Source organism: Salvelinus namaycush, chromosome 34, assembly GCF_016432855.1.
Source record: "Salvelinus namaycush isolate Seneca chromosome 34, SaNama_1.0, whole genome shotgun sequence".
In the NCBI taxonomy this organism is placed as follows: domain Eukaryota; kingdom Metazoa; phylum Chordata; class Actinopteri; order Salmoniformes; family Salmonidae; genus Salvelinus; species Salvelinus namaycush.
The window spans coordinates 18,404,054-18,455,362 of NC_052340.1; the positions used below are offsets into that span (position 1 = coordinate 18,404,054).

At 43.6% G+C, this 51,309-nt stretch overlaps 1 protein-coding gene and 1 pseudogene across 1 annotated transcript; both read right to left on the reverse strand.

The window, feature by feature from the left end:
- Positions 1-273: 273 nt before the first annotated feature.
- Positions 274-6,869, reverse strand: zgc:174895 (uncharacterized protein LOC100126024 homolog). The gene is given in 7 exon segments (XM_038973632.1): positions 274-416; positions 587-682; positions 1,302-1,367; positions 1,370-1,441; positions 1,908-2,001; positions 6,751-6,848; positions 6,851-6,869. Coding segments are annotated over 7 exon segments (588 nt in total).
- Positions 6,870-22,242: 15,373 nt separating this feature from the next.
- On the reverse strand, positions 22,243-51,030 carry LOC120028402 (annotated as a pseudogene).
- Positions 51,031-51,309: the final 279 nt, after the last annotated feature.

Consider the following 51,309-nt stretch of genomic DNA (forward strand, 5'->3'; position numbering starts at 1 on the left):
CATGGGTTGATAAATTTGATTTCCATTGATAATTTTTGTGTGATTTTGTTGTCAGCACATTCAACTATGTAAAGAAAAAAGTATTTAATAAGAATAGTTCATTCATTCAGATCTAGGATGTGTTATTTTAGTGTTCCCTTTATTTTTTTGAGCAGTGTATGATCTTCGTGACTTCTTGGACAAAGCACCATGCAAGAGTAACATAGAATCCTGGTCAGCACAGTTAGAGATTGCCTACTCTACTCTGAATTGCGTGACCTTGAGTTTGAGCATTTAACTGGCGAAGCTCTTGAAGGAGTCAAGATATTGTTTGTCAATTTGACTCTGTAGTTCCTCCGGGATGCAGTGAGAGTGTTTGTATTTCTCCTTGATTCACTTCCCTCCCTCGCTGTTCTCAATGGCCACAGCAGCAACACCTGCAAATATGCATTACTTTTACTTGATAATAATTAAGGTAGAAGAAAACTTTAAAGTATACAGTTGTGATTAAAGTATATATTTTTTGCACTTCTCAGTAATAGAACAAGTTAAATCAAGTCTAGCCCACCTACAATGAGACACATTGTCTGGCACTGTGATTACACACCTACAACAGTCGCTCCCTGCCTCTCCACCAGTTTGATAGCAGCCTTCATGGTTCCTCCGGTCTCTATCCACTGGTCCACTATCAGCACCTGGAGCCCTGAAGCACAGAGACAGACCAACTAGTGGTTGTGGCTGTGTCCCAAATGGCACCCTATTCCCTACATAGTGCATTACTAGCTCTATGGGCACTGGTCAAAATAAGGGAATAGGGTGCCATTCGGGATCTACACCGCATTTCTATTCAAACTCCTAACTCACAGTATGCACACCGGCAGTCCTTCTGAGATACAGTACAAAACACATTCAGAGAATCTTCTTGAAGGGCAAATGTTTCCTTAAATATTTGCTATACAGAGTAGGGCCCTTGGTTCCTGCACCAACACTAGAGGGCATTATGTCACAGGAAATAAGAGTGGCTATGTCTGGAGGGAATGAGGCCATGGTTGCATTCATTGAAACAAATACAAAGTGTCAGAGCCAAAACAGGCCATACTGCCTCTTTGCTTGTGGGTTCATTGAGCTTGTCTCACACTATGTTGTCCATTGCTACATTCATGTTAATGAGTATGTCTCTTTATCCTTCACCTCAAGATTCTACAAACAATGCAGGACTTTTGAAACCTTAGACGAGTGGTGTCCGTTCATTGGCCATAGACTCAAAATTGTGACTTATTCACCAAGGAAAGCTATCCTGTCAGACTGTGATGGTGACTCACTTGGCCTTAACACATCCAGGCGAACCTTCACCATCTTCTCTCTGCCTGAGTAGTCACTGTGCTCTGGGTTTGTGTGCACAGGTGTCCTGCTTTGCGGATAGCCAGAAAGCCCTTTCCAAGGGTGGTGGCCACAGCCGATCCTGAAAACCACCAAGATACAAATGACATCTTCGAAACAGCACAGATAGACTGTTATTGTGTTGATGAGATTGTGAGTTCATTTCACCAATCAATATTTTCTCTCAGAAGAAATTGAAGTGATTGAAGTGACAGCAGCATTCCATGTAGATCAATCCATACAGATCCATTTCACACATACTGTGATTGATTTAGCAAGGCTTTTATTTTGAATTGCATGGTGTGATATTGTACTCTTAAAGTGTGTCCTTGGTGACGCAATTCCCCAAGCAGGACCTATGTGTACTACCCCTAAATTAAGTATCATTGCCAAGGGGGTTAGGTTTCCTGCCCTTTCAGTGGAGCTTGCTGGATTTGAAATAAAATTAGTATCAAGTAAGTAGCATGGAGCCACACTTAAGCAACAACACATGAGCAGATTGGTTGAGATTGTATGTTTTCCTAAAACATTATTGACTGGTTGTTTACCGAGGATGAATCCCATTGCATCTATACCCACTACCAGGTCAATGGCCTCCTTCTGGAATGGATAGAAAAGGTCCTTCACACAATCTGACAGGGCCTGATCAGAATTAACCAGATTGACCACCCGGACTGCTATGGGTTTCCTTACAGTATCTTTACGTATATGCACTGGGCAAAATACACATTTTACACACTGCTGGGGAAATTTGTTATAGTTATAGGTTGTACAGTGGGTATCATAAGTATTCACCCCCGTTGGATTTCTTCGTATTTTGTTTCCGTTACAAAGTGGGATTGAAATAGATTTAATTGTAATTTTTCTCATTGATCAACACGACATACTCCATAATGTCAAATTGAAAAGAAAATTCTACACATTTTTACTAATTAATAATAAAATAAAATAATTAAAATACACTCACCAGTCAGTTTATTAGGTACACCATCCCGTTCACGAAAATCACGAAAATGGATCGCTCCTACAGACAATGAGTCACGTGGCCATGGCTTGTTATATAAAGTAGGCAGACAGGCATCGAGGCATTCAGTTACTGTTAGATTGAACGTTAGAATGGTCAAAACAAGTGACCTAAACGACTTTGAGGGTGGTATGATTGACAGAAATTGCCGCCCTCCTTGGCTTTTCACGTACGACAGTGTCTAGGGTTTACCAAGAATGTGCGACAAACAAAAAACATCCAATCAAAGGCAGTCCTGTGGGTGAAAACAGCTAGTTGATGAGAGAGGTCGAAGGAGAATGGCAAGAATCGTGCAAGCTAACAGGTTGGCCACAAACAGACAAGTACCGGCGCAGTACAACAGTGGCGTGCTGAATGGCATCTCGAAAAGCACAACTTGTCGATCCTTGTCCCGGATGGGCTAATGCAGCAGACGACCACTCCTATCAGCTAAAAACAAGAAGAAGTGGCTCCAGTGGGCACACGATCACCAACACAGAACAATTTGCGGAGTGGAAAAACATTACCTGGTCTGACGAATCACGGTTCCTGTTGCACCATGCTGATGACAGAGTCAGCATTTAGTATAAGCAGCATGAGTCCATGGAACCATCCTGCCTGGTACAAGCTGGTGGCGGTGGTGTAATGGTGTGGGGAATGTTTCCCTGGTACACGTTAGGTCCTTTGATACCAATTGAGCAACAAACGTTTCCGACACCTTGTATCATCCACACCCTGAAGAATTCAGGCTGTTCTGGAGACAAAGGGGGGGGGGGAGGGGGGGGCAGACCCGGTACTATATGGGTGTCCCTAATAAACTGGCCGGTGAGTGTATAGTTGTTGCATAAGTATTCACCCCTTTGTTTAGGCAAGTCTAAATTAGTTCAGGAGTAACATTTGGCTTGACAAATCACATAATAAGTTACAGGGACTCACTCTGTGTGAAATAATATATGTACAGTGGGGAGAACAAGTATTTGATACACTGCCGATTTTGCAGGTTTTCCTACTTACAAAGCATGTAGAGGTCTGTCATTTTTATCATAGGTACACTTCAACTGTGAGAGACGGAATCTAAAACTAAAATCCAGAAAATCACATTGTATGATTTTTAAGTAATTAATTTTCATTTTATTGCATGACATAAGTATTTGATCACCTACCAACCAGTAAGAATTCCGGCTCTCACAGACCTGTTAGTTTTTCTTTAAGAAGCCCTCCTGTTCTCCACTCATTACCTGTATTAACTGCACCTGTTTGAACTCATTACCTGTATAAAAGACACCTGTCCACACACTCAATCAAACAGACTCCAACCTCTCCACAATGGCCAAGACCAGAGAGCTGTGTAAGGACATCAGGGATAAAATTGTAGACCTGCACAAGGCTGGGATGGGCTACAGGACAATAGGCAAGCAGCTTGGTGAGAAGGCAACAACTGTTGGTGCAATTATTAGAAAATGGAAGAAGTTCAAGATGACGGTCAATCACCCTCGGTCTGGGGCTCCATGCAAGATCTCACCTCGTGGGGCATAAATGATCATGAGGAAGGTGAGGGATCAGCCCAGAACTACACGGCAGGACCTGGTCAATGACCTGAAGAGAGCTGGGACCACAGTCTCAAAGAAAACCATTAGTAACACACTACGCCGTCATGGATTAAAATCCTGCAGCGCACGCAAGGTCCCCCTGCTCAAGCCAGCGTATGTCCAGGCCCGTCTGAAGTTTGCCACTGACCATCTGGATGATCCAGAGGAGGAATGGGAGAAGGTCATCTGGTCTGATGAGACAAAAATATAGTTTTTTGTTCTAAACTCCACTCGCCGTGTTTGGAGGAAGAAGAAGGATGAGTACAACCCCAAGAACACCATCCCAACCGTGAAGCATGGAGGTGGAAACATCATTCTTTGGGGATGCTTTTCTGCAAAGGGGGCAGGACGACTGCACCGTATTGAGGGGAGGATGGATGGGGCCATGTATCGCGAGATCTTGGCCAACAACCTCCTTCCCTCAGTAAGAGCATTGAAGATGGGTCGTGGCTGGGTCTTCCAGCATGACAATGACCCGAAACACACAGCCAGGGCAACTAAGGAGTGGCTCCATAAGAAGCATCTCAAGGTCCTGGAGTGGCCTAGCCAGTCTCCAGACCTGAACCCAATGGAAAATCTTTGGAGGGAGCTGAAAGTCCATATTGCCCAGCGACAGCCCCGAAACCTGAAGGATCTGGAGAAGGTCTGTATGGAGGAGTGGGCCAAAATCCCTGCTGCAGTGTGTGCAAACCTGGTCAAGAACTACAGGAAACGTATGATCTCTGTAATTGCAAACAAAGGTTTCTGTACCAAATATTAAGTTCTGCTTTTCTGATGTATCAAATACTTATGTCATGCAATAAAATGCAAATGAATTACTTAAAAATCATACAATGTGATTTTCTGGATTTTTGTTTTAGATTCCGTCTCTCACAGTTGAAGTGTACCTATGATCAAAAATTACAGACCTCTACATGCTTTGTAAGTAGGAAAGCCTGCAAAATCGGCAGTGTATCAAATACTTGTTCTCCCCACTGTATATATATATAAAACAAAACATTTTTTTGTACTTTTAACCCTTTTGTTCCTCAATTTCATGATATCCAATTGGTTGTTACCATCTTGTCCCATCGCTGCAACTCCACTATGGACTCCGGAGAGGCGAAGGTCGAGAGCCATGTGTCTACTAAACATGACCCTACATTACCAAGCCACACTGCTTCTTGACACAGTGCTTGCTAAACCCAGACGCCAGCCGGACCAATGTCTCAGAGGAAACTCCGTCCAGCTGGTGACCGAATTCAGCTTGCATGCTCCCGGCCCGCCACAAGGAGTCGCTAGAGTGGGATGGGACAAGGAAAATCTCAGCCGGCCAAACCCTCCCCTAACCCGGATGACGCTGGGCCAATTATGCGCCGCCTCATGGGTCTTCCGGTCATGGTCGGCTGTGACACAGCCTGGGATCGAACCCAGGTCTGTAGTGATGCCTCGTGCCTTAGACCGCTGTGCTACTCGGGATGTGAAATAATAGGGGTTGACATGATTTATGAATGGCTACCCCTTCCTATGCCCCCCATACATTTAATCTGTAAGGTCCCTCAGTCAAGTATTGCGTTTCAAGCACAGATTCAACTACAAAGACCAGGGAGCTTTTCTAAAGCCTCATAAAGAAGGGCAGTGCTTGGTTGATGGTTAACAATAACAAATCATACATTGAATATATCTTTAAGCGTGGTCAAGTTAATAATTATGCTGTAGATTATGTATTAAACCACCCAGACATAAAAAATACAGTCGTCATTCTGAACTAAGCTGCAGGACAGGAAGGAAAAATGCTCAGGGATGTCACTATGAGGTCATTGGTCATTTTAAAAGTTATAGAGTTCAATGGCTGTGATGGGAGAAAACTGAGGATAGATCAACAACAACATTGTAGTGACTCCACAATAATGACCTAAATGACAGAGTTAAAATAAGAATACAAATCTACAGAATAAAAATATTCAAAAATGTACATCCTGTGCTTATGCAACAAGGCACTAAAGTAATACTGCAAAAAACACGGCAAAGGAATACACTTTTTGGCCTAAATGCAAAGCCTTATGTTTGTGGCAAACGCAACACATCACTGAGTAACTGCCTGAAATCAGCAAGGACTGGCGAGTTGTTCAGGGTAAAAAGAAACGGGATGGAGCTAAGCACAGGCAAAATCCTAGAGGAAAACCTGCTTCAGTCTGCTTTATACCAGACACTGGGAGAGGAATTTACCTTTCAGCAGGACAATAACTTACAACACAAGGCCAAATCTACACTGGAGTTGCTTACCAAGAAGACGTGAAAATTGCTGTCTAGCCATGATCCGCAACACCTTGACAGAGCTAGAATTTTGAAAATAATAATGAGTTGCACAATCCAGGTGTGCAAAGATGACTTGCATCTTTAATCACTACCAACGGTGTTTCTAACATGTATTGACTCAGGGGGGTTAATACTTATCTAATCAAGGTATACAGTATTAGTGTTATATTTTTCATTCATCTTTATAAAATGTTCAGAAGACAGAATGTTTTGGCTAGATCGTTGACAAAAAAAGGACAAATCCATCTTAAATCACACTTTGTAACACAATGAAATGTGAACAAATCCAAGGAGGGTGAATACTTAGGATACCCACTGTATTGTTCAGTTACCACATCATCTTTTAATCCCTCTTGAAAGGCAAAAGTACTCTCCTGGGGAATACATCCCAAGAATTTGATGACCCAGAAATGTGAAATTCAACTGCTAAAAGCCACTCAACACTCACTCTCATCTTCTTTGGACAAATGGACCAGGAAACTAAAGGTATATCACTAGTACCTGGGAATTACAGTAGAGTCTTGATGGGTCCAACCAGGCAAAAGTTGGTCCTTTGGTGTTTGGTGCCATTAGGGAAAGGTACCAGCCCCCCTGTCTGTTGGAACAGCCAAAGCGTCCATTTGTAGTAACAGTCCACACAGTTATAGAGGCAGAGGTGCCTGGGCTGTGAATCTGTCTGTTGACCTGGCCACCCATATCAGGTTCCAGGGAGTGTGCCAATGTGTAGACCATGCCACAGAGTACATACTGACATGGAGGCCTTACAGAGCTCTACTCATTATCATTAGCGCTAGACCCTGATATTGTTATTGCAACATTTCTAATATATATTTTTTTAAAGTAATGCAACCTGAATGAAAATCATAATCCAGTTTAAATCAATGTCAAGACACATTTTAGATTGCAGAATCAAAATTCACATGTAGTCTCCTTAGTTAAATTAAATACACAATTGGAGCAAAAGTTAATAAGATTGGTTAAAATGAAAATATAATCTTTTTTGTAATAATATGGTGTAGTCCGCTCAAATAGCACAGCAGATTACTCTAAAATATGGCTAAGATATTTGAAAGTTTGCTGTTTTAAATGATAAAACAAAATACAAAAATTATGCAATAGTTCTAATGCTATAATGTTGTTAAAAGTTAAAAAATGTATCAAACAGCTTTAATCATTAATATTTAAATAGACTTACAACGCTGTCTTGTGGTGGATATGTGAAGATACTCTGCGTACAAATAACTTTGGTGAATCCACAAACATAGATAATGATAGAAGCCTTTAGTGGCCAAAAGGCAATTTTGGCACGGGAAGCGCCATTGGCTTCCATCATACTTCCACCATTTTAAAGTAATCAAAGTAGTCAACTGGGTGGGGATTCCTATGGGTTGTGGCGCTGCCCATGCTGTCACAGACGCTATAATGGCACAGATATAAAGATGAGTCCTCTATCTATCTCTATGATCCCAAACCAGCCCCTCTCCCTTACCAACTCGCTTGGAGGGTCCTACATTGTCATGTGTTGCTGTCAAAACTCAGAGGGTGACGCCTCGATCAGACCGACAACATCATTGTGTTTTGGTACACCTGAAGTACAATTATTTCCAATGGAATGCTGTGTTTACCTTGCACACAGATTATCCGTTATATTGACCAGATACTCATGTGGCCGCTCTAACAATGGAAATACATTTCTTCAAAAATGGAAGGCATTCGAGAGGAGGCAAAATCAGGTAGGACCATTATAGCCAATGAGATGACTGATATGCATGTGAACGACAGACACAACTCCGATATAGTGTTTTTTCTCAAAGTTGGCAGGATGTCACGCGTCCTAATTATATCAGTACACTCGTAACAACCTAAGCATTACGAAACGTATATTCGATCAAATAAGTCACACCAAGCAAATAAACCATTAAATGTTTATTAACCAAATTCAACATTCTCATTGACCAACAAGGAAAACAACATTGAGTCCCCTGACGCTTATGATGACAATTGTGCAATTGCACCGTCCGCAATCGCAGGGCTCTGCAGCGGGTGATGCGGTCAGCCTAACGCATCACCGGGGGCACACTGCCTGCCCTCCAGGACATCTACAGCACCCGGTGTCACAGGAAGGCCAAGAAGATCATCAAGGACTCAAGGATCTATCCAATGTATGCATCAAATTGTAAGCGTAGAGGTAACAGAAATAGTAGCAAAAGGTGAATGTTGAACTTTTGCTGCACACATATCCAAAAACAATTTTGGATTACATAATGAAAAATGTTTGACTTCAGAATTTATTATGCAGCATTGATGCAAATATGCTGTCGGTCTGATCGAAGCGTGATTTCCAGAGACTGGCAAGGGAGATCAACAAGCCTCTACTATTCTGCTAGCGTCACTTTTCTATGGTAATGAGGAAACCTTCAAAATGAAAGCCAGCATTTCAAAACATCGCAGGGTGGATAACGCATTAAAAAATATATTACATTTTAATCAATGTTGATTTTTATTGTGCTTAATAGCAAATGCAAAAAGGAATTTATGGAGAATTTAAGGAATTTTAAGACCACTTGAGAAATACAATGTTCAGACTGGCATGTTGACAATATTGGGCTTATAGTGAAAAACATGTTTTATTTGTGCCCATATAAAACTGGGGTTGGAAGTACACAGTAGGGTCTCTAGAATCTCTATATTGTGTCATTTCATGGGGCACTGAATAATACGGAGTGTTGGTGGCCTTTTACTAGACCCATTTCATAGGACACAATGCAAATCACTGCATATAAAATATATATTGGCTTATAGTGAAAAAAACATGATTTGTGCCCATGTTAAAGTGGGATTGGATGTACTCAGTAGGGTCTGTATAATCTATATATGGTGTTATTTCATGGGGCACTGAATAATAAGCCAGTAAGAAAGAGAATTTGAGGATAAACAACTTCCAATTCAGAAATACCTGTAACGGTCCTGACCTGTTTTATGTTGTTTTTGTATGTGTTTATGGTCAGGGCGTGTGTTTTGGGTGGGCAGTCTATGTTTTGTATTTCTAGGTTGGTTTTTGTGTTCGGCCTGGTATGATTCTCAATTAGAGACAGGTGTGTATCGTTTGTCTCTAATTGAGAGTCATACTAAGGCAGCCAGGGTTTCACTGGGGTTTGGTGGGTGTTTGTTCCTGTGTCCTCACAGGACGGTTGAAGGTTAGTCACATTTGTTGTTTTGTAGTTTTGTAGTGTCTTGTTTGCTGTTGTCATTAAAAGATGGCTTATTTCCCTCAATCCGCATCTTGGTCCTATCCATGCTCCTTCTCGTCTAAGGGGGAGAACAACAATGACTGCCTTTACAATACCTGTCATTACAGTATCTGGAAATGCATGGGGGTTGTTGTGGTGGATGTGACACTATACTATGAATTTTCTCATCAATGCCCCCATTTTAGGAAACAGTCAGATGGTAGTAATTGTGGTGTTTATGTGTGCTTGTTTTCTAAAGCAGTCAATGTGAATACGCTTTGTCACAATGGCATGCAAGACTATGTTTTACATTAGTTATCAGACAGGAAATGTCTTTATTCATAGAAAAGGTTTTAAGCTTTAAGAATATAGCAGACTCATGTAATGTATTTTAAACTGTACAGAAAATACCTTTGCTGACCTTGATAGATAATCATCACAATATAACATGAAAATAATATTGTCTTATTGTTTTTGAAATATAGTTAATAGGCGTATGCCTGTACTCTACACAATAGCTTTGAACATACCAGTATTGGTGTAAACTTTCTAAAGAAATGCTAGTATAAATGATTGGTTGCAATGCTCTATAAAACAGTTATACTGCACTAGAGTGAGAAAAGAAAATTGATATTCCCAAAGTTTAGCATGTCTTTGGAGGGGGACCTTACAATATATAAATCTCAGTAACAGTTAAACATCTTAGGCTTATGTGTGGCTGCTTGGCCATGGAAACCCATTTAATGCAGCTCCTGACCAACAGTTACTGTGCTGACCTTGCTTCAAGAGGTCGTTAGGAACTCTGTAGTGAGTGTTGCAACCGAGGACAGATGATTTTTACGCACTACGCGCTTCAGCACTCGGGTGGTCCAGTTCTGTGAGCTTGTGTGGCCTACCACTTTGCGGTCGTTGTTGCTCCTAGATGTTTCCACTTCACAATAACAGCACTTACAATTGACTAGGGCAGGTCTAGCAGGGCAGAAGTGTGACACACTAACTTGTTGGAAAGTTGGCATCCTATGACGGTGCCACATTAAAAGTCACTGAGCTCTTCAGTAAGGCCATTCTAATTCCAATGTTTGTCTATGGAGATTGCATGGCTGTGTGCTGGATTTTATACACCTTTCAGCAACAGATATGGCTGAAATAGCCAAATCCACCAAATTGAAGGGGTGTATTTCTGTGTTTTGTATTTAGCTAGGCAAGTCAGTTAAGAACAAATTCTTATTTTCAATGACAGTCTAGGACCAGTGGGTTAAATGCCTTGTTCAGGGGCAGAACAACAGATTTGTATCTTGTCAACTCAGGGATTTGATCTTGCAACCTTTCAGTTATAAGTCCAACACTCTAACCACTAGGCTACCTGCCGTTGGGATAGCATTTTGCTCTGGAGCCTGCAGCCTTGCTGGCTTGGTCAGAGGCTATCGAAGGGCCTAATTAGCCCATACACACGCAATAATTTTCACTCCCTCAGCTTTGGGACATTTGTGCAAATGGTGGGGGCATGTGAACAAGCAAATGGAGGCCCGAAGTGCCTGGGGAAGGAGAAGGGGGTAATTTGGGACTCAGCCTAAATTCTCTTACTTATACTTTGGTTTAAGAATGTTTCATTTTCATTAACTCGAAAGTTATTAAGACTGCATAGCCACTTTTGGTGAGTGAACCAACCAGCACCCTCTTGCGTTTTTTTATAAAACAGTAACCGCTTTAACTTTATCACACACATCATAAATTGATTATGGATGGGGGAAAGAGCAATCATATAAACTGTGGGGCAATAAGGTCAAACATATACTGACAGAAGTAACATTTCAAAGAAATGTATAAAAAAATGCATTAACTGTCAAGCAACACTCATCTCCTCTCCGTTGTGTCAGGCAGGGTTGTATTAGTGAGGTCTCTGAGCTTCGATGAGGAGGCACATCTGACTCCTCCTTGACACATCATGTCTTCATCTGGATGCTCAGAAATAGTCTGGACATTTGGTACCTGCAATACCATGTGTAAATATACTGTAGGTCAAAACCATTGGTAGAAATGTGAAAATATGAATTAATGAAAATTGTAATGCCATAGAGATCCTATTAATCTACTAGAGGGGCTATGTCATACACCCTCAAAGTTCTAGAATGGAGTGAAACTAGCAGCCGTATTGGTCAGGGAGAAATCCAAACCAGTCTAATTGGAATGAATGGCAGTGGAGGCATAATCCAGATTTTACTAATGCAGGGAGGAAACAAGTAAGGCGTGCGATATATCAGAAAGTATGTCATATAATTATTGACACCATAAAATATTGTCATATAACTATAAATACAGTTCATACAGGTTTTATACCAATGTTCTGTATAAATAGCCTTTATAATTGTCACGCCCTGGCCATAGAGAGGCTTTTATTTTCTATTTTGGTTAGGCCAGGGTGTGACTAGGGTGGGCATTCTAGTTTCTTTATTTATATGTTTTCTATTTCTTTGTGTTTGGCCGGGTGTGGTTCTCATTCAGAGGCAGCTGTCTATCGTTGTCTCTGATTGAGAATCATACTTAGGTAGCCTTTTTTCCCACCTGTGTTTGTGGGTAGTTGTTTTCTGTATAGTTGTATTTACCTTACAGAACTGTTCGTTTTTCTCTTTGTTATTTTTGTTTCAGTGTTCAGTTTAATAAAATATCATGAACATGTAACACGCTGCGCTTTGGTCCACTCCTTCTTCATCAGGCGAGCGTGACAATAATATACGTAAACAGGCCATAAATGTTTTTTTTCATTCTTGGAACACTTTGAGTGCTATTATACATTATATTTACAAAAGTAAAATTAGTGGATTAAGCTATTTAAGCCGTTGCTGGCAGGTGTATAAAATCGAGCACACAGCCATGAAATCTCCATAGACAAACATTGGCAGTAGAATGGCCTCACTGAAGAGCTCAGTGACTTTCAACTTGGCACTGTCATAGGATGCCACTTTCCAACAAGTTAGTTCCTAGAATTTCTGCCCTGCTAGAGCTGCCTCAGTCTACTGTAAGTGCTGTTATTGTGAAGTGGAAACGTCTAGGAGCAACACAAGTAGACCACACAAGCTCACAGAACAGGACCGCCGAGTGCTGAAGCGCGTAGTGCATAAAAATCATCTGTCCTCGGTTGCAACACTCACTACGGAGTTCCAAACTGCCTCTGGAAGCAACGTCAGCACAAGAACTGTTCGTCAGGAGCTTCATGAAATGGGTTTCCATGGCCGAGCAGCCTCACACAAGCCTAAGATCACCATGTGCAATGCAAAACATCATCTGGAGTGGTGTAAAGCTCGCTGCCATTGGACCCTGGAGCAGTGGAAACGCGTTCTCTGGAGGAATGAATCACGCTTCACCATCTGGCAGTCTGATGGACGAATCTGGGTTTGGCAGATGCCAGGAGAACGCTATCTGCCCCAATGCATAGTGCCAACTGTAAAGTTTGGTGGAGGAGGAATAATGGTCTGGAGCTGTTTTTCATGGTTTGGGGTAGACCCATTAGTTCCATTGACGGGAAATCTTAACGCAATAGCATACAATGACGTTCTAGACGATTCTGTGCTTCCAACTTTGTGGCTAGAGCTTGGGGAGGGCCCTTTCCTGTTTCAGCATGACAATGCTCCTGTGCACAAAGCGAGGTCCATACAGAAATGGTTTGTTGAGATCGGTGTGGAAGAACTTGACTGGCCTGCACAGAGCCCTGACCTCAACCCCTTCGAACACCTTTGGGATGAATTGGAACGCAGACTGCGAGCCAGACCTAATCTCCCAACATCAGTGACCGACCTCACTAATGCTCTTGTGGCTGAATGGAAGCAATTCCCTGTAACAATGTTCCAACATCTAGTGGAAAGCCTTACCAGAAGAGTGGAAATTGTTATAGCAGCAAAGGTGGGACCAACTCCATATTAATACCCATGACTTTGGAATGAGATGGTGTGTCCATATACTTTTGGTCATGTGGTGTATGATACAATATCAGTGCTTGTTGCATTTACAACTTGTCTAAGTCCTATCATCAACTGATTTCAGCCAGTGTATGGCTGTGGTTTGACTGCATTTTTGTAAATGGAATGTTGGCATATTGGCAGTTAATTTGAAAGATTTATGGAATCTTCCCTCTAAAACTGACTGGCTAGCTAGCTAACAAACGTACAGTGCAGATAAATTCTTTAAATTCATTATTTCACACAATATCACAGCACTGGCAAACCATGGTTGACTAACTCCCTGACCAAAATGGCTGGCATTTATGCCATCATAAAGTTCATGTCCATTCTAGTATTTTAGTAATTCCTAATTCTATGGCTAATGCCATCTTGTCAATAATGTTCCCTCACCTGAGAAAATATCCTTTTGCATCTCCATGGACAGTCCCTTATCAACCTCAACTCCTCCTCTCTGCTCACAGTCAAAGAGTGTCCTGAAGGTACACATCCCATTAGACTATCAGAGTATGAGAAGAAGCTGGAATTCATTAACCCATTCATAAGGGGGTTTCGGTAGGCAGGCTGCACCTGTGCTATGCGCGTCTAGGTGAGACTACACAGCCAAAAGGTGAGTGTCTCTAGGCCTACTCAGTTGTTTGCCTACTCTGTGACGCCATAGTAAGAATAGAGAAATCGACAGAACCTTCCATTTAATACAATTCAATTTAATAGAAAGATAAATAAATGTTCTTTGTAGGCAGATTGTATTACCGTGTCTCATTTGTTTGTGCGTAACAGTGTGAACGTTTTGTAATACAACGTGTCCGTATTAGTGTGAATAATTTCGTTTTATCAATAATTTATTATTGTCACTTTCTATTAAAACTCTTATTCTGATAATACCAACTGTAACTATTTGCCTATTAAAAATGGATTATAAAGGCTTTGTTATATAGTCAATGGAAAGGTCCCAAGGCTATCCAAACGGATTACCAGCATATAGGCAGACTTTTATCAATGTCAAAATGTAATACCAATGGAAACAAGCTATTTGATTTATAATATCTGGAGCACAGAAGAATTATTGTTTTCCACCCACTTAATCTTTACAGTAATGAGCTTTCAATTAACCCAGGGGCTTTTCCAAGGTTTAGTCGAATGTTGCCTCAGATGATTTTGCATCATTTCTCTCCACCTTCTAATAACAATCCGATTCCAGTGCATTTGCGGAGAATACAAAAGGCCTACGCCTCTCCTGGAAGCTTATGGTAAATTCTGCCTTGTGACAAAACAGTGGGCTGATTAGAACTCACCGCCGATTTTTGTCTAGACTAGTGACTGCCTGCACATGCAGACCTAGTTAATTGGGTGAAATATTTAATAGTCCATAAAACCTAATAAAATGTTGCCAAAGAAGTATATGTTGCAATATTTAAAATGCATAGTCCGTTTTTGTAAAATGAGTTCCATTACATAGTTAGCTACTTTAATAGATGAATTACCTGCCCGTACCACCATGCAGTGCCAGTCCAAGTAAATGACACCATTCGACACTAGGGCAACATTTACGCTTGGCTCGGATACAGTAGTGCACCCTCTGACATGACCTCAACCTCAGCTCTCCATCCTCCATCGGTAGTAGGTTTCAACCCCAGAAAGAACATGAATTAAACCCAGCTTGCTCATACATGCTGCTGAGAGAGCGCGGATTGCGTGCACGATTTGCAAACCTTTCCATTCTAGAAAAAGAAAGACGTTTGTTTCGACATTCTAATTTAGGTCACCACCAATACCTTTTGTGGAATCTAAAATATGTCCAATCTCTTGGGTTGCAAGAATCACGCCATCCTTTTTACCATGGAAAGCGCGAGAAGAACCTCCTCCTTGCTAGCAGCGTCACCAAAATTAAATCTCGATTTTTTTTATGAAAAGGGGGACGGGAAGGTAACTTGCGGTCAACGCACCGCAGAGTAGCCTAGGCTGGCAGCAGTAGTTCACGCCATCCTATTAACCCTATCGGTTCTGCTTTCTTTGATTATTCGCCTATAAATAAATTGAATGCGTATAAGAGACAAAGACGCACGCAAAAATGTGCCTTGTTAATATACTTTCCTGTAGTTATTGTCTCATTTGGATGTAACGAAATTCAGGCACAAGTAGACTGATTATTTTCGTGTTGAACTGCTAGTAATTGTAGATTAGCCTTGTTTTTATGTTTATATTACTAAGCATCAGTCTGCGCACATTCTGAAATTAGCCTGACCACACGGTCTCAATGAATTCTGTTGAAATAATGGAAAGGGTTTAATCGTCCACTCAAGGGGTACATTTTATGTGTCAGACCCCTCCCATTGTTGTCAGTCATCGTATTAATAATCGCGCCACTAGAAGTGTCATTATAAAGCCGGTTTTGGCGAGAGCCCGGGAACAGTAGTGGTGCTGTCTCAGTGCGCGTGGTGCTGAAAGTGCCATCTGAAGTAATGTGGTCGGTATTTTTTTTCTTTCTGTCTTATCTGGACAGGAACTTTGTCAAAGGAGAATTCCCCAATTATTCTCTAGATTCAGAGAAACAGAGTAAAGATGTGTTTTTCATGCTCAACAGAACTTTCTGTGCCAAAATGTCAGGCATGGGGGGAAATTGCTTTTACCAGGTGTCAGACGGAATTGAGGAGGTGCGCTCCGTGCGTGACCCGGCAGGTAAACTGGTGGATTGCTCAGTAACCATCAACCAGATGCAGGTGAAGTCATTCATGCATGTGTGTAGATTAGGACTGAAGCACCAGAGAAACAACCCAGGAGATATGGAGTTTAGTTTTACAGACATGGCAGAAGCCAAATACAACTGTCAAGCGTTCCAAAGGACATCAAAGCGCACCACGGTCACCACGGAGAGGATAGCCGCGCCAAAAGCACAGACACCGAAGGAGACGAGAGAGAATTTTGTCCAGGAGGATGGCAAGCAGGTGATACGGAGATCCAAGCGAGGATTCACTTATCCTGGAACCCTGTGGTGTGGAGCTGGCAACATGGCTGATAATTACGACCATTTGGGTAGGTTGCGTGAAGTTTGATATTATTCTGTATTTTAGATGCATGATTAACTATTCTGAACACATTTAGCCATTCAACTGTTTTAATATACACTCTATTTGTAGGAGAGTTCACAGCGACTGACAGTTGTTGCCGCGTTCATGACCACTGCCCCTACGTCATCCATGCGTTTTCCTCAAAGTACAGCTATACCAATTTCAAGTGGCATCCCCTTAGTCACTGTGACTGCGATAATGCGTGAGTTTCCTACATTATAGTTGGAACGCCTTTTTTTGTTTATGAGCTTCATACACTTGAGTGATTATGTTAGACAGTTAAAGGCTGAAACCAATTATATGATGTACTGACTGTCAAACCATCCAAACAGGTTACAGTAAGCTGGAGTGGGACATTTTCTCTTTGTCACACTGTCTGTGCAGGTTGAAGGAGTGTCTGAGGAAAGTCAATGACACCTCCTCCAGGGTGGTTGGTCAGGCTTTCTTCAATGTCATTGAGGTGCCCTGTTTCCAGTTCATATATGAAGAGCAATGTGTGGAGCGCCACTGGTATGGCGTGTAAGTACAGTATTTACTGTAGATTTCAATAACGCGCTTACAAATCAAATACAAGTTTATTGGTCAGATACACAGATTTGCCGGTGTTATGGCAGGTGCAGTGAAATGCTTATGTTACTAGAGCTAACATGCTGACCAGACCGGAAACGTCGCATGCACAAGCGTCGCAAAATACATTTAGAAATCCATGTTATTCAATTATTGCACCCACACTGCTCGCGCGTGCCAACGAGCGTCTGCGTTGCCAAGGGCTAAAATAGAAGTCATTCCTATTTCTGACGCAGATCACGCTGCAAGTCCTGCCTCTCCCATCTCCTCATTGGTTTATAGAAGCAGGTACCCACGTGCCATCTCCTCAATGGTTATACCCACGTGGGCGATTGAAAGATGAAATGTTTTGCCTGTCATCGTGGTAAAAGTGTAAGTTAGATGCCAATCACCATATAAGTTCAAAGATGAAAAAGACTGGAAGGAGGAGCGATGACTAGAAACGATTCAGCTAGCTAATTAACGTTAGCTAGCAAGTGCAAGCTAACTAGCTAAATTGCCATACATGTTGAATGCTTTTCGACCTGTCCCCAAATGAATGTCATTGGTTCAGAGTTTGTTTTGATATTTTAACCTGCGTGTCGTGATTGCGTTTGGTGTGGGGGGGGGCAAAATACATTTATGCACGATAGCGCACGATGGTGCACGCGCGCAGCTGGTTTGGGTTCCGTGTAACAGTGAACTAGAATGTCTTGCAAATACAATTCAAATAATCAACAAAATCAAACAAGAAATAACAATCCAAACATTTTTAAGTGGCTTTGTAGTACACTACAGGGAGCACATCTTAAACCTCTCTCCATCTCTGTTATCCACACAGGTGTAAAAAGTATGACAAGCTCCTGGTTGCAGTGCCTAGAGAGTCCATCCCGTATGATTTCGGAGGCATTGACGTTATTGATGTGCTGACTGTGGCTCCTCTGGTACAGAAAGAGACAAAGAAAACAGGCACAGAGCAGTACAATCCTGAAAGCACAACACAGTCCACTGTGTCCGGCTCCCAGACCACTGGCCCCGAGGAGCCCTCTCTCAGCAACATGGTCACCGCCGCTGAAGACTTCATCAAATTTCTGGCCACCGTCTCCACCTCTCAGGGCTCGGCTACAGACACCACCAAAGGAGAGACACAGACCTCAGAGAAGAAGAAGAGGAAGAACACTGGAGGGAAAAATAAGAAAAATAACAAGAAGAGGAAAGGGAAAGGAAAAGGGAGTAAGAGGAGGCAGAAAATCAACTCAGTCTCAAAAGGAGCAGAGGAAGGGACTATGGTTAGTCCTACCAAAGCAGAGGACGCTGTCGACAAGAGTAACTTTGTGAATGAGCCTGAGAATGATGACCAGTTGAATAGAAATGTCAACAGTTTCTGTGATGGTGAAATAGATCGTGGAGGGAAAGAGGAGCTTTCTAATAATGTCATGAGAGATGAACCACGTGTAGATGAAGAAAGTGCTGCAGAAACATCTGTCACCTCAGTCACTGCTGTCAAGAAGGAGCAGACAATGCTGGAAACCCCGGCTCTGATGGATCCCACAGAAGCAGCGTCTCTCTCTGCAACCACTGGCACACCCATTGTGACCACACAGAAAACCAAAAGGCAGAGGTCAAGAAAGGGGCAAGGGAGAAAAAAACAGAGCAACGTAACGCCAACTGTCACCCCTAAAGGAGTTGCATACCATACTGCCATTAAACAGGTCCTCCCAACTTCCACAACAGAGAGCTCTGGCACCCAGACCGTCCCTACCAGCACTGCCATAATCTCTGCAGATCAGTCTGCGCAACAAAGGTTAGAGAACCACAGTGAAAAGGGCCCTGTTACGGCTACTGCCGGCACCCCCATTGTGACTTTTATCAAAAGCAAACGGCACAGGTCAAAGGAGAGAAAGGAAATAAATAAAAGGAGGAAAATCACTTCCACTCTTCCCATGGTGGCTGTTACTTTCAGAAACCCCACTGAAGAGGATTTTGCAGTGATCACTACTGAGAGCACAAGTGCTCCAGCCGTCACCACCATCACTACTGTTAGCACTGCAGGGCAGCCTGTGTCACACAGACCAGAAAATCACAATGAGAAGAGGTCCAACACCACTACGACTGTAAGCTCGACTTTGAGTGAGACCAAAAGGCACAGGCTGAAAGAGAGAGAGGGAAGAAAGATGAGGGGGAAAATCATACCAACTCTTTTGGCTGCGGGAACATCTCTGCAGAATCCCACTGAAGATGCCCTTCATACAGTCACTACTGACAGCGCTGGTGTAATGAACATCCCCACAACCACCACTGTAGTCGCTGCAGAGCAGGCAGAGACACTAGCACCACAGAGCATAGGGAGTCACAGTGAAACGGGACTTCTCACCACAACAGCCAGCGTCCCCGTTGTGACTGGGAGAAGACAACGATCAAAAGAGAGGGAGGGTAGAAATAAAAGTAAAAATGAGACCATAACCACTGTTGTCAAGGATGAGGTTCCTATCCATAATGAGAATGAAACTAAACTTGAAGAAATAATGACAAGTATAAGTCTGACACCCTCAGCGTCAGCAATCTCATCCAAAGTTGACGAAGTAGGAGAGTTCAATCTACAGGAATCGGAGAACTACAGAGAACAGGCCCTCTTCCCTGTGCAGACCAGCACACCCACTATAAGTTCAATAAAATCCACTGTCCAGAAAACAGAAGAGAGACTAGGTAGAAAGAAAAGGAGAAAACCACCACAATGAGACTCATACTAACAATATTTCTAGTATAGAATGAAAGAATGCAATGATGTCCTAGATAACTAGCCTAGCTCTTGACTATCAGAAAAACCTGCTATGCAGACTCAGACGTAGGTGTATTATGTGTTAGTTGTCATCTTGTGTGTTTTGTCAAATCAACATTTGTGCCACTATTCAACAGGAATTGTAACAAGTGCATGAAGGATCAGGATAATGTTTTGTAATGATGTATGTGCATTTAAACACCAATGATTAATAAAATATTGGAAAGAAGCATATATTGAGTGCAATGAATTCTAAAAGTGTTGATTTCATTAATAACACATTCCCTTTTGTACATGTAGGCATATACTGTACTCCCAAGACAGCAGGGAATATTTAATACGGAAGAAATTAAAGAATTCCAAGTTCAGGGAGTTTGCCATTTCATCTGCTTACCCGTAAACTGCTTACTTGTACTTTTCTGCAAACGATGTTTGCCATATTGTATACACAGACAGGCTCCAAGCCAAGAAAGCTGAGCCTTCTTCCAGGTTTAAATACTATTTCCTTTGTTCTGTGTGGGACTTTGGACCTCTAGTCTCTTCCAATGCGATATAAGGCATATAAGGCATCTTCAAAAAGGATTACGTGCTCACTGTGAACTCTATTCTCCCCACCTAAATGAGGGTTGTAAAGAACCTGTAACCCTGAGGCTCAAATCCCTCAGCTGATTCTCACATGCTACTCTGAGAAGTTTTACAGAATGAGATTGACATATTATACTGTAGCTTACTTTACAGAGTACAGACACAGATGTTTAGAATAACTTCTGTAATTATGTCCAGCAGTTTATGGAAGGTGCACAATTTTTTGGTATTTCCCATTTAAAGAAAATGAACATAAACAGCTCTCGGCTTTCAAACATGCAATTTCTGTTTCTGTCGTTTGTTTCTTGTCTGTTGTTTCTTGATTTAATTTAGCTATTTTACAATAAATTGCCAGAATATGTTACAGACTGAAAACACCAGCTAGGGTAATAGTAAAACAGTTGGACACTTCAGTAAGCAGTGACTGGTATTCAAAGCTTAATAACAAAGGGGACTTTGATGCAACTGATGGTGTTCCAGACTGGGACTAGACCCAAGCATTCAGACCAGCTTGGTTTGGGGGGAACAGAATGTTTAAGCAGTACTGGCAACGTAGTAGGCTAGTTGGATCTGAGACAGTATAATCATTTCTCACCTCCAATCACATAATTTAAATCATCTGCATTGTCCGTTTTTTTCGATGGTCTTTTGAATGGAATCATACTGTATTTTGTATGGTCTGACTACTTGTGAGTAACAATTGTTCTGTTGACAAAGAAACAAGAGGGTCTTCTGTATAAAACATTTTTTATGAAGGAAAGGCATTCAACAATGCTAACATACAGCTTTAATTAGTACTGCAGGCTGGCACTGATAGATCTCTTATTTGTTATGGACTCATTTTGTTAATGGATTACATGAGAACATGATGAATACTGAAAATGACTGACACTGTTCTTACGTGACTTTAATTCAACTACAGGAAGTGAATTTGATAGGTTTAAAATACATTCATATGGATTAAATACATTGATAGAGGATAACATTTAAGTGTACTGTATATTACAGGACAGTAGCTGTAATGTGAATATGCTGATGTAGCACAGACCACAGTCGGCAATGCATTTAAAAATACTAAAAACATTCAAAGTAAAAAAAATAATACAATTAGTAAAAGTTCTTGAGGTCCTATACCTATTTTGTTCAACACTTCCAAGTAATACTATCAATGTTCTTCATTGTGTTACACAGACTAGACATGAAGCTTGTATAGCTACTGTAGGCTAAAACCTATAACCAGTCAGCTCTCATGCAATACACTAAGCAGCAACTTGATATGAATCCAGGAACTAACAAGATAGCTATTAAAATGGCCTAAGACCCATGTGTCAAAGATAAAATAGTATACAGTAGATATAATATACATGGTACTAGAAATTGCCTTTTCGAGCCCCTACTGAGAGATGGTTAATATTCATATAGCATGTTACAGTAACCTCGGGTGTGATTCAGAAATACATAGTTTTCATTGGTTTTTGTTGCATCACATGCATTTGAAGTTAATACGCTTAAAACCTGGTTTAAAGAAGGCATGCAGTTGTCATTGTTTCCAGTACATTCCACAAAAATTGCAAGAGGAACAGTGCTACCAAAGAAGTGATAGTCAACATTTACAACCATCTTCTTTAGGTGAATTTGAAACAAACCACTGTTATCAAATACATTTTCCATCTGCAATTCAGTCATCCATGTTGGTCACCATCTTCTTATCCTTCAATGTGACCCACTGAAGCAGTGAAGTGTATGCAGTATTATATAATGAGTCCAGTTCATATACAGTACAGTAGGGGTGAGTAACAGTGGGATCAGGAGAAAGAAAGTCTCCTCTGGACCTAGCGATCCATCTCATCCAGCAGCGGTGTGGCGTCTCCAGCGAGGGACATAGGCGTGCTCTCAATCATGGGGCTGGGAGAAGGTCGTGGGGTCATTCTGGGCCTCGTCTTCTTGCGCTCTGCCTCTTTCTCCTGGAGCCACTGCTCGGCCATCTTGCCCCAGTCCACTGCTGTGTGGAAAGTTGCCCTGAGGGTTGGGAGCATGGAGAGAAGATAACTCACTATTTACTTACTCACTCGCAATCTAGCAGTTGTATGCTTCCTGAATAATTAGAGCTAAGTTATCTGCGGTTGGAAACTTCTGTAAGAAATCCTCTCTAAGTGCCCAGCTACATACATGGACCATAGTCTCTCCATTTGAATTACCCAAATTGAAATAGTTTCTCTATTTGGATAATTCTGTCTAAGAGTTCATTTTGAGAAGTGACTTACTTTGGTGTTGGTGTCCTGTGGTGGCGGGAAGAGGAGGATGATGTTGGTGTGGAGGAGGAAGGACGGTGTCCACGTCCTTGTAACCCGTTTGAGGACTGGGGAGTGCTGCTGGTGTACTGCGGCATGGTGATAGTCTGCTGCTGGCTGGGGGTGGGGGTGGTGATAGTCTGCTGCTGGCTGGGGGTGGGGGTGGTGATAGTCTGCTGCTGGCTGGGGGTGGGGGTGGTGATAGTCTGCTGCTGGCTGGGGGTGGGGGTGGTGATAGTCTGCTGCTGGCTGGGGGTGGGGGTGGTGATAGTCTGCTGCTGGCTGGGGGTGGGGGTGGTGATAGTCTGCTGCTGGCTGGGGGTGGGGGTGGTGTATGAATAGTTGGGCGTCAGAAGGGGAGTAGCAATGGGCTGCTGAGCTGGTGTGGCAAACACCTGGGACAGAAAAAAGAAGGGCTCATGTTGAACAGAAACATGAAAAACTGATAGAGATGAAACTCAAAAAGTTTTCGTGATGACATTCAGATATACAGTAAGCGTCTGTGTATTCCAAACGTACGTGATAGGTGCTGCTGCTGCCCCCGCCACCGCTGCTGTCCCCAGTGTAGCCGTACTGGCTGGATGCCCACCCGGGCAGGTGTGGTGTTGGGGTTCTGGCCCTGGCCCGTTACAGCGGCAATGGCACTGAACATCTGAGAGGTCATGTTCTGAGGGAGGGTGTTCACTGCACGAGTCAGATCTGAGTGACAGAGACATAGGGAATACACAACACATACAACTTTATACATTAGAAGATTAAACAGAGAAACTGCTTCTTAAAAGTCCTTAAAATGTTGATGATTCCAACCTTAGGATGCATGAAATGATAAAAACCAATTGAGGTAACATACAGTATATTATAGCCATAGAGATCCTGGGGAGTAAGTATACACAGTAACTGACCTAAGGCCTGGACGATACCACTATCACGATACTCGTTAGTATCGTGGCAAGAAACAAAACACAAAGCGGATATAAGTTCTTTAGGAAAACAGCCCTGATGTTGGAAACAAACATCATGTTGTCATCCAGAGTCACATGTATTTATTTACCAAGCTATATCACACAGTATTTTACATACAGCCGGTTTTTAAAGGACCAAAGAGTAAGATCTGCTTTGTGTTTTCATTTTTGCCATGGAAAAAATATGGAGATACTAGTATCATCCCGGCTCTAAACTGACCTGCAATGTTAATATTGGCTGGCGTGGCATTGATAGAGGCTGGGGTTCGTGTTCTACTGCTGCTGCTGGGAGTAATACCTGTAGGAGAAATACCAAAAATCAGATAACAGAAGTGAATCTGTCATTAGAGCATGATTACCCTGGACTGTATGTTTAACTGTGAGGCATTTCTAAGGCAGCATTCTGTATATGCTCTGATCTGCCACTGGATCCTGGAAATGGTCTTTGAACCATTGGAAAAGTCCATTGACTGTGGGAAAAATGTGTCCTCTGTATCTGAACCCCTCAGGCGTGACAGTCACAAACTCAACCCTGCATGCCAGAGAAAAGTCATGACATTCTGATTGACATTCTAACAATAACACTACAGTGTATTCAGAAAGTATTAAGAACCCTTGACCTTTTCCACATTTCTTTCCGTTACAGCCTTATTCTAAAATGGATTAAATAGTTTTTTCCCTCCTCCTCATCAATCTTCACATAATACCCCATAATAACAAATTCTCGCAAATTTAGAAATCCCCCTCCTTTACTCCATACTTTGTTGAAGCATCTTTGGCAGTGATTACAGCCTTGAGACTTCTTGGGTATGACGCTACAAGCTTGGCACACCTGTATTTGGGGAGTTTCTCCCATTCTTCATGCAGATCCTCTCCAGCTCTGTCAGGTTGGATGGGGTGCATTGCTGAACAGCTATTTTCAGGTCTCTCCAGAGATGTTCAATTGGGTTCAAGTCCGGGCTCTGGCTGGGCCACTCAGGGACATTTAGAGACCCGAAGCCACTCCTGCGTTTTCTTGGATGTGTGCTTAGGGTCATTGTCCTGTTAGAAGGTGAACCTTCACCCCAGTCTAAGGTCCTTTTAATCAAGGATCTCTGTACTTTGCTCCGTTTATCTTTCCATCACTCCTGACTATTCTCCCAGTCCCTGCCGCTGAAAAACATCCCCACAGCATGATGCTGCCACCACCATGCTTTACCGTAGGGATGGTGCCAGGTTTCCTCCAGACGTTACAAGTTCAATCTTGTTTTCATCAGGCCAGAGAATCTTCTTTTTCATGGTCTGAGAGCCCTTTAGGTGCCTTTTGGCAAACTTCAAGCGGGCTGTCATGTGCCTTTTACTGAGGAGTGGCTACGTCTGGCCACTATACCATAAAGGCCTGATTGGTGGAGTGCTGTAGAGATGGTTGTCCATCTGGAAGGTTCTCCCATCTCCACAGAGGAACTCTGGAGCTCTGTCAGAGTGACCATCGGGTTCTTGGTCACCTCCCTGACCAAGTCCCTTCTCCCCCTATTGCTCAGTTTGACTGGGCGGCCAGCTCTACACTCTTGGTGTTTCCAAACTTCTTCCATTTAAGAATGATGGAGGCCACTGTTTTCCTGGGGACCTTCAGTGCTGCAGACATTTTTTGGTACCCTTCCCCAGATCTGTGCCTCGACACAATCCTGTCTTGGAGCTCTATGTACAATTCCTTCGACCTCATGGCTTGGTTTTTGCTCTGACATGCACTGTCAACTGTGGGACCTTATATACTCCAATCAAGTTGAAGAAACATCTCAAGGATGATCAATGGAAACAGGATGCACCTGAGCTCAATTTTGAGTCTCATAGCAAAGGGTCTGAATAGTTATGTAAATAAGGTATTTCTGTTTTCGCTTTGTCATTATGGGGTATTGTGTGTAGATTGATGAAGGAAAAAATATATTTTATCCATTTTAGAATAGGGCTGTAACGTAACAAAATGTGGAAAAAGTCAAGGGGCCTGAATACTTTCCTAATGAACTGTACATTATGTGACATTACAACACCACATTACTGTATTTATGAAGGTTCACTGAACAGTGATGATTACTGTGGATAATGTGACAAACCCTCCTGAGCGAGTGAGAGAGGTAAGTAAGAGTTAATGTTTATGTTCATGTTCTGTCATGTCTCTAAGCAAGCACCAATAATTACTCTTGCTTTTGGCAGGCAACAGCGGCAGAGGCAAACAGGCACTTCATGCTTCCCCAACTGTCTTGACACACTGTCTTGGGTTTGGGTGGGGCAGTTCCATTTCAAACACCATAGCTTTTCTATTTAGGGTGTCAATTGCACATGGAAAAAAATGAAGCCAAGCGCATCTCCTGCATTTGTATTTCTATGCAAATTCATGCATCCTATGAATGGGTGTTGATTTAAATGACAAAGGCAGCGGGAGGTGTGGTTGGCAGTCCTGTGGTAACCTTGGCTTTGCGCCGGGCTGGTAACCGAGCAGAAACTTCCCTGGCAGCTCTCTACAGGCAGACACATAGTAGGGGATGAATGTAGGCTTCTCCTTGCTTTTCACCAAGACCTCCTCCATTTTCTGCAATTCAAAAAACAGGGACGGCAGCTGATGATCAATTGAAGAAAATTGAAAAGGTTTCTATCCCATCTGTCTCTGTATCTCTTATTCCCCCTCTCTCTCAAACACACACAAACTGGCAGATAGACTGATGCACACATAAAAACATATCCATACACAATGATACTGTGAATTGAAAGAAAGTATATCCTTGTTCCTACCTTTCGGTCTCCACCATTGCATTCTTGAAAATACTTGTGACCAAGCAGATCGCGAGCAAACGCAGCAATTGGTTGAACGTATCTGGCTGTGATTTCATCCAGATCTTCAAATTCCTGAGAAAAAGGTCACACAACCTACTAAAAAAGTGAAACACATTGGTATCGTGCCAAATGGCGCCCTATTCCCTACATCGTGCACTACTTCTGTGGATTATACAGGGAAAGGGTGCCATTTTGGATGCACATATTTCTATTTATACAGGCATATACTGCTTCATAATGAAGAAGCCTGTGAATGGAGCTGACCTCAGTGTTGATCCACAGGGTATGTCCCAGGCTGAAGGCGTTCTCTTTGCCCTCCTCTCGTACGTCAATGTGCTGGTAGATGCTATCAGCAATCTTCCAAGTAACAGTCAGGTGGTTCTCTCCCTTACTGCTGGGCCTGATGATCACATCTCCCTGGTCCATGGACTCCATCATCTTCTCTGCCTGCTTGAAGTTGATGTTATGGAACGATGGGTGGGCTATCACCCTCTTAATGTAGGCTATAGGGAGTGGAAATCTGTATTTAGGGTTTGGTATTATATTATTAGGGCTGGTTTCCCAGACACACGTAGCATAGCCTTGGACTAAAAAACACTTTAAATGGCGAATCTCCAATGAACATGCTTCTTATTCCAGGACAAGGCTTAATCTGTTACCACAATCAACCAATAATAAAAGATGAATCCAAAATGTCATTTGATCCATTTATCAACTCCAGCTATGTTCTCCATCTAGCGATTTCAGACAGGTACACACTTGTTCTCTGCTGTTTCTTCTTGGCCTCCTCCTCCTGCTTCACATCCTCTGTCTCAGTGTCAAAGTCGTAGTAGGTGTCCTTGGGAAGCTTCCAGTCGTTGTTCTTATCCGACAGGTCTGACGTCCGACAGGTCAGATCCACACTGAGCTTCTCAATGTCAATCTTCATGATCCTGCAGTGCACTGTCATGCCCACCTACAGCAGGTTCAAGTTAAAGTGTTATATGACTATTAGTTATACTGAAATTGAGAGATATTTTGGGGGAAACTACCGTGAAACCTTAACCCTTTCTTCAGGGTGCTTGACCACTTTGTCACTGAGGAACTTGGTGGGGATAAAGCCGGTGACTCCGTTGTCCATGCGACAGCGGACCCCAATAGCTTGGCCAGGGCAGGAAGCCACTGTCAAAATGATTCCACACCTGCCAGAGAGACCAGAGGCTATGTCAGACTTTGTTGATCAAAAAGACAGCTGTGGCCAATATAAATATAGCAACAAATAATAATCTAGGAATTTAAAACCCATAACACACCACTCTTCAGATTGACTGTCAGTATAGATTGCAGCAGAATATGGAGCATATATGATTCTCACCTCGCTGAGCTCAGGGAAGTTGTCCTGCTGACAGAAAGGACACTGCCACAGACCTGTCTCATCATTCCTTATGGCCTAGTCATAACTCTCCCCCTGGGGGCGCCGGTGAGCAATGCCTGTCACCACACTGGTAATAAACTTACCTAAAGAGGCAGGACAGGACAGACAGTGTTGAGATTCCAGTAAAGGATTTATACATGTTTTCTACTATGTCAACTTTGGGTCTGTGACTCCCTGCACCAAAAAAAACCCTGGCAGTGTGCGTATTAACACATCACTTTGAAAGAGATATCAATAATACCCTGGTTGAGAAGGAACAGTACGGACCGATGTAGAAGGTCTCTGGTGTCTCCTTGGTGAGCAGGTTAAAGATCTCCTCTGTGTTAGGTCCTCTGTAGGTGGACCTCAGGTCTTTGTACCTGCAGCTCAGCTCAGCACAGATGTCATACAGGGTGATGCCCTTGTTACCATAACCCTGTGGACACAGAGAGTTTCAAACAGTGAGCACTACAATGTCCTCAGATCAGGAGGAGTATGCAAGAGTATGCAAGCTCTTCATAACCACCCAGAGTAGGACAACGGGTGTTCCAAATGGCATCCTATTCCCTATATAGTGCACTACTTCTGAGACACAGCCTACATCTCCCACACTGACCTGTCTTTCCAGCTCCTCAACGAAGGCATCCAAGTCCAGGTCTTTGAGCCGCTCCGGGTTTTCCAGGATCTCCTCCAGTGCTCCGGCCGGATTGGCGTCCTCCGCTGACTCATCGTACTCCAGAGCGTCAACGGCCATCTTCCTGGTCCACTCATAGGTCTCTGGGTGCACCCGCGACCCGTCCAGAACCTCAATATAGGAGTCAGTACTGCAGGTAGGGAGAGACACTTGATGTCAATGATTCAGTTATTTAGTGAATTGGCTGTGTGATGATGTCAACAAAAGTACTTTTGTCAAGTTATTCACTGTTTCTATTATGAGTTGAATTTCGAATAGAAATACACTGCTCAAAAAAATAAAGGGAACACTTAAACAACACAATGTAACTCCAAGTCAATCACACTTCTGTGAAATCAAACTGACCACTTAGGAAGCAACACTGATTGACAATAAATTTCACATGCTGTTGTGCAAATGGAATAGACAAAAGGTGGAAATTATAGGCAATTAGCAAGACACCCCCAAAAAAGGAGTGATTCTGCAGGTGGTGACCACAGACAACTTCTCAGTTCCTATGCTTCCTGGCTGATGTTTTGGTCACTTTTGAATGCTGGCGGTGCTTTCACTCTAGTGGTAGCATGAGACGGAGTCTACAACCCACACAAGTGGCTCAGGTAGTGCAGTTCATCCAGGATGGCACATCAATGCGAGCTGTGGCAAAAAGGTTTGCTGTGTCTGTCAGCGTAGTGTCCAGAGCATGGAGGCGCTACCAGGAGACAGGCCAGTACATCAGGAGACGTGGAGGAGGCCGTAGGAGGGCAACAACCCAGCAGCAGGACCGCTACCTCCGCCTTTGTGCAAGGAGGTGCACTGCCAGAGCCCTGCAAAATGACCTCCAGCAGGCCTCCTCCACGTCTCCTGATGTACTGGCCTGTCTCCTGGTAGCGCCTCCATGCTCTGGACACTACGCTGACAGACACAGCAAACCTTTTTGCCACAGCTCGCATTGATGTGCCATCCTGGATGAACTGCACTACCTGAGCCACTTGTGTGGGCTGTAGACTCCGTCTCATGCTACCACTAGAGTGAGAGCACCGCCAGCATTCAAAAGTGACCAAACCATCAGCCAGGTAGCATAGGAACTGAGAAGTGGTCTGTGGTCACCACCTGCAGAATCACTCCTTTTTTGGGGGTGTCTTGCTAATTGCCTATAATTTCCACCTTTTGTCTATTCCATTTGCACAACAGCATGTGAAATGTATTGTCAATCAGTGTTGCTTCCTAAGTGGACAGTTTGATTTCATAGAAGTTTGATTGACTTGGAGTTACATTGTGTTGTTTAAGTGTTCCCTTTATTTTTTTGAGCAGTGTATGTTTTTTAGTCTCAGGTATTTTCTGCACTATTGTATGAATGACCATGCCCAATGTTCTGAGACTGACCTATCTCCCAGAGAAGCTGTGTCAATCTTGATGAAACCAGCACAGTTGATGAAGACCTTGGGGCCCATGTGACACATGGCGACCAGCTGAGTGCGATTCTCCAGACGAGTGTGCTGAGTGCGGTTCTCCCGACGAGTGTTATTTTACCTCAGGATCTGGAAACAGAGGGATAAATGTACATGCAAATGTATCTGTTCAGAAGTCAGTACAGTAGAGCAGTGGTTCCCAAACTATAGGGTTGTAATAGTAGAAGCACAAGGTGCAATTTAGAAATTGGGAAGTGCATCATCAGTTTTTCTCTTGTCATGTCTGTCATTGCATACCTTAGAGAGCTATTTATAACTTGTCAGAAATGTCCAGTTGATCAACTAGCACATGTCAGCTATTGTTTTTAGCAACATTTTTTAGCTCATAGACTTTGTTGTAATGTTTGAGTCACTCAGATATCACATGAATACACATTAGGCATGGCAAAATGTATAGATTTGCATGAAAATGACCTTTAAACCTGCAAAATGTTCTCTCCGCCAACAAGAGGGGTGTGAACCGTTTGTGTCATGAACAGTGCTTGCACCCATAGAAATAGACGTGGTTCGCGCGTGTGTCCAGAGGGGGGGCACGGGATGTTCCACAATGCTGGAAGGGGGCCTGAGTGAAAAAGTTTGCAGTAGAGTACTGAATTATTCTAAGATACTGTAATAATAAAAATATATAGGTACATACTGCTACTGTATATTGATCAATTCTATCTGGTAACACTTGGTATATTGTTTCTCTTATATATGTGTAGTTACACTGTAATTACATTGTATTAACATGTTGGCAATCTAGATGCCTCAAGTGATCTATGTCTTACCCTGAGCAGGTGGGATCCCTTCCTGGGCCCCAGGCCACAGACGTACTGCAACAGGCTCTGGGTGTAGGGGTGGGCCATGGCCCGGTTCACATCCACACCCACTTCATTTACCCGGTTGATAAACTCACAGTACAGAGCATTCAGCAGGTCCTCCTTCACTACATGCTCCTGTGTGGGAGGCAGACAGAGAACAGTCAGACTCACTCTTTACAGGCACATTGATTCACAGACTTTGATTCAAACCAGACTATGATTATCAGGTACCGTCAACTACACTTCTGCATTTGGGAGATTCCACGCCAGCATTGCCCGAAAATATGTATGTTATCACAGATTTTTGGGGGAATTCTCACATAAAAACTTAATTGGGTGGAAAGATGTTTAACACACTTTTTACATTTGCATCACAAATATTTTTTTAGAACCATTTTAGTGCATTTTAAGAGCTATACCTGCCTCCTGTAAGACCCTATGGTCAGTGAACCATACATGTTACAGACAACATCTTGGTGTTTGGAACAATATACTCGTCAAACACATAACATTTTAAAAGTGGTCTCTCTGCTACTTTTGAAGAAATTATCCATTTTATACATTGACATTCTAGGTCATTAACCAATCACAGCCCTCCTGTAGGATTGCACATTCAGCAAGTCACCAGCAGAGGAAGTTCTCTTCGAATCCATTTTCCCATTCACTGTGTTGGCGGTGCTCATAAAATGTATCATAACTTTAACGCACTCTGGAAATGTGATGCACTTGTAGAGTATATTGTTTAAAACAATCTGTCTAAAAATGAACAAAATCAAAAAGGGTACTTTTGAGACATAAATATGAATAGTTATGTTTAATAAATTCACATGTAAAATTGTATTTCAGAATGTAGCAATACTCCATATTTTAGAGCACAATGTTAGGAGTATAATGACACCAAGATGTTGTCTGTATCATGTATGGTTCACGGATACAGTAGGTCTAAATAGGGCCTAAAATGGCCACTTTCATGATTTTATAAAAAATGGTTTGTTACAAATCAAATCAAATTGTATTTGTCACATGCGCCGAATACAACAGGTGTAGACCTTACCGTGAAATGCTTACTTACAAGCCCTCAACCAACAATGCAGTTCAAGAAAGGGGTTTCTAAAGGATCTCTGTAAACCACCTGTGTGTTTTCATCAGAGCCGCCGCTAGGTGATGATGATCTCCCAACCATGCCTGGCCAAATGTAGACAGGGGTAGCGTCCTGAATGGCACCCTAGTCACTATATAGTGCGCTACTTTTGATCAGAGCCCTATTAGGAACTCATTCTGGATGATGTCATTAGTACCTGCAAAGGGTGCAACTTGAGGCAGAGGATGTCATCGTCACTGCTGCACACCTGAGCATACTCCATTAGGGGGTCCTGGATCTTCCTGGCCACAGACACAGCCTGTCTCAGGAGAGGGGGGTAGTCCCGGAAATCTGGCTGTGGATTGGAGAAATAGAAAAATATGTAGAGTTAAGAGAAAATCAATTGAAGTGTCACTCACTCCACAATATTACAGTCATTGGCAATACACATTACAGATTTAAAACCGCATTTTGGACCACTCAGAGAGTTTTGGGAGGTACAGTATGTAGAATACATCCAATGTAGAACAAATTGAGATGAGGAAATGTTTGTCTTGTGAGAATAAAAAAAACATGTTTAGGGAAAAGAGGGCAGGACTTGACCTCTGACTTCTTGCTGTTCATGTAGAGCATGGCCAGTTCATTGTCAACCAGCTCCACGCCAATGGTGGGGAAGGAGTACTCCTGCTCCAGCTCACTGGCAGTGCGTTTAATGTCCTCAATCACCATCGGGGCATCCCTGCACAAGGAGTGGAGGAAGGAACGTTACAAACATTCAGGATAAGTCCTAAATGGCACCCAAGTAGTACACTATATAGGGAATAGGATGCAGTTTGGAATACATCCTCAGTCATGTTAGTAACCTTCTTCAAACAGCAGTCTAAGAAGGCCACAGGTGAAAGCAAGCAGGAGAGGGTTGCAAACCTGTTCTCCCCAGCTATAGCGATGATGTGAGGCTTCTTGCTGTTCAGAAACTTCTTCAGGGTTTCAATATCGTGGATCTAAAGGTATGGTAGGACAAATATTAGAACACGGACAAATATTAGTCAACATTGGATGGTATGGTTATCTGAGCTTTGTCAAAACTCTTGCCCTGTGTCCCAAATGGACACTATTCCCTACATAGCGCACAACATTTTACCAGTATGCACTCACTACTGGAAGTTGCTCTGGATAAGAGCATCTGCTAAATGACTAAAATGTCAATATAAATAGCATGCCATTTAGGAAAAATGTCAATATAAATAGGGTGCCATTTAGGACGCACACTTGATTTGGTTTCATAAATACCTTTTTCTCCCTTTCATCCTCCCTCCATGCGTTCCTCCTCTTCAGGAAGTAAGGAAGCCTGAGGAAATCCCCCACCTCTCCGTCACCGTTCACCAGGGCACAGAACACGGGTGTCTCTGCGGACAAAGAGGTTTGCAGTGAATAATAACTAAGTCATAAACACAGAAATCGTATTAAATTACTAGAGGGGCCATGTCTTAAACCCTCAAAGTTCCAGAATGGGGTGCAAATTACAGCCATATTGGCCAGGGAGAAATCCATACCAGTCTAATTGAAATGAATGGCAGTAGAGGCATAATCCTGATTATACTTATGCATTAAAATTAAGGAAAGGCATGTGATATATAAAAAAATGTGTAATAGAATTATTGTCAACCTAAAATATTGTCATAATTATTAATACAGTTTTATACCAATTTTCTGTGTAAATAGCCTCTAAAATATATGTACAGTGTCTTGCAAAAGTATTCATCCCCCTTCGCGTTTTTTCTATTTTGTTGCATTACAACCTGTAATTGAAATGGATTTCTATTTGGATTTCATGCAATGGACATACACAAAATAGTCCAAATTGGTGAAGTGAAATGAAAAAAATAACTTGTTTAATTTTTTTTTTTACAAATTTAAAATGTAAAAGTGGTGCGTGCGTGCATATGTATTCACCCCCTTTGCTATGAAGCACCTAAATAAGATCTGGTGCAACCAATTACCTTCAGTCAATTGTGTGCAATCTAAGTGTCACATGATCTGTCACATGATCTCAGTATATATATACACCTGTTCTGAAAGGCCCCAGAGTCTGCAACACCACTAAGCAAGGGGCACCACCAAGTAAGCAGCACCATGAAGACCAAGGAGGGACAAAGTTGTGGAGAAGTACAGATCAGGGTTGGGTTATAAAAAAATATCCAAAGCTTTGAACATCCCACGGAGCACCATTAAATCCATTATTAAAACATGTAAAGAATATGACACCACAACAAACCTGCCAAGAGAGGGCTGCCCACCAAAACTCAGACCAGGCAAGGAGGGCATTAATCAGAGAGGCAAAAAAGAGACCAAAGTTAACCCTGAAGGAGCTTCAAAGCTCCACAGCGGAGATGGGAGCATCTGTCCACAGGACCACTTTAAGCCGTACACTTCACAGAGCTGGGCTTAAGGGAAGAGTGGCCAGAAAAAAAGCCATTGCTTAAAACTTCTTGCGACTACAGGGGGTGCTGTTCCGAATTAGCATTTTGTCGTCTCCAAATTAAACTGCCTAGTACTCAATTCTTGCTCGTACAATATGCATATTATTAATTCTATTGGATAGAAAACACTTTCTAGTTTCATACAAAGTTGGAATGATGTCTGTGGGTGACCCAGAACTCTTTCTACAGCGAAATCCATGACAGACAGTGAAAGGTCTGAGAGCGAAGCTCTGGTTTCAGATCAGTTTTTAAGGTCTCTGTCTATCCTATGGAACGACACGAACTGCACCCGCCTTCCCCTGGATGTCAGTAACCAATGAGAAGTGGAATGGGCCTTCTCCGTAGCTCTCAGAGGTTATAAAAGACCAAGGAGTGAGAGTAGCCCCCCTTTTCGACGCTCGCCCTTACGCAGGAAGGGACCTCCGGATGCCATTTTCACAGGCTCGGTTATCAACTTGAAATGTATCCGTCTGTAATTTAATTCGATATAGGACTTAGAAACATCATAAGGTAGTTAATTTAAACCGTTTTATAGCAATTTATATCCGTTTAGTGCGATTTTGATGCATTTCTATGTGAAGCACCGGGCACATTTCGGGGTCCCGGTCGAACGTTAGCGGGCATTTAGACGGACAAAGGACATCTTTCGACCAAAAGAAGATTAAACCCAAGAAAGAATACATTGCCCAAGAATCTGATGGAAGAACAGCTCAAAGTAAGCAATATTTAATATGATAAATCGTTGTTCTGTCGAAATATTTTAAACGCATATTTCGCCATTTTGTTTGGTATAGCTTCACTTGGCGAACCCTGTATTGAAAAGTAAGGATAATTTTAAAAATGTAAGTCAGCGGTTGCATTAAGAACTAATTTGTCTTTCGATTCCTGTCAACTCTGTATTTTTTAGTCAAGTATATGATTAGCTTTGGATTAAACTAGATCACTCTGAAAGCTGACGTCCCTCATTTTGATGCTTGAGTTGTGACTATTTCCATTGTATAACCACGGTTTTGTATGGCTAAATATGCACCTTTTCGAACAAACTGTATATGTATGTTGTAAAATGATGTTACAGGAGTGTCATCGGAAGAATTCTGAGAAGGTTAGTGAAAAAATTAATATATTTTGGCGATGATAACGTTATAGCTCCCTTTGCCTTGAATTCATGCTCTACTAACGTTTGCACATGTGGTATGCTAACTTATCGATTTATTGTGTTTTCGCTGAAAAACGCTTAGAAAATCTGAAATATGGTCTGAAATCACAAGAACTGTGTCTTTCCATTGCTATGCTTTGTCTATTTTTATGAAATGTTTTATGATGAGTAAATTGGTCATACACGTTGCTCTATCTAGTAATTCTAGTCGATTTGTGATGGTCGGTGCAATTGTAAACTGTGATTTCTACCTGAAATATGCACTTTTTTCTAACAACACCTATCCTATACCATAAATATGTTATCAGACTGTCATCTGATGAGTTTTTTTCTTGGTTTGTTGCTATCAATATCTTAGTTTAGCCGAATTGGTGATAGCTAGTGGTGGAGAGAGAAAATGGTGGACAAAGAAAGATGGTGTATTTTGCTAACGTGGTTAGCTAATAGATTTACATATTGTGTCTTCCCTGTAAAACATTTTAAAAAACAGAAATGATGGGTTTATTCACAAGATCTGTATCTTTCATCTGGTGTCTTGGACTTGTGATTTAATGATATTTAGATGCTACTATTTACTTGTGAAGCTATGCTAGCGATGCTAATCAGTGTGGGGGGGGTGGGGGGTGATCCCGGATACGGGGTTGATACTCGTGAAAGGTTAAAGAAAAAAGTAAGCAAACACGTTTGGCGTTAGCCAATAGGCATGTGGGAGACTCCCCACACATATGGAAGAAGGTACTCTGGTCAGATGAGACTAAATTTGAGCTTTTTGGCCATCAAGGAAAACGCACCTCTCATCACCCCGAGAACACCATCACCACAGTGAAGCATGGTGGTAGCAGCATCATGCTGTGGGGATGTTTTTCCTCGGCAGGGACTGGGAAACTGGTCCGAATTAAAGGAATGATGGATGGCGCAAAATACAGGGAAATTCTTGAGGGAAACCTGTTTCAGTCTTCCAGAGATTTGATACTGGGACGGATGTTCGCCTTCCAGCAGGACAATGACTCTAAGCATACTTCTAAAGCAACACTCAAGTGGTTTAAGGGGAAACATTTAAATGTATTGGAATAGCCTAGTCAAAGCCCAGACCTCAATCCAATTGAGAATCTGTGGTATGACTTAAAGATTGCTGTACACCAGCGGAACCCATCCAACTTGAAGGAGCTGGAGCAGTTTTGCCTTGAAGAATGGGCAAAAATCCCATTGGCTAGATGTGCCAAGCTTATAGAGACATAACCCAAGATACTTGCTGCTGTAATTGCTGCAAAAATTGGCTCTACAAAGTATTGACTTTGGAAAACTTTGAGTGATATTATATTATACTTGCTGCATTTAAAAGTCCTATCATCAACTGATTTCAGCCAGGGTATGGCTGTGGATTGACTGCATACATGTGGTGAAGAGGACATTGTAACTCTACCAAAATAATGAAAATACCATGGCAACACGTAGGGTGAAAGATGCCGTGGGGGTAACGGGAGTTAGCATAGCAGTCACTCAACTCTCCTAAACCTGAGAAGGAACTACTTCTAAATGTTAATGCACTATATACAAAAGTATGTGGACATCCCTTTAGTAGATTCGGCTATTTCAGCCACACTCGTTGATGACAGGTGTATAAAATCGAGCACACAGCCATGCAACTGTAACGCTCGTCCTCCTCCTCGTCTGAGGATGAGCAAGGATTGGACCAATATGCAGCGTGGTATGTATCCATAGAATATTTATTTGTGAAAGACGAACACGAAGAACACTTGACAAAATACAAAATAACAAAACGACGTGAACAGACCTGTACTTGAGAACATAAAACAAGAACGCACGAACAGGAACGTACACACGAACGAACGAACGAAAACAGTCCCGTGTGGCACAAACACTGACACAGGAACAATCACCCACAAACAAACAGTGAGAACAGCCTACCTTAATATGGTTCTCAATCAGAGGAAACGTAAAACACCTGCCCCTGATTGAGAACCATATCAGGCTAATTGAAAATGAACCCAACACAGAAACACATAACATAGAATGCCCACCCAGCTCACGTCCTGACCAACTAAACAAAGTCAAAACAAAGGAAATAAGGTCAGGAATGTGACAGTACCCCCCCCCCCCCCCCCCCCCCCCCCAAGGTGCGGACTCTGGCCGCAAAACCTGAACCTATAGGGGAGGGTTTGGGTGGGCATCTGTCCACGGCTCTGGCTCTGGCTCTGGACGTGGTCCCCACCCCACCATAGTTAATCCCCGCTTCCGTGGCCTCCTCCTAATGGCTACCCACCATATTAACCCCACTGGATTAAGGGGCAGCACCGGACTGAGGGGCAACACCGGACTGAGGGGCAGCACCGGACTGAGGAGCGGCTCCGGACTGAGGGGCGGCTCCGGACTGAGGGGCGGCTCCGGACTGAGGGGCGTCTCCGGACTGAGGGGCGGCTCCGGACTGAGTGACGGCTCCAGATTGAGTGACGGCTCTGGCAGGTCATGGGTGGCTGACGGCTCTGGCAGGTCATGGCTGGCTGACGGCTCTGGCAGGTCATGGCTGGCTGACGGCTCTGGCAGGTCATGGCTGGCTGACGGCTCTGGCAGGTCATGGCTGGCTGACGGCTCTGGCAGGTCATGGCTGGCTGACGGCTCTGGCAGGTCATGGCTGGCTGACGGCTCTGGCAGGTCATGGCTGGCGGGCGGCTCTGGCTGCTCCTGTCTGGCAGGCGGCTCTGGCTGCTCCTGTCTGGCGGGCGGCTCTGGCTGCTCCTGTCTGGCGGGCGGCTCTGGCTGCTCCTGTCTGGCGGGCGGCTCTGGCTGCTCCTGTCTGGCGGGCGGCTCTGGCTGCTCCTGTCTGGCGGGCGGCTCTGGCTGCTCCTGTCTGGCGGGCAGCTCTGGCGGCTCCTGTCTGACGGGCGGCTCTGGCGGCTCCTGACTGACGGACGGCTCTGGCGGCTCCTGACTGACGGACGGCTCTGGCGGCTCCTGACTGACGGACGGCTCTGAAGGCTCAGGACAGACGGGCGGCTTTGAAGGCTCAGGACAGACGGGTGGCTTTGAAGGCTCAGGACAGACGGGCAGTTCAGACTGCGCTGGGCAGACGGATAGCGCGGACGGCGCTGGGCAGACGGGCAGTGCAGGCGGCTCTGGGCAGACGGGCAGTGCAGGCAGCACTGGGCAGATGGGCAGTGCAGGCGGCACTGGGCAGACGGGCAGTGCAGGCGGCACTGGGCAGACGGCAGACTCTGGCCGGCTGAGGCGCACAGTAGGCCTGGTGCGTGGTGCCGGAACTGGTGGTACCGGGCTAAAGACACGCACCTCAAGGCTAGTGCAGGGAGCAGCAACAGGGCGCACAGGGCTCTGGAGACGCACAGGAGGCTTGGTGCGTGGTGCCGGAACTGGTGGTACCGGGCTGGAGACACGCACCACTGGGAGAGTGCGTGGAGGAGGAACAGGGCTCTGGAGACGCACAGGAAGCCTGGTGCGTGGTGTTGGCACTGGTGGTACTGGGCTGGGGCGGGGAGGTGGCGCCGGATATATCGGACCGTGCAGGCGTACTGGCTCCCTTGAGCACCGCGCCTGCCCAACCTTACCTGGTTGAATGCTCCCCGTAGCCCGACCAGTGCGGGGAGGTGGAATAACCCGCACTGGGCTGTGTTGGCGAACCGGGGACACCATGCGTAAGGCTGGTGCCATGTATGCCGGCCCGAGGAGACGCACTGGAGACCAGACGCGTTGAGCCGGCTTCATGGCACCTGGCTCAATGCTCAATCTAGCCCGGCCAGTGCGGGGAGGTGGAATAACCCGCACCGGGCTAAGCACACGTACAGGAGACACCGTGCGCTTTATCGCATAACACGGTGTCTGCCCGTACTTTCGCTCTCCACGGTAAGCTCGGGGAGTTGGCGCAGGTCTCCTACCTGACTTCGCCACACTCCCTTGTAGCCCCCCCCCCCCCCCCCCCCCCACTAATTTTTTTGGGCTGACTCACAGGCTTCCTACTGCGTCGTCGTGCTGCCTCCATTCGCCGGTATCCCTCCTCACACTGCTCCAGAGAATCCCAGGCGGGCTCCGACATTCTCCTTGGGTCGATCGCCCACCTGTCGATCTCCTCCCACGTAGTGTAATCCAGACTCTGCTCCTGCTGCCGCTGCCTGTTACCCCGCTGCTTGGTCCTTGGTTGGTGGGTGATTCTGTAACGCTCGTCCTCCTCCTCGTCTGAGGATGAGCAAGGATCGGACCAATATGCAGCGTGGTATGTATCCATAGAATATTTATTTGTGAAAGACGAACACGAAGAACACTTGACAAAATACAAAATAACAAAACGACGTGAACAGACCTGTACTTGAGAACATAAAACAAGAACGCACGAACAGGAACGTACACACGAACGAACGAACGAACGAACGAACGAACACAGTCCCGTGTGGCACAAACACTGACACAGGAACAATCACCCACAAACAAACAGTGAGAACAGCCTACCTTAATATGGTTCTCAATCAGAGGAAACGTAAAACACCTGCCCCTGATTGAGAACCATATCAGGCTAATTGAAAATGAACCCAACATAGAAACACATAACATAGAATGCCCACCCAGCTCACGTCCTGACCAACTAAACAAAGACAAAACAAAGGAAATAAGGTCAGGAACGTGACAGCAACCTCCATAGAAAAACTTTGGCAGTAGATTTCCCTATATTGAACAGCTCTGTGACGTTCAATGTGGCACCATCATAGGATGCCACCCTTCCAACAAGTCAGTTTGTAAAACTTCAGCCCTGCTAGAGCTGCCCTGGTCAACTGTAAGTCAAATCAAATCAAATCAATTGTTATTTGTCACATGCTCCAAATATAACAAACCTTACCGTGAAATGCTTACTAACATGCCCTGAACCAACAATGCAGTTTAAGAAAAATACTTTAAAAAATAAGAAATAAAAGTAACAAATAATTAAAGAGCAGCAGTAAAATAGCAATAGCAAGGCTATATACAGGGGGTACCGGTACAGAGTCAATGTGCGAGGGTACCGGTTAGTTGAGGTAATTGAGGTAATATGTACATGTAGGTAGAGTTATTAAAGTGACTATGAATAGATAATAAACAGAGAGTAGTAGCAGAGTTAAAGAGGGTGGGGGGGTGGGGGGGGCAATGCAAATAGTCTGGGTGGCCATTTGATTAGATGTTCAGGAGTCTTATGGCTTGGGAGTAGAAGCTGTTTAGAAGCCTCTTGGACCTAGACTAGGCTTTCTGGTACAGCTTGCCATGCGGTAGCAGAGAGAACAGTCTATGACTAGGGTGACTAGGGTGGCTGGAGTATTTGTAAACTGCCTTTGACAACCGCTGGTGTCTTTGACATAGATAGAGGTCCTGGATGGCAGGAAGCTTGGCCCCAGTGATGTACTGTTCCGTACGCACTACCCTTTGTAGTGCCTTGCGGTCGTAGGCCGAGCAGTTGTCATACCAGGCAGTGATGCAACCAGTCAGGATGCTCTCAATGTGCAGCTGTAGAACCTTTTGAGGATATGAGGACCATGCCAAATCTTTTCAGTCTCCTGAGGGGGAATAGGTTTTGTCGTGCCCTCTTCACGACTGTCTTGGTGTGCTTGGATCATGTTAGTTTGTTGGTGATGTGGACACCAAGGAACTTGACGCTCTCAACCTGCTCCACTACAGCCCTGTCGATGAAAATGGACGCATGCTCAGTCCTCCTTTCCTGTAGTCTACAATCATCTCCTTTGTCTTGATCATGTTGAGGGAGAGGTTGTTGCCCTGGCACCACACGGCCAGGTCTCTGACCTCCTCTCTATAGGCTGTCTCGTCGTTGTTGGTGATCAGGCCTACCACTGTTGTGTCATCGGCAAACTTAATGATGGTGTTGGAGTCGTGCCTGGCCTTGCAGTCAAGAGTGAAGAGGGAGTACAGGAGGGGACTGAGTACGCACACCTCAGGGGCCCCCGTGTTGAGGATTAGCGTGGCGGATATGTTGTTACCTACCCTTACCACCTGGGGGCGGCCCGTCAGGAAGTCCAGGATCCAGTTGCAGAGGGAGGTGTTTAGTCCCAGGATCTTTAGCTTAGTGATGAGCTTTGTTATTGTTATTGTTATTGTTATTGTGAAGTGGCAGAAATAGCAACAATAGCTCAGCCGCAAAGTGGTAGGCCACACAAGCTCACAGAACGGGACTGCCGAGTGCTGAAGTCAGTAAAAATCGTCTGTCCTCGGTTGCAACACTCACTACCGAGTTCCAAACTGCCTCTGGAAGCAACGTCAGCCCAATAACTGTTCGTCGGGAGAGTCATGAAATTAGTTTTCATGGCCAAGCAGCTGCACACAAGCCTACGATCACCATGAGCAATGCCAAGCGTTGGCTGGAGTAGTGTAAAGCTGGCCGCCATTAGACTCTGGAGCAGTGGAAACGCGTTCTCTGGAGTGATGAATCACGCTTCACCATCTGGCAGTCCAACGGACTAATCTGTGTTTGGCGAATGCTAGGAGAACGCTACCTGCCCAAATGCATAGTGCCAACTAAAGTTTGATGGAGGAGGAACAATGGTCTGGGAGTGTTTTTCATGGTTCGGGCTAGGCCCCTTAATTCCAGTGAAGGAAAACTTAACGCTACAGCATACAATGACGTTGTAGACGATTCTGTGCTTCCAACTTCGTGCAATAGTTTGGGGAAGGCCCTTTCCTGTTTCAGCATGACAATGCCCCCGTGCACAAAGCGAGGTCCATACAGAAATTGTTTGTCGAGATTGGTGTGGAAGAACTTGACTGGCCTGCACAGAGCCCTGATATCAACCACATAGAACCACTTTGGGATGAATTGGAACGTCAACTGCGAGCCAGGCCTAATCGGCCAAAATCAGTGCACGACCTCACTAATGTTCTTGTGGCTGAATGGAAGCAAGTTCCCACAGCAATGTTCCAACATCTAGTGGAAAGCCTTCCCAGAAGAGTGGAGGCTGTTATAGCAGCAAAGGGGGACCAACTCCATATTAATGCCCATGATTTTGGAATGAGATGTTCGATGAGCATGTGTCCACATACTTTTGGTAATGTACTGTATATCCATATTGGACATTGTGGGCTGGATTTGACAAATATCCACTTTGTTGATCAGATTTGTTGAATGTGTGCCAATCCGTTGTCCTTCTATCCACCACGGTCTGTGTTCCATTGACCTCTTTACCACATCTATTGATTGAATGCAATGTTGGTATATTGGCAGTTCATTTGAAAAATGTATGGAATCATTCCTCTAAAACTTGCTGGCTAGCTTGCTAAGAAACATACATATTTTATCACAGCACTGGCAAACCATGGTTGAACAACTCCCTAACCAAAATGGCTGACCTTTATCCCACCATAATTAGATCCAGTCCATTCTTGTATTCTAATTCCTAATTCTATGGTCACAAACACATTAAATAAATAAGTCATTACATTTAGCTGACTGTAAAAGTGGTAAAGACAATTTACTGAAGTTAAACCCTTTATTCCCTATATGGTGAACTACTTTTGCCAAGAGCCCAAAGAGTCTAGTCAAAAGTAGTGCACTACATAGGGAATAGGGTGCCATTTGGGACATACACCAAAGTGAAGTCAGAGACAGTGTGCAGTAGTCTACCTGCTGGATGAGAAGGCCATTCCCAGCACGTGGATCCCTTTGCCCTGGGCCTCAGACATGAGCTCCTCGTCCTCCTCCTCCTCCACTTGTTGGTCGGGCCGATAGGGCGCCACCTTCAGCCAGTTATACAGCTTCCTGCTGCAGGCCTGAGGGGCGGGCAACCACTATCACAACACTGTAGCAGGCTCAACATACATCAATGCTCTGTGCCGCCTGCTTTGGAAAGTCAATACCGGAATAAGAAAATAAGTAATCAATACCACAGTAGCAACGACGTCACATCAACGTAATGAAAAGAAGAAGAAAAATCGAATGAAATGTTGAGATAATAATGGAAGTTGCTGCAGAAAATGTATCCTCCTCCTTGGGTGTGTGTGTGTGTGGGGGGGGGGGGGGGGGGGGGTACCTTGATGATGTTCTCCTTTGCTTCTGCAATAAGTTTGTTCTTCAGCTCTTTCGCCATCTGCGGATAAAGGAACTGTTTGAGGGAGCGCTCGATGGCCGGCGTCTGTCTGTTCCACTCCTGAACCTGGTGGCTGAACTCATCTCTGTAGTAAAACTGCTTTATCTCTTCATAGTACGCCTGGTCACCTTCGTACCTGCTCAACAAACATAGTGATATCATGGATACTTGACTGACTCGGGACAGTATACATGTAAACAGAGCACATTTTGGAACATGTTATTACGTGTTATTAATATGTTATTAATGTTATTACACATCATTAATATGTTATTACACAAAACTCAGCGGTATCGTCGCAAATGGCACCATATTCCCTACATAATGCACTACATTTGACCAGAGCGTAGTGCACTATTTAGTGAATATGTTGCCATTTGGGATGCAGACTATAATGTTATTAATATGTTATTACACAATGTTATAATAACAAGACCTCACCCCTTCACTCCAATCAGGTCAATACAGATGTTAATGGTGAGCAGGCCCTCTTCCTCTGCCTGCAACATCTTGAGGAACTGGTCTCCATTCAGCTCCTTTAGAGGCTTGTTTTTCAGGTATTTAAAGGAGAAGCCATAATGGGCCTCATCCACATCCTACAGGAGAGATTAGACCACATACATGTATGGTAGAGTACTCTAAACTAGAAAATGACATATTCATATATGCACTAACTGTAAGTCACTCTGGATAAGAGTGTCTGCTAAATAACTAAAATGTAAAAATATGAGTCAATGAAAAGACATGACTTGTTAAATGTGTTTTTTCTATACAATATAAACTCATCTCTTCAGAAAGTATTCATACCCCTTGACTTATTCCACATTTGGATGTGTTACAGCCTGAATTCAAAATTGATTCAATTGATTTTGTTTCTAGACTGGGCTTTGGCTGGGCCACTCAAGGACTTTCACATTCCTGTTCTGAAGCCATTCAAGCGTTGCGTTGTCAATTTTGAATTCAGAATGTAACAACAAAATGTGGAATAAGTCAAGGGGTATGAATGGGGAAAGGGGATACCTAGTCAGTTGCACAACTGAATACATTCAACCAAAATGTGTCTTCCACATTTAACCCAACCCCTCTGAATCTCTGTGTTGGGGTTAACGGCCTTGCTCAAGGGCAGAATGGCAGATTTTTCCACCTTGCCAGATCAGGAATTCGAACAAGCAACCTTGCAGTTACAGTCCCAAAGTTCGAACCGCTAAGCTACCTGACGCCTCTGAAAGTACTGTATATCCCATGAAAGACCTAAATAAACCACTAATACAACCAACAAAGAAGTGGTGGTAATTGCAGAATAGGGTTGCAAAATTGCAGTAATTTTCCCCAAATTCCCAGGTTTTCCAGGAATTGCTGGTAGAAAGATAAAGGACTTCTTGCTTATTCACTCCTGATTGCAGGAATCTTCCAACCAAGATTTCTGGAAAACCTGGGAATTCTTAGAAAGTTACCGTGATTTTTTAACCCTATTGCAAATAGATGGTGTATACCTTCTTTCCCTTCTTGGTGGGTTTGATGTTGATCTTGGCTCTCTCCTGGAATGTCTGTTGGAGCACATGTCTGACTAGAGGCTCCCAAGCGATCTGCATGGCGACCATGTAGCGAGTCCCCTCCAGTACTGCCTCTGCTGTGCTGAACTGGCTGCACAGGCAGAGAGAACATACTATTATTAATATTGTGGAAGGTATAGGATTGCATCTCAAATGGTGCCACAAGTTTAAATATTCACCTCTCAACACCACCCCTGTTACTGCTAAAATGGTTGGGTTATCTTTATATGAAAATGTATTCTGTATACAGTGCAATAATGTGTTGGCTCAGCAGGAAACTGCTCCGTCTCGTGACGCTGGTAACTGTCACGTAGGTTCTCTCCAAACTGCTCTGGAGTCAGACCAAACTTCTTGGCTAGGCCATCTGATGAGAACACTTTAAATGGTGGACTCAAAAACTGTTGCAAATATAGTCGGCTCATGATACAGCAAGTGCACTTCGAATGGAAAACTCTGTTTAAGTACACTAGTCACAGTTTTTCAATCGCACATTACTTAGAAAGTTTTGTATTATCACGAGCTAACTGTATAGACCTGAAGATGTATGGCACACAAATCTGTTTGTAAAAGGTGCTGATAGTGACACCTACTGGACACACATGATAAAGCACTCACCCAGTCCTGCACCCTGGCAGATGCTGTACATATCCCTGCGAGATGCAAGCTTCAGGTCCGGCCCCTTCGGCTGCTCCTCTTCTTCCTCTTCCTCCTCCTCTACTACTTCCTGCTCATTACCTGCAAACAGAAGACATGATAATTACTCTGATGAGGGCAAAGATCCACTGTGCTTTCACAATTTTACAATATATAATCTAAATCGTACCATCTTCATCCACTTCTTTGATCTTCTTCAGCTTCTTCTTGCTGGACCTGGCTGCATTCTGCATATTTGGGATATCCCGGCCATAGTACAGCAGGAAATGGTTGTAGACGTCGCCCAGTTCATCACTAGACTGGACATCCTTCAGCCTTGTCAGACAAACATAATCAGGTCAGCATTCTGATACAACAAAGATAATAAAGGTGTCATAACATGACTAGCGTACTGTCCAGGTGGTGTACTTGTACATCAAGGTGCCTCACACTACAGAAACAGGAGATAGGCTCCTGCCCTATGGGCCATTCTGGCTCAGACAAGGCTTATTTACAAACATGTTGGACATGACAAGCCTTACCTCTCTAAATCTGAAGTGTCTAATGGTCGAATGCCATCAGCCAGTGGCTTATCTGGGTCTGCTGAGATCTGTTCAAACTGGTATCCCTGCATCTTCTGGAACAGGCGTCTCAGGTTCTGTTTGCGGGTTTTCAGCTCGGTCCACTGAGGAGGAAAGAAAGTCCCAGATTAAACATGAATTAAACAGAGAGAATAAATTAAGGGATGAAGTTAACAAAAATCCAATGCTATAGCATATTACCTTCTCATCCCACTGCCAAACTTTCCACAGATCATTGATATTGAGTTCAGGTTCCAAATACTCTTTCCTGTAGAACGCTATGAAAGGAACCTTGAGGTGAAACAACAAAGACAGTTGTATTAACTAACTGTGATAGTTTGGGTGGGCGTGAGTTTGGGTGGGCATTCTATGTCTGGTGTTCTATGTTGTCCTTGTTTTGTATTTCTATGTGTTTGGCCTGGTATGGTTCCCAATCAGAGGCAGCTGTCTATCATTGTCTCTGATTGAGAACCATACTTAGGTAGCCTGTTCCCACCTGTGTTTGTGGGTAGTTGTTTTCTGTTTTGTGTGTCGTCACCTTACAGAACTGTTCGTTTGTCGTTTTTGTTGTTTTGTTCAGTGTTCAGTTGATTGATTAAAATATGAACACTTACCACGCTGCACCTTGGTCCTCTTCTCCTCCCGACGACGTTCGTTACAGATATGGAAGAACTCAACATTACCTATAGTGATAGAGGAACTGTGTAATACCTCAAAGTGTTGGTTTCTCATGAAATTCAAAGCCTCTTTAATCTTCTGGATGGTGCTGGGGCCTTTTCTGCTGAATGTAGTGGCTGGACCTCTGTCCAAATAGTCTGTGTTCTCCTGAAAACACAGAATATTTGATTTAAAAAACACAAGCATTTTAAAAACAGACCTACAGCCTTATTCTAAAATGGAATAAATATATGTTTTTCCTCATCTATTTACACACAATGCCCCATAATGACAAAGTGAAAACAGGTTTTTAGAAAAATCTGAAATACCTTATTTACATAAGTATTCAGACCATTTGCTATTACACTCTATATTTGGCTCAGGTACATCCTGCTTCCAATGATCATCCTTGAAATGTTTCTACAACTCAAAGTTTCTACAATTCAATAGATTGGACATGATTTGGAAAGGCACACACCTGTCGATATAAGGTCCCACAGTTGACAGTGCATGTCAGAGCAAAACCAAGCCATGAGGTCTAAGGAATTGTCCGTAGAGCTCTGAGACAGGATTGTGCATAGGCACAGATCTGGGGAGGGGTACCAAAGCATTCCTGCAGCATTGAAGGTCATCAAGAAAACAGTGGCCTCTCAGATTGAACTCTTTGGCCTCCATCATTCTTAAATGGAAGAAGTTTGGAACAACCAAGACTCTTCCTAGAGCTGGCTGCTCGGCCAAACTCAGCAATCGGGGGAGAAGGGCCCCAAGCTCTGACAGAGCTCTAGTTCCTCTGTGGAGATGGGAGCCTGCCAGAAGGACAACCATCTCTGCAGCACTCCACTAATCAGGGCTTTATGGTAGAATGTCCAGACGGAAGCCACTCCTCAGTAAAAGGCACATGACAGCCCGCTTGGAGTTTGCCAAAAGACATCTAAAGGACTCAGACCATGAGAAACAAGATTCCCTGGTCTGATGAAACCAAGATTGAACTATTTGGCCTGAATTCAAAGCGTCACGTCTGGAGGAAACCAGGCACCGCTCATCACCTGTCCAATACCATCCTCACGGTGATGCATGGTGGTGGCATCATCATGCTGTGGGGATGTTTTTCAGCGGCAGGGACTGGGAGACTAGTCAGGATCGAGGGTAAGATGAATGGAGCAAAGTACAGAGAGATCCTTGATGAAAACCTGCTCCAGAGCGCTCAGGACCTCAGACTGGGGTTAAGATGCACTTTCCAACAGGACAACGCAGTAGTGGCTTCGGGACAAGTCTTTGAATGTCCTTGAATGGCCCAGCCAGAGCCCGGACTTGAACCTGATCTAACATCTCTGGAGAGACCTGAAAATAGCTGTGCAGCAACGCTCCACATCCAACCTGACAGAGATTGAGAGGATCTGCAGAGAAGAATGGGAGAAACTCCCCAAATGCAGGTGTGCCAAGCTTGTAGCGTTATACCCAAGAAGAGTCGAGCCTGCAATCGATGCCAAATGTGCTTCAACAAAGTACTGAGTACCAATTTAAACCAATTTGATCCATTTTAGAAAAAGGTCTGTAAAGTAACAAAAATTTGGAAAAAGTTAAGGGGTCTGAATAATTTCCGAATGCACTGTAGACTGTAGCATCAGCTTTAACTAATTGTCTTATGAGACCCAGCTAAAATATCCTCACTCCAGTATCTGCATGGAGATGGTGAGAGTAGAGAAGGCATTCCTATAGATCCACTCAGCCTCCTGTTCCAGCTCATCATCCTCTGCAGGCTTCACACGAGTGGAGCGCAACTAAAAACAACAAGACCACACACATAGAAAAGGGTATGGGCTACAGCAGTAGTATTCAAAGTCAATGTTATTCAAAGTCAGTGGTATTCAAAGTTGGGGTCGTGGGGGAACTACAGTGAGGTCGACCCAAAAAATGAAATAAGTACAGCACCAGTCAAAAGTTTGGACACACCTACTTAGTCAAGATTTTTTCTTTATTTTTACTATCTTCTACATTGTAGAATAACAGTGAAGACATCTAAACTATTAAATAACACAAATGGAATCATGTAGTAAACAAATCAAAATATACTGTATAGTTGAGATTCTTCAAAGTAGCCACCCTTTGCCTTGATTACAGTTTTGCACACTCTTAGTAAACATTTAAATAAACCCTTGAGTGAGTAAGTGTCCAAACTTTTGACTGGTACTGTATATATATATATATATACTTTTTTTGAGGGGGGGATTTTTTTTGTTTCTTTTCATTTTGATAAGAGATTAAAATGTTTTGAATTGAAGGTTATTTGTTGATGTGAACATCAAAGTGTGCCGATTTTAAGGTTGTGTCATTATATTTGGGGTGGTGTGGGGTCACAAAATTATTGTGAAAAGAATGTGGTCCCCAGAAATTCTGACTGAAGAAATAGTTTGAATAGCACTGGGCTACAGAGTCAAGCCCATAACAGTTATAGGTGAATTTCACGTGCTCACATGTCCCTATGACTATGTATGTGTTCCAAATGGCACCCTATTCCCTATATAGTGCCCTATATTTGACCAGAGCTCTATGGGTCCGAGTGCCATTTGGGACGCATCCTATAGAAGTATACACACCTGGAACCTCTCTGGCATGTCAGTGGAACGGATCTCATTGTCCTGGTCCGTCATGTGACTGCTCTCCAGCTCACTGGGCTCATAGATCTCAAAGATACTGCGTCGGCCCACCCTCTTCTTGGTCTGCTTCTTGGGCCGGTCCCATGAATCTTCATCTGCCTCCTCCTCCTCCTCTGCATCTTCATAGGCTTCAGTGTCAAACTCAGCAAAGTCAAAGTCCCCTCCGAATATCTCCTGGGCCTCCTGAAGGGCTCTGTAAAAAAGGAGTGGTGCTCAGTACTAAATACTGCAGGTGAGTAAAGGTAAACATGCTTGCATCCCAAATGGCACCCTATTCCCTTTATAGTGCACTACTTTTGACCAGGGCCTATAGGGGAATAGGATGCCATTTGGATTTGGGACACACATAACATATCAAATTCTATTGCACAGATAGGAATTCATACTTTCGGGTGAGCTTGCAGGTGGAGAGGCTACTGCAAATTGAGATCTAAGTGATTAAATTAAATGCCAGAATCACTTACGCATCTGTATATCCTGGCAGCTTCTTCCTCCACTTGGGTTTCTTCAAGGGCTGTCCATCATCATCCACAATAAAGTCATCGATATCTGAGAAAAATAAATAAATACCTATGACTCAAATTTTTTGAAATGGCTTTTTAAAAATCTGCTAACTCAAAACAATTCCACTGTTTATAGATGAAGCAACTAAAATGTTTCATACCAGACTCTTCATCGTCCTCCTCCTCATCCTCCCCGGGATGCAAAGGCACATCCAATGCCTCGCCCTCATCCGCTCCCGTCCCCATGAAGATCTCATCCGCTATCATGTCCTTCTCATGGGCCTCCCTGACGTCATCATCTCCCTCCTCATCCTCATCGTCCGACATGTCTCGCAAACGACGGAACTTTTGCTGTTTATGGGGATAAGGAAGGAGCAGAGGTATCAGGAAAACATTTTAGTCAATCTCCTTTTACATACTATTTTTAGAGAGTGGGACTGTGGGACATGACATGAGACCTCAGCTGTGTGCTATACAATGTCCATGATTGCAATGCATTTTGCTTGCCATAATGGCATCAAAATACTTACCCTTTTCACTTTCACTCCCAAATTCTCCTCAATGAGATCAATATCATCATCATCCAAGCGGCCGTCAAAGCCTGTAGACAGAAAACACAAGATACTCAAACACCAAAGGTGATTATTGTTGGTATGCATGGTTCTGCTGCACACTGTTAGGTGTCACAAATCAAAATAGAATCAAAGGGTTTACGCCATTATAGTTTATTCAAAGACTGAATAAACAGCATACAACGTGGCTAGGAAGCAATCACAGTGCAGCCCAGACAGGAACTCCTCAGACTCCTCTGCTTCACTCTCGTTGAAATCCATGTTTAGGGGCTGTTGAAGAGATAATAAACATAATTTTTATTAGCTGGTTTTGTGTCAAAGAACAGTCTTTGGAAACAATGTTATGGGACATGACATAGGACACAATTATTCCATAATTTTACATGTTTAAACTATGGCTATGTCATAAGAAACTGTTATTGTAAACAATGAAATATTAGTCTACAATAAACTATGATAAAACGCTGCTGTCTGCCATGGCTGACAGCAGATGCAGAACATTATTATAGCCAGGGGGCGAGGACATTGCTAGACATCAAA